Here is a 72089-nt window from a genome sequence, read left to right on the forward strand (position 1 = left end):
AATTGCTTTGAAAAAATATATTAAAGATAATGATTTTCCAGATAGGTTCAGGAATATGGATTTTTTTTTCCTAATATGATATGTAAACATTCTGAACCTGGATTTTATATGTGTTTTTTAAAAATATATATTTTATTGATTTTTACATAGAGGAAAGCAGATGGATAATTAGAAACATCGATCAGCAGCCTCCTGCACATTCCCCACTGGGGATGTGCCTGCAACCAAGGTACATGCCCTTGTTCAGAATTGAACCTGGGACCCTTTAATTCACTGAGCAAAACTAGTTCCGGACAGATTTCATGGTTGTTTTTTTTTTTTTTTTTTTTTTTTTGTGAGCTCAATCTTATTAACTTTGCTTTCACACTTCCCATACAGTAACACATAGTTTGCCAGAAAATTCTATTATTAATGATATCCAATTTTCAACCCCGAGTACAATAGAAACAATAACAAACCCCCCAGGTTGGATAATAAACATTCTCTCTTCCATTCAGAATATACCACTGTAATAAAACATTGATAATGTTTGATCACTTAGTTGAATAATATCATTTTCTAAAAGTTGTACTTCTCCTACCACAGATTTAGATTCTGCCTTGTTTCGCCTCAAACCAGTTATTAACAATCCATTGTGACTGAGCTGGTAGTATCTTTAGGGACAAATGCTGTCAGTGCCCACCTCATTGTAACACAAATAAAACTGCATGTCATCGCTATGAAAGCTACTCAGAATAATATATTGATAATGGGTGTTTCCCCAACTATTGATAGATTGGGAGCCTGGGGTGTGTCCTGAGGTTGTCACATCCAATTTGTTTTCCCGGGGCTTACATATGGTGAGCATTCAAACATGTTTATGGATTAGAAATAAATAAACATATTTAGAATAGGCTTTGGAGAGCACTTCCTTTACAGATGCTGCTTTGGTCTTTGTTGGCGCCAACAAGTCCTCCAATAGCTCTCTGCTCTGCACATTGCCTTGTGCTCAATCGTCCAGGAAAGGATTGTAACAAGAACAGGAGTCCTGGGTTTGCTTAGTGCCCGAGATTGAAGTGTATGGACCCTCCAGAGAGGGAAGCACACAGAGTGGGAGGAGGCCTTGGTTTCTAGGCAGAGCCTGGTGCTTCCAGATGCTGTTCTCATCTATCTCGGGGCTTCCTTGTTGCATCTGTCAAATATGGGTATATATTGTGGGCGAGTGAATAGGGTTAAAAGGCCAGTACTTCTCAACTGTCCACATGCACACAGATCTGCTGACCATCTTGATAAAATGCAGATTGTGATTTGGTAGGTCTGGGGCAGGGGGGTCTGAGATGCTCTGCCCCTGGCTGGTTCTCAGATGATGGCCTGCACTGCTGATCCATGGACCACGCACTGAACAGAGAGGCAGGGACCTGCTTAGCTCATCTCTGCGTGTCTCACCCTGTGAAGAGAGTAGACCAGGTCCTCAGTAACTGTCTGCTGGGGGAAAAACAAAGTCCCACATTTCATACCCACGCTGTACAGCTTTCAACTCAGAACCAGGCCCTTAGAGGATAAAAGAAGGATTTTGAATTCCAAACACTTTGCCTTTAATATAAAAATCTTGGGGGACTGAGGGCACAGAGCATTTACCATGAGCCACAGAGTTGGGTGGCTGGTTTCCAGCTTGTAAGAAAACACATCCAGCAGCAGGAAAGGCAGAGGAGAGATAATGAGCGGTGAGGTCCTAATGGGTGCCTATCAAGGGATCCCTGGGATTGGGCCCCCGAGGGAGTCCCAGAGCAGAGAGGACAAGTGCTCTGTCTCTCAGGATTTAGTACAGCGAGAGTGGAAGACCCACGCAAGAGCAGACCCTGAGGAGCGATCAGTACCGGTGAGGGCAGCCTCCCACACAGTCCTGAGTCCCCTTAGAGAACTTGAATTGTCAAACTCAAGAGTACCAGAGGTTGGGCTTGTGATCTAAATTGTGTGCTATGTTAGCAAGAAATAAAGTATAGTTATTTTGAATTTGAGGCAAATCAGTAAATGTTAAACTTGCTCCAGATGTCTGATATTAGGCTCTCTTCCCCCCCCCCCCCCCCCCGCCCCTAAAGTAAAGAGGCAAACAGGGATAAAGTGAGCAGAGAGTCATGAAAAATGTCAGGCAATAGTTGTGTGAACACAGTAGCAACTTCCCGGTGCTTGTGCCTGGCTGATTGAATGAACTGGATTAACTTGATTAAGAACCTAAGCTCTTAGCCTAACCAGTGGTCACGGACAACTGAGGGGTGGGGATATGTGTGGGGAGGAGTTTGGGATGGGGATGGGGGGATGAGGATAAATATGTGATACCATAATCAATATAGAAATTAATTTTTTTTTTAAAAAAAGAACCTAAGCTCTTGGGAATAGGAAGAAACATTCCCAAGAACTTCAAGAAGTCTTTGGTGACTGGGGCAAAAAGAAACATCTAAATGTTTCACCTGCCCCACACAGGTTGTGATGTGTCTCTCTTAGTGGGGGACAGAACTGACACAAGGTCACCCTCAAGGATGGTGTTTAGACAGATTCTATTTAAGAAAGACAGACACACACACACACACACACCCCAAATAAAACAGGTGAAGACCTATAAGCTGCCTCATAGAAATCCTGTGGAAGGGAGAGTACAGAGTGCTTTTGTTTACTGGCTTCTTCCTTACTACCAACCGCTTGAAAACCACATACCACAGTTAGAATCCATCTGCAAAGTGATCCCTCCCACCCAACCCTCAGTAGGATCCCATGTTCCATCGTCCTCTGTCCCAAGAGAGGAATGGGGAGTCTGCGAACCCAGTTCAAGCCGCTGGACTCTCACAGGCTTGAGTCCAGTTGCAACATCTGGTGGCTTGGGAGGAGCATTGGCCTGAAGCTTGGAAAACAGTTATGACATCTCTGTCCTCACGAGAGGTGGCCTCCTACCACAGCTTCCTCTTGGAGCTCCTGCACCACCCAAGCTGACAACTGTGAAAGTGGGTGGGATCATGAATCAAGCCATGGCAGTACCCCGGGGCCCTGGGCCTTCAAACAGAGTGGACTAAGAAGTCAGTGGCCTGGAAGATCACAGGCCCATTATGGTGCTAATATTTTGTCTTTTTTTGTTTTCCCCCCCCCCTCATTTCCTTAAGCTTTGATCTAAGGTTTGTCTGATGACTCTGGAGCTCCATGCTTGTACTTGCCCTGGGTCCCAAACACAGCTGATTAGAGTTCAGATTATAGGCCTTACTTCAGACCTGGTGATTAATGTTCAGAGGTGGGGCCTGAAAAACTCCTTCCTTCCTTCCTTCCTTCCTTCCTTCCTTCCTTCCTTCCTTCCTTCCTTCCTTCCTTCCTTCCTTCCTTTCTTTTTTCCCTCCCTCTCTCCCTCCCTCCTTTCTTCTTCCTCTCTTTCTTCCCTTGTTTCTTTTCTATGTTTCCCCCTTTCTCCATCTTTCTTCCTTCAAAACATAAGCTTCTCAGGTGTTTTCTATTCTACTTGTGAAAACTGGGTAGCGGTGGTGTTTGCTAACTCTCTCCGTGGTGTCTGCTGTGCTCCTCTGGTTGTGCCCTGACTCTGGTGTCATGAGCAAGCTTTGATATCTTGCCCAGGCAATTTTTGCTACTACCTCTTTCCCAGGTTTTTGCCTCTGCTATTTCTGTCTCAGCCAAGGCCTTACAACAGTACCCAAATATAGGGAGAAGGACTGAAGACCACACTCTGGAGAAAGCCTAGACTGGAATCATGGCGTCTGTCATATCAAAGGATGGTGAGGAGGAGAATAAGTGATTATTGTTTCAGAAGAGAGACCATTTAGGGAGGAAGGTAAGCATCTCCACCAATACCCACAGACACGTCCAAGAGAATGTGTAGCATATGAGGAAGGGCAACGTATCGCAGTGCCACTGGGTGGTGGGAGAAGCAGCCAGGTAACAGGGAAAAGGAAAGTGTGAGCAAGCCCCATTTAAAGGAAGGGAAGCTGCCTCCCAGGAAGGCCACTATAGGCAGGTACCTCCACTTTCTAAGTTTCAGTGTCCTTGTCTGTAAAATGAAGATAAGAATAGTTATAAACTTGAACCATTTGTCTCCATAGTAGCTAAATGTACAAAACAGAGCTTGGCACAAAGTAAAAACTTAAAAACTATTCCCCCACCCCCCCCAATCTCTTGTTCCTCCTCTTCCTCCCCCATGCCCCCCCCCCCCCCCCCCCCGCCTGTCTGCTTCTTCCTCTTTTTCTCCTACTTTCAAATCTTGTTACTGACTCCGGACTTTGCACATAAAGGTTGTATTGTTGTTGTTGTTGTTGTTGTTGTTGTTATTATTATTATTATTATAGCTTTCCCCTTGGGTTGAAATCTCTACTAGGAGGTCTTTTTTGGGAAAAGCATATTGCCTTACCAAGTAGAAGTTATTATTATTTATAATTAAAGAGAGGAAGGTTAAAAAGAACACCAATTTGCTTTTCACATTTTTATTTTTATTGATTTTTAAGAGTGAGAAAGAGGTGGGGGGGGGGGCACATGGATATGTGCCCTGACTGGGAATTGAATCGAACTGGCAATCTTTGGGTGTACCGGTTGCCACTCAACCCTCTGAGCCACACTGGCCAGGAAACACCAATTTGCTCTTGATGGTCTTCTTTGATTGGTAGCTGAGAATTGGTTGGGGGTGGAGAGGTAAGGTCGCTAGGTGGAGTAAGTTATTTTCCTAAGTTGGCGTTAGTGTTACTGGAAGCCCCTCAGATAGAACTGGTGGCTTCTTCTTCTCTTCCACCCACATCAGTGAGTCTATAGATTTGTTAACTTTACTGGCTCTATTTCTAAAGCTTAATAACAGACACCCTCTCTTTAAAACATGGTGTTCCATGTAAGGGTGGCAACTGCCACCACTGAAAAAGTCTTGACGTCACTCACTTTTTCTGGGACCCTGTTTGGTTCCCAGGGCATCTGAGTTCTTAATGCACCTTTAAACCTCAGCTCATTGCTTATTGCTTCCAGATACGGAGGCCATCCTGCCTTTATTGGAAGTGCTGCGTTGCCCCACTCAATTGTAAACAGCGGTAAAGGAGTGCGATATTGGTGGCCTATTGTTCTAGCTGGGCAGACCCTGGAAGACATTTGTAACATGTTTTTTAAGTTTTAGATTTTAAAGCGAATATTTACAGGGTCAGCTGTTTAATGTTTTTTTTCCCCCCCTCACTAATTAGACTAATCCCTTGCAGTTCGCCTCTCCTTTGTGTTTTATGTTTATTGTGACCCATATAATACATAAAAATACATAAAGTCTTTACTATAGTAAAAAAAATGTAATAAGTAATTAAATAACTTCATTATTGAGTTCTTCTGGGCCAGGGTCATTTTAGCCACATCTTCTTCCTCCCGTCCCTTCTCCCTTTTGTTGTGAGGGCTCCCAGGACTGTGCCTTCAGGGGGGACCCACAATTCATAAGCCTTTGTTCCCAGCGGGCCCTCTGCTCTCCTGGCCCACCTCCCTGAGTGATGTATTGGAACAACCAGTGGGTCCCAGGGTTTTATCCTCCCATCCCCTCAGGGGCCTTGTGGTCTCTGCTGAGTCTCAGGCTTTGGATTTGCAGAGGTCTCAGCTGGGGAACACTGGGTGGCCTGGTCCGCCTTCTTTGCTTTGAGTGCGATAGAGCCGTGAGCGAAGAGCGTTTCTGGAGGAGAGGAAACACTGCCCACCAGCTGGGCCCCTGAGTGAAGTTTCACCCTGGGTCACAGGATTCCTGGAAAGATGATGTCCAGAACCAGTGCCATGCTCTTTGTAGGACTAACTAGGTACGGATGTGTCACCCACATCTGGTTTTCCCTGGAGATGTTTACATGCAACTACTCTATGAAATCAGTCCGCCATGCGAACTCATCTTACTGAGCAATGTGTGCAGATGATTTAACTTAATGACTTGGTTGAATTGAATGGCTTCCAGTAGCATAGTAATGTGTTTTGAGAAGTTTTGAAAAAAGAGAGGGGGGAAAAGCTGGTTTCCCATCTCCTTCAAATAATTTTCCATTCCTCAGGGGAAGAAAGGAAAGTCTGAGAATCCAGCAGAATGAATGCAGGCTACCCATGACTTCATTTTATAATGTTTGGCAAGGAACACAGGTAAGTCCGTTCAGTCTGCTTACTTGGCTCTTCCAGGCACCCCGTGTGCACTGCAGGGACAGTGAAACGGACTTCAGCTGGAATGCCTTCCTGGAGAAGAGTAGGTCTGCGCTGTATAAGAGAGCTGGCAACACCTGGATTCTCAGGGGTTGATCAGGGACCCGGAGGTTTACACTTGCGCACTTGTACGCAGTCACCCCTCCGCAAGAGAAGCAACCGAGAAGCCCATCCCTGACCCCTCAGGCTGTCATGGAGAAGCTTTGTATGGGGACACCTGGGGTCAATTCCTTCCTGCTGTTTTCACGGTGGTGTTGGGCAGCAGATCATGGCATCTCTGCACATCCTAAGAAGAACACCCTACTTGGGAGAATTGTTGGAACAAGCACATAACACAGCAGATCTGAAAGGGCCGTGTCATCTGAACCAATAGCACAATGCATTCGAAGAAGTCATTTTGAAGAAAGCATACTTTCAGCTAGAACATGATAGAAAGAGGGTAGAGGATATGTAGAATGAAAATATTGACTTCCCAAACCTGTTTCCAAAGTGTGTGACTGATGCGTGTGAAAAGGTGGCCTTCCTGGAAGGCGTTGGATGCAGCGGTGTGAAGGGCTTCAGGCTGTGTTTGTATCCCATAGTGGAACTAGCAGGTGAGAGAGTGGAGACTGCATTGGGCAGATGAGGACAGCAAAGCCAATGACCTTGCTTAGGCTGAATAGACTCTGGTCTCCTGTTAGATGCTTACCTCTATCACCTCAATTCTTGTTCACAACCATTGCCTCTACTCCAAGTCTTATCCACCTTTTCAGAGAAGAATTCTTGGAGAAGAAAAATGTCCAAATTGACACAGCTAGAAAGTAGCAAAACCAGATTCAAACTCAGGTCTGATTCACTTTTGAACCCACACCCGTAAAAAGAAACAAATACAGCAAGGTTTTTGTTTATTTCCCTCATCCTCCGCCCTTGCTTCTTCCTAAAGGTCCCAGAATAGAAATTTTCTTTTCCTCTATAAACTGTATCATGATTATTCCCATGATTTCTTAGGAACACCTAGAAAAATCAAAATAGAAAGGGAAGAGGAGATTTTACCATGTGGCTACAATTAGTTGCTATGATCAGCTAGATGCAGGGGCCCCTCTGAGAATTGTTAATCCTCAAGAGGACCTCTAGACTCTCCTTTAAAATTATATATATATCAATAATTGATTTTTTTTTGCAGAGAGGAAGGGAGAGAGATAGAGAGTTAGAAACATCAATGGGAGAGAAAAATCAATCAGCTGCCTCCTGCACACTCCCTACCAGGAATGTGCCAGCAACCAAGGTACATGCCCTGGACCAGAATCAAACTTGGGAGCCTCCAGTTCACAGGCCAATGCTCTATCCACCAAGCCAAACCAGTTAGGACTAGACTCTCCTTCTTGAGATCTCAAGACAGATGTTCAAGTGCAAGATTCGGCTCTCCATGGGGACAAAACCCTATGTTTTTGGTTTCTCAGGATTCCCTTCAGTGCCTCATATATCATTAAAAAGAAATACTTGGTGATGAGTAGAATCAGTAGAAATGAAAACAAAACTCAAACTGCTCCCTGTAGAGATTGTCTTCTTATCACTTCTTAAAAAAAACAAAACCCAATCATTTCTGAAGTTTGTGGCTCCAAGAATTTCTATAGCTAAGCTCTGAAAACAACACTTGCATTGGTTCTGCTGAACAGGTGAGGCCTCACCTGGCTCCCGATTCTGTTTGTGCTGAAGTTTGAATTCATTGCATATCTGGAGGAGGAGCAGATGTGACCCGATGGGAACTGTTGTCTATTGGCTTGTCATTCAAACTTTTGGTCCTCTGTGATTTTGTCTTGTGCTTCTCCAGTTGTGTTTGCATATAAACTAAACAAACATGAAAGCCTCCACAAAGCAGAGAGAATGCTTATCGAACAGGGTAGTGCATACCTACTGGTTTCATTCTATTAAGACTCTCTCTTTATTTTTTTTATTCTTAGATCTTAGATTTGCATCATTGAAAAAGTATTCCCAAGAAGATTTACTGGAAAGAAAAGTGATGCCAGGAGGTCATGGGCTATTTTATTGGGTCGGCAGCTAAGTAATTGCGGGTTTCACACATATATGGCTTCAGTTGAATTTTTAGGTTTGCAGACGTAGTACAAATGTAAAACACATTTTGTTATTTGATAGTTGGCTATTCAGCTGTTAATCAGTAAAAAAAGTTTTTTGATCTGTTTTGTTGTTTTCGTTTGGCGTTCGTTGAAAAATGGAAAATCAAAAGGAACATTTTCGTCATATTTTGCTTTTTTATTTCCTCAAAGGGAAAAACGCATCGCAAGCTCATAAAAAGTTATGTGCTGTTTATGGTGACGAAGCCTTAAAAGAACGGCAGTGTCAAAATTGGTTTGTCAAATTTCGTTCTGGTGATTTTTCATTCAAAGATGAAAAACGCTCTGGTCGTCCAGTTGAAGTTGATGACGCCCTAATCAAAGCAATAATCAATTCGGACTGTCACAGTACAACACGTGAGATTGCAGAGAAGCTTCATGTATCACATACATGCATTGAAAATCACTTAAAACAACTTGGCTATGTTCAAAAACTCGATACATGGGTTCCTCACGAACTGAAAGAATCACAGTTAACGCAACGCATTAGCAGCTGCGATTTGCTAAAGAAACAATGAAAATGATCCATTTTTAAAACGACTGATAACTGGCGATGAAAAATGGGTTGTTTACAACAATATCAAGTGGAAAAGATCGTGCAGCAGGCCAGGTGAACCAACTCAAACAACATCAAAAGCTGATATTCATCAAAAGAAGGTTTTGTTATCAGTTTGGTGGGATTACAAAGGAATTGTCTACTTTGAACTCTTACCACCCAACCGAACAATCAATTCTGATGCCTACATTGAACAACTAACGAAATTAAACAATGCAGTTGAAGAAAAGCGGCCCGAATTGACAAATCGAAAAGGTGTTGTATTCCATCATGACAATGCAAGGCCACACACATCTTTGGTCACTCGGCAAAAATTAATGGAGCTTGGTTGGGATGTTTTGCCACATCCACCATATAGTCCTGACCTTGCACCATCTGATTACTTTTTGTTTCGATCTTTACAAAACTCCTTGAATGGTAAAAATTTCAATAATGATGATGATGTCAAATTGTACCTGATTCAGTTTTTTGCTAATAAAAACCAGAAGTTTTTTGAACGTGGGATTATGATGCTGTCTGAAAGATGGCAAAAGGTCATTGATCAAAATGGGCAATACATTACAGAATAAAGTTATTTAGTTCCATGATAAAATTGTCTTTGATTTTCTTTAAAAAATCCGCAATTACGTAGTTGCCGACCTAATATTTAGTGTAGAGGTAAAAATCATTCATTATCATTGGGAAGATAGGCATGGGGTTGTATGATTGGTGCTTGCTCACTAGTGTGTAAGAAAGATTGGGGTGAGCCATTGGTGAACTCCTGGGGACAAAGAGATGATGCAAAACCACTTCAGAAGCCACATAACCTGGAAAGGATTCTTATTAAGTACATTGTTCTAGTCCTTGGTGTAGCCTGCATTTAGCAGAGACTGCCTCGCTTCCATCTCTTCCTCCTGTCACTGGGGAGGAGGATTATATAATAAATACTTTCTTGTATATAACAGTCTTTCCAGGTGTTTTGTTGGAAATTTGGAGTGGTGCAGTAGAAGAATCCCAGAGATCAGGCAGCCTCATCCTTCTTGGCTTCTCTTCTTACCAGCTAACAACCTTGCCACTTAACCTTTCTGCACCTCAGTTTTCTGCTTTGCCCACTTCACAGAATGGCTGTAAGCATAAACTCAGGGATGTTTGTGAAAAGACTCCAAAAATTATACAGCACTATTCCAATTTAAGGCATTCATCTTTTAAAAATTAATTTTAGAAAGAGCAGGTCACTATAAGTGAAAGATGAAACAGAGAAAATTTCTTTTTCAATTGTGTTTAAATGATGTTATGTTAAAATCATATAAGTTGGAGCTCCTTCATGTTGGATGAACCATGGGATTCATTAGTGTGACAAAATAGAAATACATTGAACTGACATATAAGTTAGCAATTTAAAGAATCAGACACTGATTTATTTTGTAACTATGTTATAGCATGTTTTATCAGCCCACTTTCTAGTCCCAGGTCAAGGTGATTGAAGAGCTGAATTGTGGTGGCTTAATAGTGATTAGGTTACATTATACAACTATTTCACATATTTAGAATAACCAAAGCATAATGATTAAATTGCTATAATTAATTATAGTTAATTAGACTTATGTAACTTATTTTACTTATTCAGATTACTTTGTCATTAGGATAGTGAACAGCTATTTATTTACTTATTTAAAAACAAAATGCCTTATATTTACACTACAGGCCTGGTGCATGAAATTTGTGCACGGAGATGTATGTCCCTCAACCCACCTTGCACCCTCTCAAATCTGGGACTGCTAAAGGGATGTCCGACTGCCCATTTAGGCCTGATCCAGTTAAATGAGCAGTCGGACATCCCTCTCACAATCCAGGACTGCTGGCTCTCAACTGCTTGCCTGCCTGCCTTCCTGATTACCCCTAACCACTTCTGCCTGCCAGGCTGATCACCACCTAATCACTCCCCTGGCAGCCTGATTGATGCCTAACTGCTCCCCTGCCAGCCTGTTTGCCCCTAACTGCCCTCCCCTGCAGGCCTGGTCCCCCCAACTGCTCTCCCCTGCAGGCCTTGGTCCCCCCCAACTCCCTTCCCTGCAGGCCCGATTGCCTCCAACTTCCCTCTGCCATCCTGGTCAACCCTAACTGTCCTCCCCTGCAGGCTTGATCACCCCAACTGCCCTCCCTTGCAGACCTGGTCCCTCCCAATTGCTCTTCCCTGCTGGCCATCTTGTGGCAGCCATCTTGTGTCCACATGAGGGCAGCCATCTTTGACCACATGGGGGCAGCCATCTTCTGTGTTGGAGTGATGGTCAATTTGCATATTACTCTTTTTCTAGATAGGATAGAGGCCTAGTACAGAGGTGGGGCCCAGTTGATTTGTCCTGAAGGGTGTCCTGGATCATGGAGCAGCCTGGAGAAGGGGCCTGTGGTGGTTTGCAGGCCAGCCACAACCCCCCAGTGATCCAAGTAGAGGCCCTGGGATCTGGGATTTATATTCTTTAGTTGAAACTTTGTGACCTTGAGTGGAGGCTAAGGCAAGCCAGGGCTATGAAAGCTTGACTTCCTCCATCGCCAGGGGCAACTCAAGCCTCCTGCTCTCTCCAGCTCTATGGCTGTCGCTATTTTTGTTGGGATTTTATTTATCTTCTATAATTAAAACTTTGTAGCCTTGAGTGGAGGCCTGGGCTGGCCAGGGTGTGCAGAAAGCTTCCTCCATTGCTGGAAAAACCCAAGCCTCCTCTTCTCTCTGTGGCTACAGCTATCTTGGTTGGGTTAATTTGCCTTCTCACTCCTGATTGGCTGGTGGATGTGGTTTTGGTTATAGCAGAGTGATGGTTAATTTTCATGTTACTCTTTTATTAGATAGGATAGTGCTTTGCAATTTTTCAAAGCCTTTCATAGACACTCCTTTTGGTGTTTTTCTCTGCAAGTATCACGGGAGGTGAAGCAGACACTGGGGATCCAAACAATCCCAGTATTAGTGGCAAGATGAAGAGACCTCAGTTTTTGTCTTAAAGGAAAGGTTTCAATCAAGAGACAACATGTAGCAAGAATTTATTGACCTCATCAAGAATATACTTAGGACAATGAGGCAAGAAGGGCAAAGAAGAAGTATCAGGAGAGACAAGGCTGGGCTGCATTGACTCACAAAGAAGTCAGAGAAAAGGGGGCCTTGGAGACAGGTTCATGGACAAGCTGCCACTGCGCACTGCTCCCTTGGTTGCAAGTCCTGTGAAGTCTCTTAGATGGAAAAAGGTAATGGTATGGGCATGCTCCCCTGAGGGAGAGATTTTTCTGGGTCCTTCATCCTGAGCCTGGGCCAGGGTCTTTAGTCAATGCAGCTGGTGCTGAGGCAGCCACAGCATCACTTACCTGATCTTGCTGCTTTTCTGAGTCTGAAGCTGAGATACAACTGAGGTCTAGATGTTATGTTTGGGAAGGAAAAGGTCAGGGTGGGGGGCTCTAAACCACATGACTAGTAATATGAAAAGTCAGGGATCCAAACTGCCTGAGCATCAATATGCTAGGGGAGGAAAGGTTACCCTGCGGGTGAGGTTCTCGATTTCCCAGTTTTTCCCTTTGCTAGGCATCCTGGGATTTCTGCCCTGATGAGATTATATACCTGGCCCATCATCCTTGCTCTGCTCATGTCTGTCCAATTGCCTATAACACCAGGAAAACCAATGCTAATTTACTTCTAAGGATGTTGTGAAGTTAGATTCTCCTTGTTAGTTGTCCTCCTAGCACTGTGGCCCTTGCCATAGTTGTATTTGTAGGTCAATTTAAAAAATAAATAAATATATTTTTATTGATTACAGAGTGGAAGGGAGAGGAAGATAGAAATATCAATGATGAGAGAGAATCATTGATTGGCTGCCTCCTGCACGCCTCCTACTGGGGATTGAAACCACAACCCAGGCATGTGCCCTTGACCGGAATCCAGCCTAGGACCCTTCAGTCAACAGGCTGACACTGTCCACGGACCCAAACTGGCCAAGGTTATACGTCAATTGATGTGATGACTTGGTGTCTTTCTCTGCCAGGAGATGTTCAGCTCCATGAGGGCAGGACCAGTCTGCTTGCTCATCGCTGGTCCCCACCTCCTCACACAGTGCTGGCTCTTCATAGGGGCTCAATAAAGAATTGATGAATGAATGAATGAGTCTAGGGCAGTGCTTGTTACATGACACAGGGTCTCCTTTTTTGAGGCTCCCAGGAGAATTTTCTTACTGCTACAAAGAACATTGCTTCTCCAAAACAGTTGGTTTGTTCTTAGCTCATGGGTACTATCAGCTGTGTACCTGTTCATATTCTCCTGTTTCTGTTTGCAGTTAGAAAGCTTTGAAATAAATTGTGGTTAACCCTTGGCAGGTATATAGAACTTCACAGTATATACTCTATATACTGGCCACCTTCCTGCTTACAGTTTATGCCCCCGTTCCTTAGTTTCCCTCCTCCTTACTTTTCTTTTTTTATTTTATTTTTAAAAAAATATATTTTATTGATTTTTTTTACAGAGAGGAGGAGAGAGGGATAGAGAGCTAGAAATGTCGATGAGAGAGAAACTTCGACCAGCTGCCTCTTGCACACCCCCTACAGGAGATGTGCCCGCAACCAATGTACATGCCCTTGACTGGATCAAACCTGGGACCTTTCAGTCTGCAGACCGATGCTCTACCACTGAGTCAAACTGGTTTCGGCACCTTACTTTTCTTTACCATTCTTTTTTTTTTTTTTTAATTATATTGCATATTTTATGTGACCTATACTATTATCTTAAATATACTTGACAGCAAGTCAGGTTATACAATAAAGTTTTCATATGAATGACCCTTAATATACTGGTGGCAATAAATAAAAAGTTAGAATTGCAAGAACAGGACATTTTCATATGACAATAATTTATTTCAACTTTTGTTTGCTTTTCTATTTCATGGTGAAGTAATGATAAAAATCAATGTTCACGCTGAGATTCTTTGGTTCTAGCAATGTTAAGATCCTATAACCGCACAGAAATGTAGACCATGCTGTCTACTTAATGGTTAGAGGCTATGTAAGAAATTAAGTTATCTGAATAGTGCTTGGCCAGAAGACTGCTTGGTTTCTCTCTTGTTTTGCTTTCTCATACCTTTAGTTTTGGAGACATGGCTAAGGCAGGTTCTTCGGTGGCTCACCACACTCAGTTTTGCTTTGTCCCCTCCCACCCCACCCCCCATCCCCATCCCTCCCACTCTCGGCTTCAATGACTGGAGACCTTATTTCCCACACCTAAAGCATGGTCCAGCCTAAAGCTCCTTGGGCACTCTTTTTGCTTGAGAAATGTTATCTGACCCATACCGTCCCTGAATTAAACTTTAAAAACAGTTCCAGCTATAACTTTCATAGCACTCAAGCCACCACATTTGTAGCACCAGCCTTCTCTCTGTGCTTTCATTACCTCCACTGTGGGGGGCAGGGAGCCTTTGTTTACACGCGAAGCACTACTTTCAGTTACATGTGATTATGTGACTTTCGGTATTTGTTATGTCCTCACTCTTGGCCAACACAAATATGTTATCACATTCGACCTTCCTTCGCATAAGAATGACTTTGGAAGGCCACAAGATTTTCTAATAAACAAATAATGAAGGAAATGAGAGCACCTGCAAAAGGAAGGAAAACCTCCAACTGCAGATTAAGAGATAAGACATAACAAAGCCATCCACGTTCCTGTTAAATGATGGTCCCTTCCAAGAATGCAGAGTGCTGTGGCCACTTGTGTGGAATGCCTGCCTTTGGAACACTTGTTCCAACACAGGCAAGCCAGGCCAAGCCAGACAGGGAGTATCATCTGATTCATTTTCCCTGAATGAATCCCCACCCATTCAACCCAGGGCCTTCCCTGACCCCCACTCAGGAGGCCAAGGAGGAGAAGGCTCCTGGCTCTGTGACACTCGAAATGAACTCTATGAGGGCAGCAACTATAATATTCATTCCCATTCCTCTCTTTTCCCTGTAACCCATTCCCCTTCCCTCTTTCCCTTCCCATTGCCCCCAACCCATTCCAACTATTTAGAGTCTGTTTATGAAGACATTTCTTTGAGTTGGGAGGAAAGAGTTTCCCCTCTTATTCTGACTCAGGAGATATTTTTTAGTCTCTATTAGTCTGTTTCATCCTCTGAAAAGAATCCAGTTACATTAGAAAAGTCTCCAGAATCTTTGTACCTTCAATTTCTCAGTTTTTAAATAGCATTACCTCTGCTTTTCTACTCCCAATGATGCTCAAACTTCTCTAGAATGCTTATTTAACCTTCTTCAGACTGTTTTGCTTCTTTTACTCCTAGTAGGAACAACAGATTCTGGATTCAGACAACTGGGTTCATTTCAAATCCTTGCTCCATGACTTGCTAGCTATGAGATGTTAAGGAAATTGCCTAAGCTTTCTAAGCCTCAGTTTCCCACTGGGGGGAAAGGATTAAATTAGAAAATCCATGTAGAGCACCTCATATTCTTTCCTAACCCCTCTTTTTCTCTCCTTGCCTCCCTCCTCCACTTTGCTAGTCTTCTCTCCCACTCTAACAACCCCTTCCCACCCCCAACTTCCCTCACTCCTTCCTCTTCTTTGATACTCCATTATACAGCTTGGGTAAATCAGAATCTAAAAGGAAGCAGCAATCAGATATTATGTAGGAATTTTTGAGTCCCTTCTCCCACTGTTAATTTTTCTACCTCCCATTTTGACCCTGGAGGCAAGCCCGGAGACCCTGTGTCTATGGCACCAGCAAGCACCAGGAGAGGATCCCAAGGGCACGGAGCCCTCTGCAATAGGGGAGATGTGCTTTGTTTGTATTTCCTTTTAAAATGGATACAAGCACATTAATGTCTCTTCAAAAGTAAATTCTTAGTTCAGGAAGTTTCTTACAATATCAACGGTCTTATTGATCCGTTAGGCTCTTAGAATGGTCATCCTTTTGAAACAATGACCAGTATCATGACTGAAGGAGGGATAGGGACAACAAATAGAATAGAAGAAAGGAGTAAAATAAAAGCTTGTAGAGGTAGATATCTGGCATATTTTGGAATTGGTTTGATAAGGAGTTTGTAGTTGAGCTTAAGGAAAGTTGTGTGTGTGTCTTTAAAAATCTAATATATCATGAACCTCTACTGCTTACAAAGCTGCAAAGGTAGAACTACAGATTTAGACAAGACAGGGAGCCCATGACTAGGATCCCACGTACAATGATGGTAATTAGGTTTTACCTCACATGCCTGTTCCCAGCAATTTGTAATGTCTGCCTTGAATGTATTGAAAAAAACTTCGAAGGCAGAACTACACGTTTTTTTGTGTTTTTTTTTTTTTTTTTAAACCAATGCCTGCTGTGGCCAAGGTGAGAGTGATGGGTATATGGACTATGCATTTGCCAGTTTTAGATTAGAGCATACAGTGATGACATCATCTCAAGCAGGAAGCAAAATAAACTAAGACTGTTCCAGTGTTTTAGTGTGGCACGCTGAAAGAGAAAGACATGAGTATTCTTTTCTTGGAATGGTGGATGAAACGGGGAGAGAGAGTGGAGAAGACAGGGCTGCTGAAATGAATAGGGGAGGGGGGAAATCGTTCCACAGTAGGGGGATATAAAAGATACACGAACCTTAACTCTGTGAGATGAAGTCATATGAAACAGTCTTTTAACAAAAGCCTCTCCTTACACCTGGTAATGTTTAACCTCTGCTGAGGTGGAGCCAGTAATTCAGCTGGACATATCTGTTGAGTGTAAATGGTTTTCTAGGTTTCCCATGTGCTGTTTCTGTCTTAAGTTATTGATACTCTGCAAAGCAAAGGGGAAAGCGTTTAATTCAAGTGTATGGAAGAAGCCTTGCTTGACTTCAATTCCCTTGATGAAAAGGTCTCCCTTTTAGATAACTTTGACTATTACAAAGGCTTTAAACGGGCTCTCTTACGTGAAGATTGTTATTATTGGAGATGAGCATTTAAATGTAAGTAATGAAGTGAAATCTGGTCATAGCTACTCAATACAAAATCAAATTGGAATTGTCTATGTCCTCACGTATTAGGCTCCTCAGGTGTATAAATTAGGTTGTGTTCTGAAAGGTTTTCAATTTAAAAAAAAGTTGTTTTGACTGTCACTATGTTTATATTGGGAGCATATTTGATACAGATATGATGATTTTTTCCTAGTTGTCACAATTTTGCAGTTGTAAACTTATAGCTTTCTGAAGTAGCCCAGTGAGGCCATGTGCAAGGAATTATGTACTAACAAGGATTGTTCTCTTCTTTCTGTAATGACTCCTCCTACTTCCTACATCAAACTGAACTCATTCCTGTTGATTTCACCTAATAGCCTTTTGTGCTTAGTTCATCTCCCTCCCCTGTTCTTATTCAAACCATCCTTGCTTCTTTAGTTTACTTGCCAAACTCCTGCCATAATAATCTTGTTACCCCTTTACTTAAAGCCATGCAGCAGTTTTCCAGAGCCTGGGGGATAAAGCCCATTCGAGGAGTTCGAACTTTGCATCCCCGGGCCTATCTTTGCCTCTCCATATCCTACAATCCATGCCCCCGCCACATCAGATTTCTTATGGCTCTCTCCGAATCCCCTGGTGATTCTCACCTCCACGTTTCTTCATGTATGTTCTGTATCTTTCTTCCCTTCGTCTTTTAGTCCACCAGGTAAACGCAACTTTTGAGACCTAGCTCAAGCATTGCCTCTAGTCTCCAAGCCATTCTTTCCCGCTTTTCTTTGTTTTCGCCTCTGCCCTAGCCTGGGCAGGATCTCCAGGCTTTGTGCCCTATGCAACCAGACAGGATGCTTAATCATTAACCTGTTAACCGGGGAATTCCCTTTTTAATTACGCAACATATAACAGGCGCATACTCTTTCACTAGGATGTGTCAGTACGTCACACCCGGAGTATGTAATTTCATATTACTATTTTTTTTATGCAGAAAGGAAAATACAAAATTACAAACAAATAGAAAAGAATAGCAACAAAAAAATGGAAACATCAAATTAAAAAATTATAAATTTTACAAACAATTATAAAGACTACAAAAAATATATATTTTTTATTTTGATACACAATAAAAAATATAAAAAAACTTAACAATTACAGAACAATAAACAAAAGCACACAAATAAAATAGAAATATTGAGTTTAAAAAATTGAAATATAGATGTAAAAATTCAAAACTCAACTTCCGTGTGATATATTTTAAAACAATTGTTGGTACATATTGCTTGCTACCTTACAATCCGGACACCAGTATGTAGATTCTTTCCTAACACCTTTTTTGTAGCAAACTCGGCATTTCCTGGATTTAGTTTTTCCTATATCCCTTTTCATTTGTTCTGGAAAATGCCTTTCAACTAAGTGTGATGGTTTAGATGTAGAGCTACTTGTTGATGTCTTTGGGTGGGTTTTCACTATGTTGTTATCTACCAATTTCTCTACACCCTCTATCAAAAAGTGTAATCGATCCAAATGACCTTTATCTTTTTTGTATATAATATATGCATTGAAGCAGCATATATCAATTAATCGTAGAAAAAAAATTTACCCTATTATGGGCAGCCGTGTAGGCCACCATAACTCCATCTCCCAAATCTACGCCGTACATATTCTTGTTATAATCCAGGACAATATTCGGTTTTTCTTGCCTTCTTCCTCTCTTTTCAATCATTGTCTTTTTGTCATTATGAATAGAACTGAGCATCAATATGTCTTTTTTATTCTTCCATTTTAAAATCATAAGTTTGTCTTTGAATCTTACTGTATGTTCATTTTTCTGTAATATTTTTGTTTTTATTTCACTGGGGATTCTGACTCTGTTTATCCTCATTGTTCCAACAATGTCTGTATTGTTTTGACACAAGAGTTCAGCCAAATGAATTGACGTATAGAAATTATCTAAGTAAATCCTATACCCTTTATTCAGTAAGTCATGTGTTAACTCCAAAACAATTCTTGTTGAACACATCCACCACTCTCACTAGCGAAATTATACTGATTCCCCCTGTGTCTTAAATTCATGTCGAGACATGTATGGATGATTAATACCTTTGTTGTTAGGAAATCTAAATTCCGCCCGTTTCAGGGCACAACATATATTTCAAGGATGTATTCATATGTCCTACCTGTACCCGATATTGTTTATGTTTGATGTATTTATACGTCCTGCTCGGTTAATAGGTTAAATAATTCCATGGGACACAGGGGCCCCAGGACCTCCTAGAGATTCAGCAATTGAAGGGTTACTTCTTTCACCAGCAGGGGGTCTCCTGGACCCTGTTCCAGTGCCCTGGCACTAGCCATCTGGGTTCATCAGTTAATACTTTCAATTTGTCCCTTGATCACATCATTTCCCACCCTTGAATGTATTGTCTGTTGCATTTACTACCTCTTCTCTCTTTCTAAATTGTCATTTTCTGAAGGCAAGGATACAGCCTTCCCCAATCCTCAGCATCCAGGGCAGAAACTGAAACAAAGTAGGTGCCTAATAGATTCGAATGAGACTGTCTCCTGAGATTGGGCCCCAGGGATTATAGACACTGATTTCTGAATGCCTCTGAACCTGCCCACACGGGTTTCTCGGACTTGGCCCCTCAGGGGACACTTGACAAGGTCTAGAGACCCTTGTAGTTGTCAAGATCGTGGGATGGATGGGTGCTGGGGTCCGGGTGCTAATGACACCTAGTGGGAAGAGCCAAGGCATGCTGCTAAACATGCTACAGGGTAATGCCCACAGAACGATCTAGTTTCAAATGTCAAACAGTGCTGAGGTGGGGGCCTGCCTTACCACCCTGGCCGACATTCCCCTTCCTCTGTTCTTGTCCTCTCCTTGGCCTTTTCCCGACCAGTTTTCCTTATTCTCTGGTTCGAGCGAGTCAGTACCCAGGGACTGATGAAGGGAATTGATTTCCTTTGTCTCTCTCCCTTCCCATCCCTTTGCTGCCTGAGGAGGCCCCTACCCACCTTATCTCCGCCAGTGTCCCTCCAAGGTTGAGGTCCTTCCCTTATTCACAGGCCTAGGCGTGAAGGTTTTGAACAGCGTGTGAGATCTGAAGCTCACATGCACAGCCTGCCCTGCCCAAGCCTGTGGGGGGGGCTGTGAGAGAACTGGTGAAGGACGGGGAGACGGAGTCTGGGTGTTTGACTGAGTCTAAAGGACATCAAAACAGCCCGTGGAACAGGGGAAGACGGGGCTGCCAGGCCGCTCTGTTTGTGTGGAACAGGCGGATGGTTTCCTCCCATGTGAGTGGCCAGGTTTGTTTTCTCTGTATGCAGCCTCTATCCTCCTTTTCCCCCACAGACCAACTACAATTCACTCTTTTTGTGATCTTTGTTTTGACTTTTTTTCTTTTTTTTCTTTTCGGTTTCTTCCATTCAACTCTTATTGTGCTGCATAATATCAAAATATTTTCTTCAAAGACAATTTCCTTTAAAAATAAACTGTTATCAGGATAGAGGCTATGTTCACAGCTGGTAAAGGCATGATTAAATAATCACTGTATGGGGAATTGCAAAGCAATTTCATAATATAGCCTTAGAATCCAAAGAGAAAATGGAAGGAAACATTCCATTCAGTTAAGAAAACTCTTAATCAAATGAAGCCTTTGAACTCTAGTTGGTTTTTGTACTTTTTTTTTTTTTTTTTGGTGGTGGTGGGGGGAACTTTCTGTGTGTGCATGTTTTACTTGGTGAGACTTTGTAAGAGGTTATCTTAATACAGTTATGGGTTTCCTGTGAGTTTGGTTAACCTTCTAATTACATATAAAATCGCCCTGCAGATAGTTACACTAAATGTTTTGGACATAAATTTGACTCAGGTCCTTATCTTTACTGCCAGTCTCTGCCATAGCTTTGTTTTTATTTTTTATCCTAGTTTAAAAATTACCACCGATCTAAGAGGAATCAAGTATATTTGAAGAGAAGCGCCTACATTCTTCATGATCATAGAGTGACATGGTCTCTTACCCATGAGTAGTGAAGTTATGGAGAAAGACAACTTACTTTTGAATCGAAAAGGCTTGGGCTCTACCAATGATTAGCATGTAACTCTCAGAAATCCCCTCACCTCTCTGAGACTCAGTTTACCTCATCTGTAGACTGGGCACAAGGTTACAGTGTTCAAGTTTGTGCTAATGACTATAGTTTACCAGCGCAAAGTCCTCATCACAGTGCGTGCCGGGTCCCGGATGCTCAGGAAGCAATAGCTATCATCATTACCACGACGATGCTGGCAATTTGGTTGACACCAGATTTTACATAAAAGGTTTCACTTTGAAACTGATCAATGTCACAGCTACCGAAGAGGAGTTTTAAAAATGATCATCAGAACTTCGAAGGCCACAAATGTACATATTCTAAACTGAAATAGAATTTTATGCCTTTGTTTGTGGGGCCAGTATATATTAATTTCAGATAAGAATCATTTTATTTTTTTAACATCATTAGGTATGGATATCCTGTACTAATACCAAAAATTAAAACAATTTATATAATTTACTTTTGTAATTTATGCAATGAACTTATTATTTATTTCATAAATAATATTTATTATTCATTACATAAACACTTATTATTTATTGCTTACATTTAACCAAATTTGTGTAATTTAATTGTAATTGTGAGTGTCAATTCCATTGGAAAATTATATTTGAATGATTATAAATGTGATTCTATTAGCCCCAAATTTTTAAATAATAAATTTAGTTATGAAACATTATTTAAATACTTAAATGTATCTTTGAACTTTGCACATTGATTTACTTGTATAAAATGACATAGCTGAGGACGTCTGTTTTATAACGCTATATTCAATCTTCAAAAAAATGAATAGCAAAAGATCTTTTCAAGTTTTGTGAAATGACATTATTTTTATTGTTTACATGTAGCTCAGACTATTTTAATGCTTGTGTATATGCTAAAATCAAAATTACATATTCTGAAAACATATCTAGCTTCTATAACAGACTTGGCAAATGTTTTGAAAGTAGCGCATTCAGCAAATGATTTAATTAATTTATATAATACAATATTCAAAATGCCTTTCCAAAGCACATTTACCTATATTTTATCCCCAAGGAAATTTGAATTTTATTTAAGTATGTATATGTCATTTTTGTATTTATCTTGAAAAGTCATATTTAGCATTCTATTAAGACTTCCAGTATTATTAATCCAACAGATTAATTTCAGAGAATGGTATTTTAATTAAACTCTTGTGTGTTTTTTTTATTTTACCTTTTATAGAAATGCTATATCATACCTGTTAATAAGGTTTATCTTCAATGAAAAGATAATCTTGCCAATCTCCACATAACCTCCTATGCTCATAGGATTTTTAAAGATGAGAAGAGTTCAGTTATTCAGTGAAGGACATTCTCTGATTCTACAAACGAGAAAGAAAACTGGTGACATGCAGATAAAGAGAATCAACCTAGTTTTAAAGCTTATTGCTTTGTATTTTTGTCTTATGAACTTTGAATTGAACTTCTGCACAAGGTCTGATCTGGATGAAATGTCATATCTGAGACTAATCCTTATCTCCTAAACGTTTCCTTTGTTTCTTGGATTCTTTTAGGCTTTACCCTCTTATTTTATTGTGAGTGGCCCAGAGCTTTGATCTTGCAATAAGCTCTGGCTTGCAACACAAACCTTTGCTTTGGTATGACACACAGAGGGACATGGGTATACTCAGAAAATCTAAATAGACAAGAGGTTACTTCTTCTGTGGTTAGGGCTGAAGGCAAATGGAGTAACTTCAGAATTTATTGTCTCCCATTACATTATGGGAAACTAAAAATTCACACGGGTATTTTAACTTTAAGAAAGCACACCTGTGAGAACAAGTTTTGATGTACAGTATATATCTGTTTCTCATTTCATTTGCAATCGTTTCTTGAGTTTTAAGAACGAAAGTTTTGCCCTTTGTATTGCTGCAGACAGAAACATGCCGAGCCATCTTTCAAATTCCAAATTCCCTTCTGGTTAAAAAATTACATTAAGGTAGTTTTGAAATGGTACAATAAGTCTAAACATCATGAATATACTAAACACAGACTGTATCATTCATAAGTTTTCTTTAGCCTCAATAATAATTAGAAATGCCAAGTGCATGCTAAAAATAGAAGTTGTAAGTATTTTGTTTGCAAATACTATTTCCTAATTCCTATTTAAAATTGTTCTTACTTTAAAGGAAAAAAAGCTTCATAAAAATTTCTGAACCATATAATTCATTATATCCTCAGTTTCAGAGAATATACTCAATAATCCTATATTGAAGGCATGTTTTCAGACTAAGAGATATTTACATATGTTAGATGTATATGTGCAATGCACCTTTAAAACTGGGGGTATCATAAATAGAATGTTCCAACACTCAGATTACCCTAAAGATGCTTGAGGAGAACTTCAAAGGGTTTCCTCCTTCAAGGAGATCTACTAATAAGTTAACTATAAACATATAAGTAGTGGTTTTGTAAGGCAGTTTTTTTGCGGGGAGGAGGAAGGGTTTTGTTCAAGCAAAAACTGTTACATACCATGCCGGATCTAGCCATATGACTCTATCGGTGGCAAGTTTATCATTTTGAGATGGAGCCGGACACTTTTATATCCCTCAAAATAAAAACAACTAAGACATTGATTTTACATGCTTAGTAAATGAGTAATTAGGATGGAAACATTTTATTTGCCAACATCAGACATTTCCCTAACAGACATTTCTACTAACATTTTCATGACATTTTAGCCGGAAGGACCAGGTCAGAAATATACCGATAGGCAGCTCCAAATCGCAGGTTATGCTGAGGAGTCAGTCCTGTTACCATGACTCCCATGTCAGTCGTTTACTCCCAGGCATCAGAGATGTTCGGTATGGTGCTCTTTCTTTATGTATTTACATACACACTGATATTTTTTTAAACTGGGACTCACCCGCTCGTTCCCAAACAAGCACTGAACTTTGTGAGTTCATAACCTGAATCCAAGCTGTAGGTAATGTTTGTAATTCTAAAAATGCCGACATTTGTCATTGTGAATTATGTTTCCTTTAGGAAATTCCTTTACTAAAGAGAGGCAGTCATTTTTGACACTAATCAGATGCCTCGGTGCTGACCCTCTTGCTGAATGAGGCCAGGCTTTCTAGGTTATTAGTATTTAAAAAGAAATAACCATCGAGTGTAGCGTTTCAGTAAAGAATGACCTACAAGACTTATTAGGCATATTCCACAAGTTTTCCCACCCACGGCAATGATTAACTTAGAAAACATTACAGGGCTTTGCTGGTGTCAGCTGAGCGGGGTTTGTAAGTTCCTCATTCACATTTTTTCACTTAATCCGATGGCTTTGAATTCCTTTGCCTTGCAAGTTCCTATATATAAAGATTAGAAACTGCTTTTGGCTATGCGGAATTACATGCTTTTAGATGAAATTCAATCCATTGTAAAAGGTTTTGTTCAGAGCTACACTATTTATTCCTTGTTGAATTTGGATGACAGAGAGAAGAACATTAGTTAACTGGGAACAGAAATCGTGTTACCCAATTTAAAAAAGCTGTAGCAATAATTTTGGGAAAGACTAGAAAAATTAAACACGGGTGAGTTTATTTAAGCCTTTTAAGGAAAAGAGGAAATACCGGAAGATAATTAAAAGTGCAGGGCCAACTCTCTGACTCTGGAATGTCTTTGACTTGCCTGCCTTTTATATAGGTTATGTCATAATGAAGGCTGGAATTGAAAACAAGTTTTTTTCTATTTAAGGAAGTGATGGGTTTTTCTGATTTTTAGTAGTCATCTTTGAGTAAAACGGATTTTAAAAAAAATCTTTAGGAGTGAAAAGGAAAAATATTTGGATCTCATGAACTACTGGAAATTGTGTGTGTGTGTGTGTGTGTGTGTGTGTGTTTCAACTACGTATAATAGGTTACAAACTTGGAGAAGTTCTGAAAAGTGACCACTGTGTCCTAAATAATTTATCTCACCACTTATAGAGCAGAGTGGAGGCTCCTTTCTGAGATGCTTGATATTTGGCTGCAGAATTCCAAAGAAATAAAAGCAAGGAGGGTGGGTGTTGGGGTGGGGAGTGGAAGTAAGAAAGGTGTTCAGATATTATTTACAGAGGAAAACGCTGAACAAATATTTCATTTGTTCATACAGCAGGATTAAAATGCTTGTTCCCTGTGGAGCCCAGGCATAAATCCTTAACCGGCAAAGTGTGTCGAAGGATCACCTGAACGTAACGGTAACACATTCTTGGGGCTTTTGAGGGACACGTTTTTACATCCTTACACCCTTTTCAACTAACAGGAAGGCAAAGCACCCAAAGGACCTCCTTTATTGTTCTCAGTGTCCTTCTCTGCCGTTCACATCTTATTTTCTCCCCAGATGCATTTAGCAGGTTTTTGTTTTGGTTCGAGTAAATGAGTTTCATCTCAGAGTAGCCACAGTCCCTCCCACTTCTGAACCCACTTTTAATGGATAACCCTTACTTCCTTGTTTTCCAGTCTTCCCCCAAACACATTTGTTTAACATTAGCATTGAATGGCTCTCAGGATTCATTCGAAGATGGTAAATGAGGGGTTTTCCCCCCATTTAATTTACTTGGATGGAAGTTGCTCATATAAAAAAGATGCTGGGAAAAGAAAACGAGCAGACATTCTAGGGTAGTGAGGTAACTATTGAGCAGAGGGCAGTACCAGAAGATTCCACTGAGAGTGGGCTTCGGTGCTAAGGAGCACGAATCTCCCAGATTCTTGGCTCAGTGTCCTCAGATAGAAAGGGTGACATAAATATTTAACCCCTCTCCAGTGGACTCCTCTCATCATCAATAAGTATTATTGGCTAGTTGACTATTTGCTCCGGGAAGATATTTTGTTAAGAAAAAAGTTTTTTAAAGACCAAAACCAAAACCAAATTAAACCTAAACATTCCTTGATTGAGCTGAGAGACCCAGACTTCTCTGACTGACCTGTTGAAGAGGAAACCGGAAATGTTCAACTAAAGCCTGCAGATGGCTATCTCATGTGTGCCCAACTCATACTCTTTGGCTGGGGAAGTTAACATCCCCAGAAAGAACACAACTTAGAAGCTCTGAGGGGGCCAGTCCACCACCTCCCCAGGGTGCTGGGTGCTTGGGGAAAGCTGGCTGCCTGGATGAATGAGCTATCCTGCAAGCTGTGGCTGCCAAGTCTTTGGCTGGTTCCTTTTTGATGTCATTTGTATTAGGCCTGAGATTTGCTTTGAAATCACAGGAAGAAAGACTCTACATAAACTAAATGGCCATTGTTTTGGCTAATATTATTATGTCACACCCAACCCCCATTCCCTCCCAGACAACAATTGAACCAAAGCAATGTTTGTCACATGACGCCCCAGGTCAAGTGAGTTCACCTCCCTGCCTCTAGCCGGGCATTATGTAAACCACTGAAATAAAGGCAGCTGTTTCTTTGGAGGTACACACTATCCACAAATTGAGATGAGAAGGCAGAAGAGGAACAATGTTCTATTTCCTCCAAAAGAGGAACCAAGTCTCCTGCAAATTCCATTTTTCCCTTGGCTGAAGTTAACAGCAAAAGGATTGTGGACGTCCAGGTTGTTGTTGAAGGAAGGGCCTGCACCAGGTGATTTCTGTTTGTCTCATGCAAGAGGCTAAAGCTTCGTCAACAGCTGATTCTGGGTGAATTTAGATCAACTTTTTGGTAATGGTAGGGGCAAAAGGAGGCCAAAGATTTTGAGCCTCATGAGACTATCAGCAGATGGGTGAAGTCTCCATGTGCTTGTATTGAATAATTTACAGTGAAAAAAAGGATATGCTCTCACACATCCCTAAATATTGATGAGAAGTGTACCCTTCACATGCTACTAGGTCTTCCTGTTTACCATATATCTATACAGCAGATATTTATTTAGCATCTTTTTTGGATCAGGCTGGTGTCAGACAGACATGATTCTACCTTCCTGAAGTTCTTATGGTTAGTATTGAAACAGTTATCAATAAATTCTCACTCTCTAAAATACTATAGTCAGAAGTTGACGACTGCTTTGTAATAATAATGAAGAGGAGGCAGAGGAGAGAAAAAGGGAGAGAAGGAAAAACAAAAGAGAAGAAAATGAAAGAAAGTAATACATAAGGTATCAGCCAAGAATGGACCAAAAAGAAAACCTAGGGACTGTGTTAATCAGTAGCAGAAAGGTCAGCCCTGATCCTCAAGTCCGCTGGGCCACCCTGTGACACCCTCTCACATAGTATTTGTTTAATGGACGCTCTAGGGTGGGAAGCAGTAGGAGAGCCAAGGCTTGGGTCAGGCTGCAGATGTTTGCTATTCTCTGGAGAGTTCCTTTCCCCAATAAACACCTGCTGAGGTAACAGGGAATTGTGGCAGCCACAGAGGAAGCATAGAAGGGGCCTCCCATTCATCTTGCCAGGGCAGGTTTGGGCCACAAGTTCAATATACCCTTTTGCTTAATAAGAACCCTTGCCTGATGACGCTGAACCTCTTTACCTTAGTCATCCACTGGCAGTGGTGAGGGACCCTTCTTAGAAGGGAGGGAAGAGGCCACACCCAATAAAAGAATATCCTTTCCTGCCAGGGGTCCTATTCTTCCAGATGAATCTGCAAGCAGTGCTTGGGCCTAGCAAGCCATGAAAAAAAAAAAAAAAAGTATGCTGCCAAAACCGGTTTGGCTCAGTGGATAGAGAATTGGCCTGCAGACTGAAAAGTCCCAGGTTCGAGTCCGGTCAAGGGCATGTACATTGGTTGCGGGCACCTCCCCAGGAGGGGGTGTGCAAGAGGCAGCTGATCGATGATTCTCTTTCATCAATGTTTCTGACTCTCAGTCCCTCTCTCTTCCTCTCTGTGAAAAATCAATAAAAATTATATATATTTTTTATGTGCAAAGTAATTTTTATTTTTTTTATTTTTTTTGAATTTTTACATCTATATTTTAATTTTTTAAACTCAATATTTCTTTTCTTTTTTTAAATTAAATTATTATTTGTGTACATATTTTAACATTGCCCCTTCCCTCCCATACAATAATATATATATTTTTTAAAAAAGTATGCTGCATAAATTAATAAAAATATTGCCCGAGGAGTCAGCCCATGCCTTCCAGGGCAGGTGGGAAACACAGTGGAGCAGAGTGACCAGTGTCATGGGAGGTGTTCAAACCTGGCCCAGTGGATGGGGCGGGCCCCATTTCACAGGAAGCTGCAGTTTAGCATCGCCACATGGGAAGCACAGGGCCAGCATTGCTCAATCTTCTGAGATTTTCAAGAGGAGCCAGAGATCTAGACTTCTGTGTGAAATAGCATTTTCTTTAAAAAAAAAAATATATCATTTTAGCAATGCTGCTATCACTATTTTTTTTTTTTTTTTAAACACTGTAAGGAGGACCAAACAGACATATATGTGGGCCGGATGCAGCCCAAATCTGCTACTTTATAGCTCTAGCTGAGATGAAAACAAAGGGGGCTGTATTGGGAAAAACAACTCAAAGAACATCATTTTGGAAAAGGTTTTTTTCTGCCCATATTCATGAACTCTTCTGGCTTATGTCACTTAGAGAATATGCTAGGCTGGGGCAGTCTGGGCACCTCGTGAGGAGCTCTTGTTAGGGCTTTTCTTTGGCTTTCTGCTGTCTTCTCAGAGCAGGTACCTCCTTCGTTCCAGAATGCCAGAACTCTCCCCAGGGTTACTGCTTGTGCTCACTTCTCCTCAAATACTGGAAGGACGTTAAAATACTTTTGTGTGGTGGGTCATCCCACCTGGTGACCAACAGAGGTACCAACGAGGCCATGCTCTGAGAATGACCACAACAAGCAGCAGTACGGGACTGAAATGTACTTAATTATCAGTTGTGGGGAGGGGTGGAGAACTGAGGCCTGATATCACTCTGGGAATAAGAGAAAAATGACTTTTCACTCCAGTCAGTACAAAGCAAATTTCTAGGGTGTGACCTGCAGAGAACATCTGTGACCTTCTTTATTTCAGAAGTTCCAGGAGGAGGCTATGGCTCTGGCTGCCACCACCGGTGGAGCTGGTCAGCAGGAAGCTTGGTCTGCCAGAAAAACAAGGAAGGGAACAAGAAAGGCTTTTTTCCAATTTATCCAGATGCCTCAGAGCCCAGAGCCTATGGGCCAAGGAGACTGATTTTAATGAGCTTATCGTTACCAAGTCTGTATTAGATATGGTAGGCTACCTGATGCTATAACAAATAAACCCCAAACCTCCGTGGCTCAACACAGTAAAAGTTCATATTTTTTATGTAGGCAAAATCTCCTGGGTATTCAGAGGGTGGCTTCTGTGGGGCCTTCCCCCAAGAATTCCCGGATTCAGCTCCTCCCATTTAGGGCCTCTGCTGGGATAAGCAAAGAGAGAGAATTAACCAGCCTGGCTTAGAGCCAGGCCTATGAGTGGAAGTTTTTGCTTCTGTCACACTTTGCTGTCCAGAACTTAGTCACCTGGGCAGAAGCTGTTTTTCCTGCTATTGTCTGTGGAGGAGGGAGCCGTGGATGAACATACTGATTAAGTCATCCTGACACACTGCCTGTTGACCATCTGAGCAGAGGAGGGAGAGCTGTACCAACATGTACCTTTCCCTCTCTATTCCTCCCTCGCTCTTCTCTCCTTTTCTCCCTCCCCCCTTATCTTTTTTCTCTCTCATGATGATTATGACTGGATAACTACAAGAACAGTGAAACCCAACTGCTAGGCTTTCTATGAGGTTGAACTTGAAAAATCAAGGAAGAAGCATAGTGGTTTCATTCGAATGGGATTGTAAAAGCTAATTTGTCTGTAGCCTATTACTTAATTTCTTACTTAATAGAGTTGTTTTTAAAGAACCCTTATTCCTTCTCCTTCTTAGTAAGTTTAAACTTATATGAACACAAAGACCGATAAAAGATGTATGTAGTCAATTCCAATTAAACATGCACCTAGGTTTTTCTGACCAAGACAAATTATTCAGTTCATTCATTGCACTTTCAAAGTGGCTTTCATCAGAGGACATAATGGTACTTCACAAATAATTAAGTCATTAATATTTATTGCCATGAGTTTTTTTTCGGTAGCTGAGCCAAATGTCAAACTTCCTTAGTTTATAGGGGAGAAACTGAGTCACAGAATTAAGAGATTTGTCCATGGTCACTTTCACAAGTAATCACTGTTAGAAGCTCCTAAGACTCTTAATAATTTAATTCCTCGAAGCAGACCAGAACTTACACCCCTTATATTACCCCCTACAAAAACTAAACTGTATTTATGTGTTAGGTATTTTTAAATATGCACTTTTGAATCATTGCCACTAAAATTACAGGCCCTTTTTCTGAATTCAGAAATGGTTGGAATATATATTTAAATAGTTTGCTCAATCAAAGTCAAGATCTTGAAAGCCACAAAGTCATGTTAGCTGTCCAAGCAAGTGAGTCCTCTTGGTTTATGAATCTGGCTTCATGGTGAACCTGTGTTTCTATAAAGCCTGGCCTCTGAATGCAATTTCTATAGTATCAGTAAGAAGTGGTGTTCTTACTGATGTGCAAACAGTGTATGTGGGGAGACAATTATCTTCTAAACAAATTAGGTGGAAAATGTTTATTTAATGCACTGTATATGGAATTGTCAAATTAGAAAGATTTTTGAGTGGGCTTAAAGTGACATTTTTTGGGGGAGGGTTTATTGACCAGATGCAGTGAATCTGAGATCAATTAATTTTGCTTTGAAGTTTGTTCTTGATCCAGATCTTCAATAAGAAGGTAGTTTCCAAATCACTGGTCTGTGAACACTGCTTGTGATTAATTACCCTTTTATAATCTTAGGAATTCTGTTCTTTGCTATATTTTGAATAGCTCAGACTCCATGGGGAGTTGTATTTTGGCTGGTATTTTTGGAACGGCTAATAAACACCTACTTCCTGTTTTTCTTACTACTGTGTATAACAAAATTGTAAAATTACTTGTATTGCCATCTCTGTTTCTTGTGTTTAACCAGCCCTGATTTATGTTGTAGACTAATCTGCATTAAAGAGTTTTTGCCAACACATTTCTCATAGTTTCAAAATGTAAGATACTGTGTCTGACTATTGCAATACAAACTTGGAAGATGATAGGAGAAAGTATTTCATTTCATCAGCACAGAAAGATTAGACTTTTAGTATCTTGGGCCCCAAATAATTCTTGGAAAGAAGCTAAGTGTATTTTTATTTTGTTTCTTACATATTTTCTGAGCTCAGTAGTTTTATTCTTTTTGGAAAATGTGATGGGATAGAAAATACTTCTCTGTTTTCCTTTAGCAGTTTTTCTTGCTAAAGTCTAAGCAGCATATTTAACCAATGGTAAATACTATTATTTTTATTACTAATCTCAGGTTTTTATTTTTTATTTTTAATATTTTATTTTTAACCTTTTAAATAATTTTTTACTTTTTAATTACAGTTGACATATAATATTATATTCATTTTAGGTGTACAACATAGTGATTAGACATTTAAATAATGTGTGAAGTTACTAACAATAAGTTTAGTACCCTTCTGATACCACACATAGTTATTATATTATTGATTTTCATAATATTATTTCTCTTGTATTCCCTATGCTGTAACTTTACATTCCTGTGACTATTTTTATAACTGACAATTCGCACAATTCCTTTTCTTTTTTCACCCATCTTACCAACCCCTTTCTCATCTGGCAACCATCAATATGTTCTCTGTATCTATGAGTATGTTTCTGTTGTGTTAGTTTATTTATTTTTTTATATTTCACATATAAGTGAAGTCATATGGTATTTGTCTTGCTCTGTCTGACTTATTTCCCTTAGCACAATACCCTCTAAGTCCATCCATGTTGTTGCAGATGGCAATATTTCATTTTTTATGGCTGAATAATATTCCTTTGTATAGCCGAAACCGGTTTGGCTCAGTGGATGGAGCGTCGGCCTGTGGACAGAAAGGTCCCAGGTTTTATTTTGGTCAAAGGCATGTACCTTGGTTGCGGGCACATCCCCATTGTGAGGTGTGCAGGAGGCAGCTGGTCGATGATTCTCTCTCATCGATGTTTCAACTAAGTAATTGCGTATTTTTTAAAGAAAATCAAAGACAATTTTTTCATGGAACTAAATAACTTTATTCTGTAATGTATTGCCCATTTTGATCAATGACCTTTTGCCATCTTTCAGGCAGCATCATAATCCCACGTTCAAAAAACTTCTGGTTTTTATTAGCAAAAAACTGAATCAGGTACGATTTGACATCATCATCATTATTGAAATTTTTACCATTCAAGGAGTTTTGTAAAGATTGAAACAAAAAGTAATCAGATGGTGCAAGGTCAGGACTATATGGTGGATGTGGCAAAACATCCCAACCAAGCTCCATTAATTTTTGCCGAGTGACCAAAGATGTGTGTGGCCTTGCATTGTCATGATGGAATACAACACCTTTTCGATTTGTCAATTCGGGCCGCTTTTCTTCAACTGCATTGTTTAATTTCGTTAGTTGTTCAATGTAGACATCAGAATTGATCGTTCGGTTGGGTGGTAAGAGTTCAAAGTAGACAATTCCTTTGTAATCCCACCAAACTGATAACAAAACCTTCTTTTGATGAATATCAGCTTTTGATGTTGTTTGAGTTGGTTCACCTGGCCTGCTCCACGATCTTTTCCGCTTGATATTGTTGTAAACAACCCATTTTTCATCGCCAGTTATCAGTCGTTTTAAAAATGGATCATTTTCATTATGTTTCTTTAGCAAATCGCAGCTGCTAATGCGTTGCGTTAACTGTGATTCTTTCAGTTCGTGAGGAACCCATGTATCGAGTTTTTGAACATAGCCAAGTTGTTTTAAGTGATTTTCAATGCATGTATGTGATACATGAAGCTTCTCTGCAATCTCACGTGTTGTACTGTGACAGTCCGAATTGATTATTGCTTTGATTAGGGCGTCATCAACTTCAACTGGACGACCAGAGCGTTTTTCATCTTTGAGTGAAAAATCACCAGAACGAAATTTGGCAAACCCATTTTGACACTGCCGTTCTTTTAAGGCTTCGTCACCATAAACAGCACATAACTTTTTATGAGCTTGCGATGCGTTTTTCCCTTTGAGGAAATAAAAAAGCAAAATATGACGAAAATGTTCCTTTTGATTTTCCATTTTTCAACGAACGCCAAACGAAAACTACAAAACAGATCAAAAAACTTTTTTTACTGATTAACAGCTGAATAGCCAACTATCAAATAACAAAATGTGTTTTACATTTGTACTACGTCTGCAAACCTAAAAATTCAACTGAAGCCATATATGTGTGAAACCCGCAAGTACGTAGTTGCCGACCCAATATCTCTCTCTCTTCCTCTCTGTAAAAAATCAATAAAATATATATTTAAAAAATATTCCTTTGTATATATGTACCACCTTTTTATACATTCATCTGCTGACGGGCACTTAGGTTGCTTCCATATCTTCACTATTGTAAATTATGTTGCAATGAGCATAGGTATGTACATGTCTTTTTGAACTAGCATTCTGAGTTTCTTCAGATAAGTACCCAGGAGTGGAATTTCTAGGTTCTTCCTTGTATCTTGCTATATATAGCCTTTGTTTTCAAGCCTATTTTGTCTGCTATAAGTATTTCTACATTAGCTTTTTATTTTGTTTTGTTTCCATTTGGATGAAATATCTTTTTTCACCCCTTTACCTTCAGTCTGTGTGGGTCTCTTGCTCTCTTATCCATTTAGATGCCCTATATCTTTTGATTGGAGCATTTACTCCATTTACACTTAAAGTACTTATTGCCATTTTATTATTAATATTTTTTATTTATTTTTTCTTCTTAAACAAATTTCATCAGCATTCCTTATAATATTGGTTTGGTAGTGATGAACTCTTTTAGCTTTTTCTTGTCTGGAATACTCATCTCAGGTTTTTAATTTACAAAATACTCTTGTTGCATTTGTTGCACCCATTAGCCTGGCCAGCCCTGAAACCTCCAGCTGGTGTGTCACCTGTATGCTCATGTCAAAGTTCAGGAAGTTGCTGACTTAAGATAGGTTGGGGCCTTCCACAGGAGCCCGGGAGAACTGGCCTGTGTCTAGCACTAGCTCTTAGAGGAGGTGGCTCTCTTTGCCTTGCAATTCTGGTTATTGAGTGAATGATCAACAGATATTCATTCTCCTTTGCTGAAAGAAAAGTATAGAGAGTTAATGAGTTATTGGTGTCTTGGAATCTCAGCCCCTTTTCTGCTTTCCCACAGACCTCTCCCACATGCTCCTGGTGACTGAAGTTGGAATGGAAAGGTTGAAAATGACATGTGATGTTACTCAGGAACAGTCTATGAATTAGGCACTGCACTGTGATGGAGAAGTTCTGCCCTTAGACTTGGGTAATTTGGCCCCTCTGAGACTCCTTTTTGGAAGATGCTGCTTAGACCCTTCCCTGCTTTGATTCTTACCAATGGGATAAGACCAGGGAGGTGGGGGTGGGGTTAATGAGCATGCACCCAGAGCTCATGCCCAATCCCTCTATAATCTGGTTACTAAGACTAGATAACTCTCGTCCATATGACTCTAATACTTTTTCCAGAGCCTGTGAAGGCCTCATTCCTCATCTGTCCTCTTGAGAGTGGTGTGTGTGTGTGTGTGTGTGTGTGTGTGCATGTGTGTGTGTTTGTGTGTGTGTTGGGAGAATGGAGTTTGGACATGAGGAATAGGGTATTCACACATGTACCCTAGACCCTCACAATGTAAAATGGGAACAAAGGCAAGAAGCCAATACCAGAGACCTTCACATATTTTCTTGCCTTGGTCAGAAGACATTAGGGGCAGTTCCACTGTGCGGGACCCTCCACTGTATCTCCAAGTTTCTATTCTTCTCTCTTCCAGTTTCTTTGCTCTCTTAACACCATTTTTATATCTTTACCTCTCACCTCTCTGCAGTTGACTGCCCAAATCACCCTTCTAATCTCTCTAATCCCCACTGCCACTTCCAATGGCCATCTTGTTTTTTCTCGTGAAGTTTCTATCAGCACCTCAAAGGCAACATTGGAAACCCGAATGAAAATGAGAATCTCCTACAACCATCTCTTATTTTTGAGATCTCTTCTTTGGCGAATCACACCAGCTTCTGTAATTATCCAGCCAGCTGTATTCAGAACCAGGTTTGATTTTTTGCCCTCCCCTCTGCCTTCATTTACTTTATTAAAAATTAATAAGTGAATTCTGAATGTGAGGCAGACTATCACTGTACAAAACCTCTCATTTGCTGCTGTCTCCTGCTAACTAACAGGACCTTTCCAACTCACCACCTCCTTTTGTTCCAACCAGCTTCCTCCAGGTGGCCTGACTCAACTTCCCAGAGGACAGGGGCCCTCATACCACTCCCCTGTTCAAGAGCCTTAAAGAAGTCTCATTTGCTTAGCAAATTTAGCAAAAACTCCTTAGCCAGTTCTTTAATTTTTTAATGTTTCTTTAGTCTTCTGTCTCTGCTATCAAACCATTGTGTTCTCTCAAGATCTATTTAAAATATTACAAAGAAGCTTATCTCGAGTTATCAACTGTGGTATTTTTTTCTTCATTTAATGCCTTTTTTATTGTATAATATTTCAAATAGGCAAGATTTGAGAATAAATGATGAACAGAAAATCACTGGGATAGATTGGCAGAGGGGACTGTCCAAGGAGACACTCAGCTGTGAGCCATCAGTAGCCTACGCTCCTGGCAGCTGGAGGTACAAAGCGGGACCTGGGTGGTTATAACACAGTATCCACTCCATGCATTATTAAGATCCAGTCAATTAATCGAAGTATTCTGATTAAAATTACTGCCACTGGGGTGAGAGAGCCCCAGGAATGAATCCAGATCAACAACTCATCCTGCTAGGTAACCTTGAACAAGTTAACTGTACTTAGTCTTAGTCATGATATCTTTCAACAGATATTCATTGAGTACTTGAGAATACCTTCCTGAGACTATGAGGGTTAAGTGAATGAATACTCATAACTACTTTAACCCAGTTTCTGGTACATATTTAATGCTCAATAAACAGTGACTATTATTTATTATGATTAATAATACTGTGGATAAAAGCCGGTGTTACATTGGCTCTGTCAGTGTAGTACAGCAAGAAACTTTCTTGGAATGTGATTCTGTGGCTTTCTTAGATCAATGCAGTGCTCTGAGGTCAGTGGGATTTAGAGCGGGCTCATTCTCTAGTCTATGCCGGCAAATACCTTAGCTGTTTAATAAAACATTTCCTGGGTTTATATTTAAAACTCAACTGATTTCCCATTTCTCAAGACCAGTTGTTATTTTTCTCTTCCTATTTTCATATGACTTAATCCCTATAACAAACGGGTAATCTCAGACAAGAGAAACAATTCAAATACCCCATTTCTATCAGATGACTGTGGTACCTAACTTTAGGAGAAAATTCTTTTTTTGTTATTGTTGTTGTAAGGGATTGGCAGAATCAGATAAACTTTAGAGCCAAAGGGGTTCACAGACCTTAAAGATGATCCAGGGGTAATGGTTTTCATTTTTGTAAGTAGTAGGAATCACCACCTCTTACCCCCGACACTTTTTAAATAAATGAGATATCATGCAACAGCATATTATTTGGAGCAAAAAAACACAGGCCAGCTCTGGTTGAAGTTGGGATGAGAAGACTAAAAATCACCCTCTATATTTACTCTTTCCAGTCTACATTTTAATATAGCCATCCTTGATATATCTCTTTGTCATAGTTAAAAAAAATCACTGGTGTAGAGTAACAAATTCATTGTAAAGATGAAAAATTGCCTGGTTTTCTTCCTGCCTCCCGGGCCACTTCTTCTGAATCTCTTTTGCTGGGTCATTCTTCTACCACTGGGGCTCCTCACACTCTGTTCTTGAACCTCTCTTCTTTATACAGTCACATCTCTGATGATTCTTTACAATGTTATGGCTTTCAGTTCCATTTATATCCTATTGATTCCCAAATTTATATATCCAGCCCAGACCTCTGTTCTGAACCCCAAGCATACTTCCCACTGCCTAATTGAAAGCTTGGGTATCTAACAGATAGCTCAAAATGAACATGGCCCAAATAAGATGCCTGCAAAGCTGCTCTATTTTATTTAATGGTAAATATGTCCTTCCAGTTGTTTGATCCTCAGAGTCGCCATATCCACTCTCTCTCTGACGATCCACATCCAAGCCACCCAGAAATCTTGTGGACTCCACCTTAAACATACTTTAAATCAGATAATTTCTCCTTCATTTCTGTTAGCCTGTCTGGTAGCATCTTCATCGCTCAGCTGCATGATTGCAATAGTATGGTCTCTTTAGTTAGGGTGATAACATAACTTATCTATGAACTGGGACACTTTGAAGACTTCAAGGAGAGGGGCATTCATAAGTGTATTAAGACACATTGCCCAGGACTGTTCTTGGCAAACAGGGGTATAGTCAAACCTACCCATTACTCATCTTCCTATCTCTACTCTTGCTACCTTGAAGTTTAATCCTGATACTATCAGCCAGAGTGCCCCATTCAACTGTGGCTTTAGATCATATCACACTGTCCTAACCACTTCAATGGACTCCATTTCACTCAGAGTAAAGCTAAAGTCCTTACAAAGTTCTGTACCATCTGCTCCCTTTTGCCTCCAAACACATTTCCTGTAACCCTTCTTCTCCCCCTCTCTCCAGCAGCTTTTCTGCTGTTTTTTAACCATGCCAGATAGGCTTCCATCTCAGGATATTAATATTTGCCATTTCTCTGTCTAAATGCCCTTACCCTGGATGTTTGCATGGTTGTATCTCTCAACCCCTTTAAATGTCAGTCATTGAGGCTGGCTCTTATCATGTTATTTTCAATTATAACCACCCTCTTCCACTCCATTTCCCTTTCTTTGCTTTAACTTTTTGCATAGTACTCTTCTAATATTTTATAAGCTTTACTTTTTAAATATTTACTTTCTGTCTCTGACCAATGGATTATAAGCTCCATGTAGATGAGAAATTTTTTACTTGGTTTCTGCTGTATCTCTTGAGCCTATAGCAGAGCCTGGCATATAGTTGGAGCTCAAAAGATATTTACTGGTAACTGAGCAAGGAAGCCAAAAGACTCCAAAGGTTAAAGGGCTTCATTCAGACACTAAATGAGCTTGTGGAAAGTCTGAATCTGGAGCCAGAGTCTCTGACTTTCCATCTTAAGGGTTTTGGTTTGGATTATAGACCACAACATGCAATGAGATAACAGCCCACAACATGCAATGAGATAACAGACCAAACTACTGGTTGTTCAGCTGAGCTCTATTGAAACTGGGCACTTTATCTTGTTCAGATCTGCATGTCATTTCTGAAATTCCTTTCCAAAAGCTAGGTCTAAATATGTCATTGGAAACATATCAAAAAACTAATGAGGAACTAATTCTTAGAAGTCATTCTTTGTTTTAAGAGAAGCGATGTGAAAACAAATGCAATCCTATTCAGAGGATGATCTGAGGATTTCTGCTCAATCCTATTGAACTAGAGATTAAAATAGCACTTTTTGTGGTGACTGCCTCAGAAAACAGATTCTAAGAAATTGGCTATGTTTGAGGGAGAGAATGAGAGGCTAGACATGGGACTCTAAAAATGCTTGGAAATATGAACTCTGGGGCTCTCTGTTATTCCATTTTTATGCTCCTCTATTTCTTTGAAAATATAAATCTTGCCTTCCTGCAAATATGAAGTGATGAGTGAGTCAAATTAATGTGGGAATTACTGCTAGTAATGTGTGACTTTTTTCCATTTCTTATGTCTGAAATGCCTTCCCCACATTCATTCCCAAGCTTCTTCCAAATAAAAATCCAAAGTTGAATTGTTTTCAATAGCTTGAAATATTTACTTCAATATTTGATTCATCTGCTATATTTTGATTTCAAAATGTTATCAAATTACTTTCATTAGAATCTGCCTTGAATCTCCAGTTAAATTTATAATCATCTGAAGGTATAGGATAAGCAACTGTGTACCTTTTTTTCTTAAGTTTATCTTAAAGTTGTCTATTTATCTCACAGGGGTCAATGAAGGGAATGAAAAGAGCTTGATTCCACTTTCAGTTTTCTATTTACTATCTATATAATTTCTCTGAAGTTCAATTTGCTCATCAGTGAAATGATAATAATCCTATAAATAAAAGGCTAATATGCAAATTTCCCCCTTGACCAAGAGTTCCTCTAGGAGTTCAACCAGGGGGTAGATTCAGCTGGCCAACTGCCTGAGGCCCTTCCCCAAGGCTGGCCTGATTAGTCCCGATTGGAGCAGGCTGTCCAGACCCCACCCATGCATGAATTCGTGCACTGGGCCACTAGTAATAATAATAATAATAGTAGTAAATAAAACTTCAGTGGGCAGGGCAGAACATCAAGTAAATAATATATGTATTAGTAGCCATTGAATTATTGGCTACTTTTGGAATAACTTCCTCCCCTCTGATGTCCCATCCACTCCCATCTGCACAGTTTGCAATGGCTCAGCTCCTGCCAGACATATTTGAGCCATATGACCCAGCTTCCCTAGCCAGATGATTGACAAATGATGCCTGACCAAGAATACCCTTTAAACCCTTGAAATTAACACCAAAAAAATCAGTTTCATTTGACCATCCTTTTAAGTTGAGAAGAGACAAACTCAAAATGTTTGGTTAGAGACATATTTTCTGTCATGCAGCTGAATCAGAGAGAAAGCTGCTCTACAGTTGAAGAGAATAAAGACAAAAGGAAGAAGGATTTTTTTGGGTTTCCTGGACCAGAGTATTCTAATTCCTCATTCCTGAGGCCCAGATGAAATTTTGCCCTGGTACCTAACTGATAATCAGTTATCTGATAATCAGTTATTATCATTATTATTTGCTTTATTTAGCTTGAGTTGGTTTCTGTTACAACCGAAAGCATGCTGGTTAATACACTGTATAAGCAATGATTGGTAAATCAGATATAAAGAATGATTACTGAGTAGCTGCTTTCTCACTGTTCCATATTGCCTTTTTATGCTTGAGTCCTGGATGGCAGTGAGGATTTTGAATCGAATCAACATCTGAGCCCTCCACTTCCATCCCAAGCTCATACTGAGGCATTCTTTGTCACCACCAGTCACCAAATATCACTTCCTTTGCACTATATCAAGCTGATACAGCTGTTCCGTGGGCAAGAGAGGAATTGGGATTTATGTGGTAGTGAGCTAAGACTGAGTCAGGAAAGTAAGAATGCACAGCCCTTGGGAATGACTATTTCGTCCAAAAGGCTCTTGGAGCAACAATTACTGTCGGGGGTGCTGGTACTGGTAGGCTCGAGGCCAGTGAAGCTGGGTGAGACTACTTCACAGCATGCTCTCAGGATCACTCCAGGACAGGCCTTGCAGGGATTCAGGCTGTGCCTCACAGTTAACACTCACATGTGGTCCGTTTTGGATTCACTCACGCCACATCATGACATAACCTCTAAGAGCCAAGGTAAAATGAGACAGATGTACTGCTTGTTGGATGCAAAGTTCTGTAAGTTGAACTCTTTTCCTTTAATTTCATATTGAACTTTTAAAAGGGATTCTAACACAAAGGACCCATTCCAGTTTTCTACTGTTGCGAAGAAGTTGAAAACACACACATGCAAGCACCTGGGCTATTGGCTAGTTGCGGAGGATGCAGTTAAGAGCACATCCCAGCTTTCCTCCACACCTCCCGTGATTAAAGTCCATTCGGTTCATGAGGTTAACAGCAGGCACCCACATCGGAAATAATTTTTGAGTCAGAACAATGGGGAGCAACCTTGCCCTCCAAGAGGAATGTGCGGTCTGCACGGCAAATGTCAGAGATGGCATGACACCCTGAGGAAAACCACATTTTTTCTGTCATCTGCTCTTTTATGTGGAAATTCAAGGGCCTGCCTATAACGGGAGTGGGTCTGTCTCCCATCACTGGAGAAATGTGAGGAGGGTCTTGAACACCAGCACGGTGGTTGTTTTTAGGTTGTGGCAGAAGTGGATCTGATGGGAAAATGGGTGGCCGAGTAACATGACTTAAGCCATCTCTTGCTGAGAGGTGGCCAGTTAGCTGAAGACCAGGAGGTCAAGCAGGATCCTGGTCAGAGTTCATTTGAATGACCTCGATGAGGCTCATCAGGGTTCTCTGAGCTGCAGTTTTACCGCTGAGAGTTCTGCCACCAACAATTGGGTTGCAGAGGAAACGTGCCTTCCCCCAAATTTACTTTCACCTCTCCTCTCACTGATTGATTTTAATAGTTTTAAAACATCCTGAAAGATATATGACCAAATGAATTTTCTCTCTCCAAGGTTCTCGTTTATGGCATGTTCTCTAAAATGTTTGACCATTAATTATCATGCCATAGCAGTTTGATAACTTGCCAATTTGGAAACACCCAACAAAGAGATTTATGGCATTGCAAATTATACACAATTATATTTCAATTTGATGACTTAGGATTGTTCTAAAACTAGAAAAAGTAATTATGTTCTTTGGTTGATCTCTATATAAGATATAGAACATCAGCGCATCAGCCATCCACATACAGGATCAAATCCCAAGATAAGAGCCAATGCTCTTGTATTGATTTCTCTGCAGGGAAGGAACTACACAGTTCAAGAAGCTTACACTTTGCACTTGGAATTGGTGTGGGTTCTGGCTCTACCACAGCACAGTGGAAAACAACTCCTTAGGAATAAATTGATTAATTAATACTGATTATTCCCAATGTTGAGTGCAGTACCTGGCATTTGGTAGGTAATTCAAGGTTTTTGACTAATTGATTAATGGTTTGCCAAGTGCTTTAATAGAAAATTTCAATTTTACTTTGAAAGGAACAGCTACATTTGCCATGCAAGTAATTAAAGCTTCTTAGAAAAATATCTCCATGTATTAATGTTACCATGATTTGTTCCAGGGAATAGAATTAAGAACAGAAGTTGAAAATCAGAAGGAAAGTAATTTCAGCTCAATTTTAAGAACTATCTGACAATTAGGGTTACCCATTTATACAGAGGGTATTCCTGTGAGGTATTCTAGAAGATGAAATGATCTTAAGAACACTCACTTTCCCTGAAATACCTTCCTCCTTCTATTGTATCCTGCACTGATGTTATTTATTTTTTAAGAATATAATAATTTATATTTATTAATAATAGCTGTTTATATACACACTGTTAAAAAGAACATAACTCAGAAAAAAATTAATCAGAGAATTTCTTCTTATAGTAACTAATGCCCTAATATCTCAATCTTATTTACTTGAGAAAGGGGAGAGAGAGAGAGAGAGAGAGAGAGAGAGAGAGAGAGAGAGAGAGAGAGAGAGAAACATTGATTTACTGTTCCACTTATTTATGCATTCATTGGTTGACTCTTGCATGTCCCCAGCCCATGCCTATCTCAAAATTATTTACAAAAAAGATAGCTTAATAATTTCTAGTTCAGGGCTGTTGTTTTTCATGCATATTATATTTCCCCCTTTTCTTTTTATCTGATTCATTTTATGCTAAACTTCTTCAGCTGTAAGAGCTCCCAGTTGTTTATGCATTGCTTGCTTCATCTTTTCCTTGATGGCAGCCACATCAATTTTAGTTTTAGTAGAAGCTCTCTCAGGTTTTTCAGCTGGCTTTTCTGTAGGTGGAATAACACTTTGTTTTTCTCCTCTTTTCTGTTACTGAGAGTATCCAATTTTATAACCTTTATTGCTTTCATTGTCTGTCATTTTTTTTTTTACTTGCCTTTAGAAAGTATTCACCACTAGGCACTTCTTTATCAATCTGATGTACTGTTGTGATGGTGGGCATGGTGTATACTCTTTCCTAACAGATTTTTTTCTTTGGATCCTTGTATTTATTCACATTTTTGTGTGTGACCTGTGGCAAAAAAAAATGTTCCCAACTTTGTGGTTACAATTCAGAATCTTTTTGCCAACTCTTGTTTAATCATTAAGGTATCTTTTAAGCTGCTCAAAGGTCAAATGGCTGAAACTGTGTTTCCCCGAACCATAATGCAACGGTTTATTAAAGTTTCCAATGTCCAAATGAAACACTTCTTGCTAATGGTGTTATCAGGTCTCTGGCCCTAATGATGATAACTGGCTCAAAATCTTCTTTGTTTTCCAAACAGTTATGCTGCCTTCCATCAGGTCCAGGGGTGTGTTCATGTGATGTTTATTCAAGGCTTGCTGTACCAGTGGCCAGCAATCTTTCAAGTAAGCCTCTCTATAATTTGGGAACGAAGTTGCAAAATTGCCCTCTTTTAAGAGTCCTCTGGGATTGTCCTCTTTGGAAATAGCTGGTTCCTGCCAATCATCAGGAACAGTGAGGAGTTCTGTTCATCTCGGTTCTCCTCCGGCTTTGGCTTCTGGTTACAAAATTCACTTTTCTCAGTCCATTCAGTTGGGAGGACACCATCTTTAAATTGCCTGATGTTCTTTTTTATTACTTGATATTATAAGAAGTTCGTATTTATATATGAACCAGATAATGTTAGTGAACTTTAACCAACCACTACACACTAACCTCTTGGAATGTCAGAGTAATGTCCCATCTGGACAAGCACTGTGAAGGTCCGCCCCATCTTGAGTGAATGGAAGGGGTGGGGATGTGGTTACAAGTGAAGTGAATAGGGGATGTGGTTCTAAGATAAGTTCTCAAATAAGTGAATGTCTCTGCGTGTGACTCAATCTTGGAAGTGTTCAGATGTAAGCATTCAAAATTGAACTGCAAGCTAAATCAGATACTAAAATCCGGGCAAAAGATTTAAAAAAAAATTGTTCTGGGCTTTCCTGTTGTGTGTTCTTCACTCCCTCCTACTAACAATTTACTCAGGGCTCTGCTGGGTGGCCAACTGGGCCATCCTAGAGATGTCCCTGTCTCCAGGACTGAGGGGTAGAATGTAGGGAGTGATAAGAAAAAGTTATACTGAATTAGCTTTTCTATTTATTTTAAAATTTCCATCTGTTTAAAAAGACTAGCTATTAACAGAAATGAATGTAATTAGTCTATTTCAGATTGGGAAGAAAATTTGAAGTCCAAGTGAATTCTGAGAATGTCTATTAACATGGATCTACCTAGAACCATCCAGAGAAGTATTTCTACCCTTTAATGGTGGACTGATGCAGTAGCTGTGATGGTCAATTCCACGTTCTTTTACAATTTTGGGGATCTATGGGACTTTTAAGATAAGGTGGAATGAATTCTGGTTTTGGAGGTGAGAAAGTTCTGGACCAAAAGATTTACCACATGATTCTGCTTGTAGAGCTTCTGCTTGCTGTGGCTGCTAGGTAGAATCTGTGCATTTTTCTCTAGTGCAGCTTTTATAAAGGAGTTGACCAGAACTCTTACCTCTTGGCCTAATTTTTTGCTGCTCAGAAGGAAGCTGTGGAAATGCCTTGGATTTAATTATGGCAAATGATGTGTTTACCTCAGGACATTTTAAGTTAATGAAAAACCTGGAAAATATCAATTTGGTCATAATGCAGAGCCCAGAAAGCAGTAAATAATTCTAGCACCTTTCTGTGTCCAGGAAACACAAAACTAGCTTTGTTTTATTCTTTTTTTTTCTATTTTAAATCTATATTCTGTTTTAAATCTCTGTGGGATACATTTTCAGCTTTGAAAGGTTCATTAAATCACAGATCCTTAAATTAGGTTCTTTTCAATGGATTTGGAAAACACAAGCACCCATAAGTTCTACTAATTTATACTGTCTTGAATTGTCTGGGTAGACACACTCACATTCAGAGAGAGAAACTTGGCCAATCTACTGAATCACTACATGGCAAAAACATTTTAGTTTATCAATGTATACTTGAAGAAATTTATCCATATCTACATTGGTCTCTCTTTTTAAAAATATTTTTAATTGATTTCAGAGAGGAAGGAAGAAAAAAGAGAGAGAGAGAGAGAGAGAGAGAGAGAGAGAGAGAGAGAGAGAGAGAGAGAGAGAGAAATATCAATGATGAGAGAGAATCATTGATTGGCTGCCTCCTGTATATCCCCCACTGGGGATTGAGCCTGCTACCTGGGCATGTGTCCTGACCAGGAATTGAACTATGACCTTCTGGTTCATAGGTTGATGCTCAATCACTGAGCCATGCTGGTTGGGCTACATTGGTCTCTTAAAACATATTTGTTTCATAGTCTTCACATTATGATTGGCAGATGAAACACTTCATTTACATGCTTTGAAAGACCTATAAAGAACAATTCATGCTGCTTAGGGGACAGGTTTGGGTAGAAGAAAGAGGGTTTAGGGAACAGCATGGTGCAAGTGTTGATTCCTGAGGTTAGGCATTGCAGTGAGTGTACAGAGAGTGCACATGTTGATCCAACCAAACTTACTGAGGACCTGCCAGGTGCCAGGTCCTGTGTTGGACACTATGAATTCCAACATCTATTTCACGGGCTTAACGACTTTGCTCATTGCTTACAATTGTTAGGGATCACTTATAAGAGCTGTGTGCAGGGAAGTATGAAGTCAAGTCATGGTACTGATTGGATTGGGACTGATGCCAGCACAACCCCAGGGGGGGATAGCTTAATTCCCTCTTAATTGTGGGTTCCGAGGGATCAGATTCCCAGGAGGCTATATAGACTTCTGGTCAGGAAGCCAATGGCAAGTCCTTAGATTGGAGGCCAGTTGAAGAGCAGCTTTTTATGTGTTATATCATAAATGCCTTAGCAGAAATTTGGTTCAAGCCAGTGAAATATAAATAGTGAGTAAATTTGATGTGACTAAGAAAATAAAAACCATTTTTTTATCCCAAAAATATATTTACTGATTCAAAAATAGCTAGCATTATTGAGTTCTTACTATGTACCAGGAGCTGTACTATGTACCAGGTATAAATATTTTCATTCGATTTTCAACGACAAACTATGAGCTGCACACTTTTTTATCTTAGTTTTGCTGTTAGAGAATGGGACTCAGAGAGGCTAACTAAGTTGTTCTACACCACGTGGCTCTTGAATGGGAAGGAAAGCAGTGGACTTGACTCCTGATCTCTGACTTCAAAGCTCATGCTCTCCACTGGCCACTATTGCTTTAGCTCCTAGTGTTGGAGGAGGATTGGGAAAATCCCAAACCCACTACCCCTTCTATCTTCTCCAGACCGTTAATGGCCCTGTTGTTTTCCCAAACTTGAACCCTCAGAGTCACCTGGCCCTTTTTTCTTCCTTTCTTTCTCTTTCTTCTCACCCATCAGTCTTTAAGTCCTGATGATTTTAAACTCTAGTATTTCTTAAATCTGCCTGTATTCATTTTTTTTTTTTTTACCATGACAATTGCGGTAATTTCCTAGCCAACATCTCTCTCTCTCTCACTTCCAATTCAGTGTTTACAATGCTATCAACAACATGGAATGACAAAGATGTTCACGCCACATCACTAAAACCCCTTCAGGGAAGTTCAGACCCATCATGCCCTGGAGCCTCCTCCCACTCCTTTCTCTCACTCTGTACTCAAGGGACCTTGAGCTGGTTGCAGTTAGCTGACTGTGCCGTTGCTTCCCTGCCTCTGTTTATTCTTTCTCTAAACCAGAATGACCTTCTCATGGGTTTCTGCCCAGTAAACTGGCTCTAATGTCTCTTCTAAGAAGCCTTCCCCCAGACGGGGATAGGTTCCTTGCCTCCGGCTGCACCTCACCCGTGTCTCTGTGATAACAGTTAGTACTTCGAGCTGCAATTTGATACATGCCTATTTCTCTCCCTCCATGGTGAAAGGCAGAGAAATATCACCTGTCAGGTAGACACAGGGTTCTACCTGAGGGTTCTTAAGAGGAGCTGTCCACACCAAAAGGAGCACCAATAACAGGCATCTTGTAGTACCTCAAACCCCACCACGAGTCCTGCTCAGGGTCAATAAAAGAGAAGCTTTCCACGCAGGTATCCATGGCACCTGCACATCTATTGTTCTGGTATGATCAGCTCATATGCCAAATGTCATCCCTGCCAGCATGCCCCCTTGTATTTATCATCTGAAATACACTCATTCAGGCTTTGGACTCACCTCGTCAGTATGTTGTTCTCTAAGTTTGCAGCAGGGCAAGTCTTACCAGACCTGGTGTTCATCTGCTTGCCCCGTCCCTGAATAATATGCCTTTCTCTCTATTTCCTTGCACTTCAGTTACTTATGTATTTAGGTGTGTGTGTGTGTGTGTGTGTGTGTGTGTGTGTGTGTGTGTGTTTATTGGAAATATGTCATTCATATGTCTTCTTTTATTTTTTACTGAATTTATTGGGGTGACATTGGTTAATAAAGTTATATAGGATTCAAGGATATAATTCTATAATATATTCATAGTTTTTCTTTGGGGCAATTTGTGATATGGGGCTCCTGCTGCTATAAAAGTGATGTATCCCCCTTTTTTGGAGCCCAGTTTTTCTTTGAGTTGTTACCTGAGCCATTGCCTTCACTCAGGATGGCAAATCCAGGCATGTGCACAGCCTCGGAACAACTCCCTGCTGCCCACGCAAGACAGCACAGAAAGATTATAGCGGTCTTATCCTGGAGCCTGACAATTCAGTTAGCTACTACCAATCATTTGGAGTTGACACCTGAGAGAAAAATCAAATTAACATTGTGTTTTTATGCTGGCTGGACAGTCTGTACACTCTTAGAGAAAATGGAACTGCCTTTCCCCAGGGATCACATCATGACCTTTATCCATTTCTGTCTTGCTCCCATGAAGCTATTAGGTCTTTGTGGATGAAAATGTAAGAATCTGCAAAAATCTTCCTGGGTACAATGTTAAAGCACAAGAAACTCATATTTGTTTGCAGTTACCAGGAACAGGGGCTGCTGTCATCTGGTCATGAGTAAAGTACCTCCCAAAACAGTCAATGCACTGTAAGCTCAGATAAATCTAATAAATCATGTGTATCATGTGAGAAACAGAAAAAGTAATTGAAAGGCCATATAAGTAAGAGAATTATAGTTTCTTAAAAGTGAAGGAAGAAAGGTGATCACAGATGTGAATGTTCTAAGTCAGATAGCTAAATATTATACTTTTATTTCATTTAATTTTTTGCCTCAAAATAATTTCAAATGGCAAGAAAACCCATATGTATATTCTTTGAGGTGGGATTCCAAGTATTCAGCCAATTGAAGATAAAATGGAGCTTTAAAATAAAGCATATTAGAGACCTACCGAAAGAAGATGAAGCAATACTGAGTTGTACAAAAGAGCCAGAAGTCAGAGAGTCTGGAGTTTGTTTGGTGTCACTGCCTGTTGCCAGCTGTGTGACACTGGGCAGATTGCTTAATGTCTCTGAGCCTCACTCTCTGCAGGTGTAAAACTGCAGATAGTTACAATACCCCAAACCTGGCATATAATCAACACTCAGTCAATGGACATCCCATGGGTCAAGTGGATGTATAACAAATGAAAACAGGTTATTTAAATTGAAATCAGAAAAAAATTGCCCTTGGTTAAGGTAATCTCTTACTTCTCTGATATATTTTTTCACCAAGAGACCATTTAATCAACTTAACAGCACACTCAAACTTGAGGGGAGATGAGCTCTGAGCAAACTGATCGAAGTCTGAGATGACCTTAAAGGCAGTTTTGATTACATTTCCTGCAGCTGGCCTAGCTCTGCCCTGAGGCCACCAATACTTTGCTTGCTCAGTGTCCAGACCAGAAGGGACTGGAGCCCTCCAGAAAAATTACCCCTGTGGAAAAGAATGACATGATGAAGCCAGCTCTTTGCTTGGGGAATCCTCCTTTGGTCATAAGATTCAGCCTGTTAGCAACGGCTCCAGGAGAACTTACCTCATAGGATCTGAACAAAAACATACACAGAGAGAGGACAAGTCAGAAGCGATCATCAACTGGCCCTCAAACCCAAGTAATACCTGTTATGGGCAAACAGAGTTCTGACTTGACAATCCTCACTGCAGCTCGGAGGGAAGTCAGCATTGCTGTTCTTATTTTATAGGCAGAAAACCCAAGGCACCAAGGGATTAAATAATTTGTATTGGAACGAGATTTTACTAACTCCATAGAAAATTGACCTAAAACTGAAACATGGATAAACCACATCCTTTATTTAAACAGTATTTTACAGTCTATGATGAAAGAATACTTAGAGATGGAATTTCCAGATTGGTTGTTCATGAACTCAGAGAAAAATCATGCAACTTTCCATTCATTCAACAAACATTTATTCCATATATACCAAGTGTGAGGCACTGTGATAGGTGCTGGGAACACAAGCTCATATAAAACTATTACCTGCCCTCAGGGAAATCAGAAGGATGCACACATGTAAAGAAATAAAAATTAAATGTGATAGTAACAAAAACCTGTATACATAATGATAGGGGCCCAGAGAGGAGGCAAGTTCTGAAAGATCACTCAGTTTGTTTTGCCCTGGGTAGGCTTGGCAGCAGAAAGAATGCTACTGAATCCTAAAAGAGTTGCAACACTTGCCAAGCTTAAAACCCACAAATAGGCGAACATCACGTGTGCCTAAGAGCTAGAAGTCATGACTGCATGTGCACAGAGAATGTCATTTTTTTATGTTTAGTATCTGAATTGACATTGTAATTATTTTCCAAATTCTGAAAAATTAGTAGGCAGTGTAGTCTCCTAAATTTGACTTTTAAATAATAATTCCTTGCTAATTGCTATCTTGCCAAAGTAGAGACTTACCATGGGGAGGACCAGAAATCAACCCAGACCTTAGGCTGTTGGAAGGAGGGTGGAGTTCCAGGCCCTGACAAAATTAAACACAGCTCTCAGCCCACTTACACATTCTCTTCTTGAAACATTCCGTTGCGCTGACTTTGGCAACGCCCCATTTTCCTGGTTTCCTTCTAACTTACCGGCACTCCTTTACAGCCTTTGCTGACTCATCACCCTCTATCTCTAATGAAGGGTTTTTTCAGGCCCCTCTTGCTTTCTCCATAGGTAATCACACAGTCTGCCATACCTTCTACGTAAATCTCAATCACTTTCACCTTCTTCCAATTGAGATCTTTTCTCTACCATCCAGACATGTATGTCCACATTTAAACTTGATCTGTCACCTGAGTGACTCTGACAAAACCTCATGAAATTTCCCCTCAAACTCTCTCCCTGTCAGCTGTTTTCTCCCTTGGGAACTCTTGTTCACCTAATTCAGGGATTCTCTAACCTGACTTCACATTTGAAACCCCTGAGAGGCATTGAAAACATACATGTGCCTGGGCCCCCTGCTTACTCAGTTAAATCAGAATCGTGGAGATAAGGGTTTTCAGGAGAGTTTAATGGAGCAGCCAGATTAAGAATCACCAAGCTAGTGGCTCAGGTTGGAAATCTATGAGCTATCATTATCCTTTCGTAGTCAGCCACCTGCTGATAAAGCTCTTGACTTCATTGTTTTTCATCATCAAAGTCACCACCCGAAACCAAGACATCATCATCTCTTGCATGAAATAACTTCTAACTATCCTCTTTGCTTCTGTTTTTGGTCCCATCCACACCATAATTCACAATGAAGTCAGGGAGATTTTTTAAAACTCTGATCACATCATTCTTACTTACAATTACCCTGACTTTTTTTATTTTTATTTTTTATTTTATTGATTTTTGTACAGAGAGGAAGGGAGAGAGATAGAGTTAGAAACATCGATGAGAGAGAGTCATCGATCAGCTGCCTCTTGCAAACCCCTGACCAAGGTACATGCCGGCAACCAAGGTACATGCCCTTGACCGGAATCGAACCCGGGTCCCTTCAGTCCCCAAGCCGACACTCTATCCATTGAGCCAAACCGGTTTCAGCTACCCTTTTTGTTTGCTCCTGGAACAAGCCCCATATCCTCCTGGCCTACAAAGGTGTGGATATAGGACTATAGCCTCTGTGCTTTGGTCTGATCAGGAAACTTACTCATCTTCACTCTTCTGGTAACATATCTTTCTGATTACTAACACACAGGGTAGGCTTATGATTAGGTGTCCCAGGGATGGGGGTGGGGGTGCACTTCTTCCTTATAATTTTTGAGTCTAGAGTAGAAGTAGCCTTGCCTTGGGTTCATGATGAAAGGGTATGAATTTGGATCTCTTGGCAAACATTTTTCCTCCTCTCCAACTCAGAGAGTCAAATCCAATATTTCTGTAAACAGGGGAAAATCCTCTCTAGGATTAATTAATTGTTGGGTAATATTTTTCTTACTTTCTATCATGAGGGCAATGGCCATGACTGTTTAATTCAATGCAGTATCTTTATTTCCTAGCACATGGAAAGTCACCAATCTTCGATGGATAAATGAATGAATGCCTAGTTTTGGAGACATCTACTGCAATAAAAGTCAGATTAAGGACACATATCAATGGAAGGTTTGTGGATCCATTTTACCAAGTTTCACTGTGCTGACTTGGCAATGAGGCCTTGAGATGAAGGTATGTATGATATGTGAATGCCTAGCTACCCACCTTGGTACAGTCAGGGATTTCTTTAGCTTTCTCTCACCAGGAGATGCTCCTTTGGCATTTTTAGTCTCCTCTTCCTTACTAAGGTAAAATTTATGTTCCAAAAACATCCCAAAATGGGATAGTTACTATGGACTGTTTTATTTTATAATTTGACATTGGAATGGAAGAAGAGAGCATGCTTTTTAAGCTCTTTAAAATGCAGTTCTATTAAAAATAGTTATTGAAATACATCCATAAAATAAACTCTAAGGAATAACAAGGAAGAGTTATAGATATGTATTGTGGTGTTCTACCCAGAAATATTGTACAATATAGAGATAAATTTAATCCTTAAGAGTGTAACCATCTTCTCTCTTTTGCTGGCCATCTTGTGTTGGCCATCTTGTGTCTACATGGGGGAGGCCATCTTTTACCACATGGAAGTGGCCATCTTGTGTGTTGAAGTGATGGTCAATTTGCATATTACCCCTTTAATATATTTCTATAATAAAGAGCCAAGTATAACAACCAATCATGACCAAAGGCTGACCATCTGAAGTCAGGGTGGCAACCCAGCACTGACTACTGTAGCTGCAGGTCCCGTGACCCAGCAGTGACTGCTGAGGGGCTTTGAATCAGGCCTAGAAAGAGACCTGAAGAGAGAAGCAGGGGCTGATCTGCAGCATCTACTTACCTCTCCCTTTCCCTCTGAGCCTGGCCAACAGCCCTGCTTTCATTTCTCTTCAAGCCTCCACTGGGGCTGCTGGTTAGCCCTGCCTTTTTGATCAGGCCCTGTTGATAGGCCCAGAGATGCTGACTGGCATAGAAACTGGCCAATCAGAACCAAATCTGGGTCAGCTGTGAGGAGGCAGTGGCTGCCTAGGAGACAGAGCTTTTGATGTTGACTGGCATAGAAATTGACCAATCAAAACCAAATCTGGGTCAACTGTGAGGAGCCAATAGCTGCCTAGGAGGTGGAGCTTTTGACACTGACTGGCATAGAAACTGACCAATTAGAACCAAATTGGCCATCAGAGGAGGGCAGTTGGGGGAGAGATCAGGCCAGCAAGAGAGGGCAGTTAGGGGTGATAAAGCAGGCAGAGGTAGTTAGGGGTGATTAAGCAGGCAGGCAGGTGAGTGGTTAGGAGCCATCAATCCCAGACTGCTAGAGGAATGTCTGACTGCCAGTTTAGGCCCAATCGGGGACATCTCCCAAGGGGTCCCCTATTAGAGAGGTTGTAAACTGGGCTGAGGAATCCACCCCTTCCATGTACAAATTTCGTGCACCAAGCCACTAGCAGGATAATAAAAATAATATTAAACTATTACTAATCTCATCTTTTTAAAAAGCATATATAAAATTAAATAAAACACATATGCATTATTTTTAAATGATACAATATAAGTACTTAACAAATCCATAAATAAAACTCTTTTCTGTTTTTATCAAACCCCGCTTTTATTCAATTTTGAAGAGAATCCTCCTCTTTATTCTGGATTTTAAATACAGTTCATAGGTGGTGTCCTGATGTTAATGTACAAAAAAAAATCATGACAGTCTCATTTTAAAATTCTTGTTTTAACTCATTGGCAAAAATATCAAACTTATTAGGAATTCAGAGAGACATTTATTGCTCTTACCAAGGTTCCTTCTGGTACTAGAGCAGCATGAATGTCAATGAGCAAGAGGTGGTTCTAGTTCTGGAAGGGTTTACAGTACATGAAAGCATGTGCCAGGTAAACACCTGACCAGCACACAATAGGTACAGGGCTGGAAGGGGCACAGATGAAGTCCACTGGAATCCAGGACCAGAGAAGGAAAATACATGTGGTCTATCCCTCCATTGGCCATTGGGAAACCCAATGCTGATGCTCCTTTCTTAATTTGCATAAAATAATACTGTAGCAGTTAATACAGCCACTTAGACTGATTACACATTAACTTCTGCTGTGTCTTAGAGTGACTCCTAAGTTTACAAAGCAAATATCCCTGAAATTTAAAAAGTTGAAAGAAATTTAATGAAATTTTACCACTGTGCCAATGTGTTATTTCATTTTTATCCTAGTTATCTGACTTCTTTTTTTTTTTATATTGTCTCTTTAATTGCAACATTTTTTTCTTTGTATTTTCTTTTGTAGCTAAGTCCTTGTCCTTTAGATCTCAGTAAAGCATTTCATGTCATCCAGCTACAGATAGGCCCAGAATCAGACTCCTGGTTGCAGAGTATTAATCAAATAAATGGCTTTCTCCTCTCACTCCTCCCATATTTAATTTATTTATTTTTTGATTGTGTGGTACCTGCATTAGAAACATGGAATTATATCATCTATTAATTGCTGCTCATGAAGAAAATTAAAAGCAGTATCACTGAGTCAGATAGAATTATAAAATCCACTTAGGGGAACAGAGATTATTTCTTTGCTAAGGGTTATATAGAGGTTCATTATTTTGTATTAAAATGGAATTACAAACTTAACTTGTTTTCACTTTTATCTGTCAGCATGGAGTTTTGATTAAAAATGCATTAAAGCATTATGAATTTTGTGCTGGCTATTTCTACAATATATGTTGAAAATGGGATGTTTGCTGGTAAAAATAATTTCCGATCGATTTTTCTGTTTTGGCCCACTGAACAACAGACTGAATGAAATGCTTGACTTACATTTTGAAACAAAATCCTAGATTTTAATGCCTCTTATTACTGAAAATTATCCCGAATGTGTCCTATAATAAAAGACTTATAGACAGTAAATGGTGGTTATCCCTGGAAACATGTCCTCAGGGGACAAGCTCTCTGCTTGTTCCTCTGGCTCCACCCTTCTAGAATTTTCTTCCATCCAATTTCCTCATTGTGTCTCCTTCAACTATTTGCATTTGGTGAAGTGTTTTCTTTTCTTGTGGAGAGAACATGAGATTGACCCTCTTAATAAAAATTTTAAGTGTAATGTATTACTATTGGCCATAATTGTGAATTATTCAGGGGTTTTATCATTTCTATTGCATTTATGGAGCACCCATTCCATGCATAAGGATTTTAGATTGTTAATCATCTGATCCTCAAAACGCTACAGGTAGATTGTATGTATTGTTTCTATTTGATAGATAGGAAACTGGGTCTTTGATTCAGGTCAGAATCAATCTGACACCCTTGTTCTCATTCAGTGTCTGTTTCAAAAACCTCTGGCCAAAACCAGTTTGGCTCAGTGGATAGACTGTCGGTCTGCAGACTGAAAGGTTCCAGGTTTGATCCTGGTCAAGGGCATGTACATTGGATGCAGGCACATCCTTGGTGGGGGCTGTGCAGGAGGCAGTTGGTCAATTTTTTCTCTCTCATCGATGTTTCTAGCTCTCTATCTCTCTCCCTTCTTCTCTGTAAAAAGTCAATAAAATAAAATAAAATAAAATAAAATAAAATAAAATAAAATCTTAATATTTCAAAAAAACGCCACACAACCCCCCCCCCAACAAACAAATAAACAAACAAAAAAAACCCACAAAAAACAGAACAAACTTCTGTGTTCAGAAAAGCACCTGCAATGTATTCAAAGATGGGAGGGCTTTGGTGTGGGTTTCTCCACAGGCAACTCACAAACCATATGTCTGCAGGAGGACTTCAGATGACTGTACCCTCTGCCTGTGCTGGGAGGAGAGAACTGCTCAGCTATCTGAAGGTTATCATAGCTGCTCTGAGCTCTCCTCTCCTGGCATTGTGTGTGTGTGTGTGTGTGTGTGTGTGTGTGTGTTAAATATAATTCCTGAACCCTTTGAACACCCAAGCTAAGCTGATTCCCCCTTGAGCCATTAGCACTTGAACATATTACATGTGCACTGTGTATATAACAGGGGCTCAACAGATATTTATTAATTAAGTTTGTATTGTCCTCTGCAGTTCATATGCTCAGTTTCCCTCAGCTGAGTAGTAAGATGCTTAAGAAAAGGGAATGACGGGTCCTCCATTGTCCATTATCTGAAATTTCTCCATATTTTGCAGATGTTCCAAAAGACTGCTGACTCACTCACTTATAGTAGATGTTTAAAACATGTTGGATGAATTAATTAACCATTCTAAGGTGTTAGTGACCACTATTCTTTCATAAATGATGAGATTTTCACGACTAGAAATCTTTTGAACATTTACACTTCGTTTTCCACCTTAAACATTCAGAGGGGAGGGAAAAAATAACCCAATTTTAGCCTCAGAGGTAAAATATTTAACTACTCAACATTCTTTGTTTTTGCATAAAGAAATGTTTAACCAAGATTCCTCAGGTTACAGTCAGATGGCCAAACTTTTAAAAACAAATGTGTGGACACAAATATGCAGGCAGGATTTACCTCAAAATGCAACTGCTTGTGGATTATGTCTCTACCTCTGTAACTTTGTAGGATATCAAGTTTTTTTCTGAAACTAGTATTTACCTGAATAAATGGTTTGTTCTTTGGCATAGAAATCCTCAGCAAAGACAATTGCTGAGATTCTTCTTCTTTTTTTTAAAAAAATATTTTTTATTGAGTTTTTACAGATAACTATATTATACATAGTTTTTACAACTATAGTGAGGAAGGGAAAGAGATAGAGAGTTAGAAACATTGAAGAGAGAGAAACATCAATCAGCTGCCTCCTGCACACCCCCTATTGGGGAGGTACCCACAACCAAGGTACCTGCCCTTGACAGGAATTGAACCTGGGACCCTTCAGTGAACCAAACCAGCTAAGGCCAATTGCTGAGATTCTTGAAGTTCAACCAAAGCACAGTGAGTTAGAAATGGAACTATAAGGTAAAGTTCCTAATGTGTAATATTATAGACTGTGTTTGTATAATTAAACTTTTCTAAGAGAATAGAATGTAAATGTCCTCACCAAAAAAAAAAGGAGGGGAAAAAAGGTAAATATGTGAGACGATAGGCATGTTAATTCATTTGATGGGTGGGATTCCTTCCACAATGTGTATGTATATGATATGACCACATTGTACACTCTAAATATCTTACCATTGTATCAGTCAATTAGACCTCAATACAGCTGAAAAAAATAAAAGTAAGATAAAATGTCTGCCTTCAAGGAGTCTACAATCTAATTGGAGTAAATGTGTATACCAGATAACTGAGAGTAAAAGACTGTTGTTTGTGTTAGGGATTTCAAAAATCTTAAAGACTATATAGTTTAAAATTCTCATTTTATGGAACCAGAGATACAGGGATGTGACAAGATCATAGAGAACGTTCAAGACAGAGGCTGAACCAGTGCCCTGATCCCTTTTCTCTTATTTATGGGCTCTTTCCAAACCACAATACAAATCTAAACTTCTAAAAAAAAAAAAAAAAAAAAAAAAAAAGTTTGCATTTCATCAAAGGGAAATATTGCTGGTGCAACATGATGGAGATGGCCAGGACCAAAAGTCTTGTCCAACCTGGAGGGCCACTGGTTACATCAAACGGTGACTATTATGGGACTACAGCCAGGAAGCTAATTAGCATGGGATGGGTACGTGTCTCACATAGTCTCAAGCCGGGAGGCAGAGAACCGGGTTTAGAGTAGTGCTGGCCAGTATAAATATAGTGCAAGCCACAAGTGCAAGCCACATGTATAATTTTAAAATTTCTGGTTGCCACAATAAAAAAAAAAAAGTAAGAAGAAACAGGTGACATTAATTTTAAAGAGTACATTTTTTTTTAGCCCACTCTGTCTAAAATATTATGATTTTAACATGTGATTAATATGAAAAAATAAGGTATTTTACATTTGCCTTTGTGTGTTAAGTCTTTGAAATCCACTGAGTGTTTTATACCGACAGCACATTTCCGAGATTTCATAGCCACAAGTGGCCGGTGGCTTCTGCATTGGACAGTGTAGGGGAGGGTTCTCACTGATGGGAAAGATCAGCTGAGCAATATGATGCCAAGTAGATTATCTTGGTTGGAGAGTGTCTTAGAGAATGCAGGGGTCCTCAAACTTTTTAAAGTGGGGGCCAGATCACGGTCCCTCAGAGAGCTGGAGGGCCGGACTATATGAACTACTAATTCCTACTGTAACACCTCGGCTGCGCTCACTGCCCAAAAACCTGGCGGGCCGGATCAGACTCCTCTGCGGGCCGCATGTGGCCCGCGGGCCTTAGTTTGAAGACCCCTGTTAGAGAATGCTTCTCAACCTTTAACATGTAGAGGACTTGCCCTGGCCTGGGTGGCTCAGTTGGTTGGGCAACCTGCCCCTAAGGGTTGCGGGTTCAATTTCAGGTCAGGGCGCCTGTGTGAGTTTTGGGTTCAATTTCCTGCAGGGGGCATGCAGGAAGCAGCAGACCAATGTTCCCCTCTCACGCTGTTTTAATTTAATTAAATTAATTAATTAATTAATTTTTTAATGTAGAGAACTCACCTGGAGATCTGGAAGAAAAAAAAAATGCTGATTGTGATTTCCTAGGTCTAGATTCTACATTTCTAACAAGCTTTCAGGTGATGCAGATTTGAGAACCACAATTTGGGGAGCCAGGTAACTTTAAGAGATCAACTATAGTGAGGAGAAAAAACAAATAAGGCTGTTCTAAGTGGACCAACCAGAATCTGAACAATGAGTTTCTTGGCTCATGAAATAGGAACGTCTACCAACAGTTCTGTTCTCTCAGAAAAGCAGAGGATGCTTCTTCCATTCTGTTGATGGCTCCTCCTTAGGCTGTGACTGAGGTGTGCTTGCATAGGGGAAGAGAGTATTGGTAAAACTTACTATTTCACAGCATGAATGTGATATTTCTTTTAATTTCTATAGGTCCATTTAATGTGTTTCAAAACCTTTTATGATTTGCTCCTTGAATAAGGTCTTGAATATATTTTGATAGATTTATTCCTAGGCATTTTTTCCTTAGGCAAAATTTGTCATTTTTGTTGCTGTAGTGAACAACATTTTAGAAAACTATATATATTTTTCCCCCTCAGCTTGTTACTGGTTTCTAGAATTCCAATTGATTTTCATTTTATATCTAGAAAATCTTCTAAACTTTCTTATTGATTCTAATAATTTACATAAAATGTTTTTATCTTCCAAGAAGACAATCATATGTATAATAACTACCCATCTTTTTTCCTTTCTGATTCTATTCTTTTATATTTTTATTGTTATTTTGCACTGTCTAAGTTTTTCAGTGCATTGAGGAATTGATGAGGCTAGAGTGGGATATTTGTTTTGGTTTTGAAGCTTTTAATGATTACCATTAAATATGTCATTTGTTGTATACATATTTTTTGTAGATGTACTTTATCAGTTTTTAAAAATATATATTTTATTGATTTTTTACAGAGAGGAAGGGAGAGAGATAGAAAGCTTGAAACGTCGATGAGACAGAAACATCGACCAGCTGCCTCTTGCACATCCCTGCCCGCAACCAAGGTACATGCCCTTGACCAAAATCGAACCCAGGACCTTTCAGTCCGCAGACCGACGCTCTACCACTGAGTCAAACCGGTTTCGGCTACTTTATCAGTTTAAAAGTATTTTATTGTTTTCTGCCCAAACCGGTTTGGCTCAGTGGATAGAGCGTCAATCTGCGGACTGAAAGGTTCCAGGTTCTATTCCGGTCAAGGGCATGTACCTTGGTTGCAGGCACATCTCTGGTGGGGAGTGTGTAGGAGGCAGCTGGTCCATGTATCTCTCTCATCGATGTTTCTAGCTTTCTATCCCTCTTCCTTCCTCTCTGTGAAAAATCAATAAAATATATATATTTTTAAAAAAGTATTTTATTGTTTTCTGCTTTTTGAATCATAAAAAAAATCTATCCTAATTTTATTAAATAAAATTTTGCATCTATTGAACTGATCATGTTTTTCCATCTTGTACGCTTTTAAATTTTTTCTTAAATTTTATTTTTCAATTACAACTTATGTTTAATATTATTCTGCACTATTTTTTAGGCATACAGCATAGCCATTAGATAATCATAGAATTTACAAATTGGTACCTCTGATATTTCCAATACCCATCTGGCACCTTACACAGTTCCTCTTCTAAGCTATTAAAGTGGTTAAGTTATATTATTAAATTTACCACTTTAATAGTTTAAATTTACCACTTTTCATGTCTGGAATAAACTCTAGTTGGCTATGAGATATATTTCTTATACATTGCCACATTTGGATGCTAATCTTTTGCTTAGAATCTTTATATTTTTGTGTATTACTGGAATTAGCTTGTGATATTCTTTTGTTAATGCTTTCCTTATCTATTTTGATGTCACAATCTCATACAATGAGTTCCCACTTTTGCCATTCTTAAAAAAATTTATATATGTATATAATCACCTATTCTTTGGATGTTGGGAGAAGCTTTCCTGTGAAGAAGTTACCTTCATTTGGGGATCTATTATTTTAATTTCTTCAATTTTTATAGTATTATCCTTTTTTAAAATTTCCTCATGAGTTGTTTTTGGTGGTTTGTATTTTAGGAATATATATTTTATCAAAATTTTATATCTTCTTAGCATAATTTTGTTCACTTCTTTTGTTATTATTTGTAGTATTACAATTATGTCTCCATTTTCATTCCTAATATTATTCATTTAGATGTTATTATTTTTTTCTTGATCAATCTTGTAAGAATTGTGTCAGTTTCATGAGGTGTTTTTTTAAAGCAGCAACTTTCAGCTTTGTTAATTTTTTCTGTTATGTGTTTGTTTTGTATTTCATTAACTTATGTTCTTGTCTTTATATTCTTGTCTTTTTTGGATTATATTTTGACTTTTCTAACCTCTTAATTTTTAATCATTTTTCTTTATATATCATTGAAGGCAATACATTTTTCTCTAGATACTGCTCTATCTTTGTCCCATAATTGTTAGCATGTTATCTTCTAATTCCCACTGCTTTTTGTACTTTGATCAATGAATTATTTTAAAGTGTTTTAAAAATTCCAAATATATTAATTTTCATTGTCTATCTTTTTGTAATTGTACCTTATGTTATTTTCATTGTGGGAAGTGATGCCAATCCTTTAATTATTGGTGATGGCTTGCAATAGCATATGGTCATTAAAAAAATATTTTTCAAATGTGCATAAGTATGAATTTTAAAAAATTGGGTGATTTAGTCTATAAAACTTGTTTCAAATCTTTACCGATGTAGCTTCTGCTTTCTGTATCAATTACCGAAAGGGGTGGTACATTAATGACTATGATAGTGATAGATTTGTTAAATTGTCTTGTAGTTTTGCCTATTTTTTAAAAAAATACATTTTAAGGCGGTATTAGCAGGTACAATCAAGTTTCGAATTAACTTCATATTGTGTTGAGCTTTTTATTATTATGCAGTGATCTTTTCTTTTAATCTTGAGTAATGTTTTGTGTTTTTTTTGGTTTTGTTTTTGTTTTTGTTTATTTGTTTTTGTCTAATAGCAGTACAGCTACAGAAACCTTTTATGTGAAGGTAGTGATTTCCTTGTCTATCTTCTTCCATCCTTTAAGCAATTCTGTGTCATAATGCTTGTAAGTATTTCTGGCAAACAGTATTTATCTGGAATTCTTATTTTATCTAGACTGACAAGCTTTTTCTTTGAACTGGAGAGTTTTAGTCTATAGTTATTTTGATTAATAATTCATTTGTATTTATTTCTGCTATATTACATACTCTTTTCTCACATATGTATTTTTTTCTTTCATGTTTCTTCTTTATTGTTTCTCTCTTTATTCTCATTCTAGAGCCTCCTTCTAACAGTTTAGAGGAAATAACTTCTAAAATGTATCCATTTAGTTATCATCTTTAATATTTTAATATGGCCACTCAAAGTTTATAGATAATCAGTATTTTTTCCTCTTTCCAAATTAGACAAAGATCTTAGATTACACTTAAATCACCATTGTCCCTAGTATACTCTATTTTTATAGTATATGTTAGTTCTAGTCCCACAAGACAAATTTTTATTACTGGTGTGCACAGTTATAATTTAGAGTAGGGGTGTCGAACTCAATCAGAGAAGGGGCCAAAATCTAAAATCCAGCCTAAATCGCGGGCCGAATGGTTTACTGAACAGTCATAAACTGTCATTGTGATGGAAACACAGTGGAGTGCAGTGATGACAGCGCGGTGCGGGCCACATTGCAAGGCCTGGCGGGATGGATTTGGCCCCCGGGCCTTGTGTTTGACACATGTGATTTAGAGCATTTCTCCTCAGCATTTCTCAAACTCAGCACTACTAACATGTTGGGTCAAACATGTCTGTTGTGAGGAGCCGTTCTGTATGTTACAGGATGTTTAACAACATGCCTAACCTCTATATACTAGATGCTAATAGCATTACCCTCCCCAAGTTGTCACAGATAAAAGTGTCTTCAAATATAGTCAAATGTCACCTGAGGGGGTGGGGAGTGGGTGGTGCGGGGAAAATTGCTCTAGGTTTAGAACCACTGATTTAGATCTACTCAATTATTTAACCACTAGAGGCCCAGTGCACAAAATTGGTACACTTGGGGGAGGTAGTCCCTCAGCCCCGCCTGTGCCCTCTTGTAGTCTAGGAGCCCTCAGGGCTTCTGGCTGAGCGGCACTCCCCCTGTGGGACTGCATTGACCACCAGGGGCAGCTCCTGCATTGAGCGTCTGCCCCCTGGTGGTCAGTGCATGTCATAGTGCCTGGTCATTCTGCTGTTCGGTCAATTTGCATATTAACTTTTTATGATATAGGACTAGAGGCCTGGTGCAAGAATTTCACGCACTGGGGTGGGGTCCCTCAGCCCACCTGCGCTCTCTCGCAGTCCAGGACTCCTCACTCCTTACTGCCTTCCCATAGAGGAGGCAGGAGAGGCTCCCGCCACCACCACTGTACTCACCAGGCATGAGCCTGGCTTCTGGCTGAGCAGTGCAGCCCCTGTGGGAGCCCACTGACCACTAGGGGGCAGCTCCTGTTGAATGTCTGCCCCCTAGTGGTCAGTGTTTGTCATAACGACCAGTAGTTCCACTGCTTATTCTACCTTTTGGTTGATTTGCATATTAGGGTTTTATTATGTAGGATTGGAACCACATACATTGATAAAATTGGTCCAAACACCCATGTGATGAAGAACTTACAGTTATGAATTTTTATGAGTGGTTTGCCTCTTTCAGCCAGTACCAAGTTTCCTTGTTATTCCTTCTGCTCAGTGGGTTGATTTCTAGAAGGTTATAGTCCTTTCGCAAATCTTAAATAGCCCCCTAGGCTTAACATTCAGGCATTGTCAAGAACTATGAAGAGCCTTATTTAAGCAATCAAATTTCATGAATTCCAGTGCAAGACTTGAGATACCTGAGTCAAACATGAAGGACAGTTTATTTTGACAGCAAGAGTGTCATATTTTACATTAGTTCCCAAGCCTCACTCCCCACAAGGTGACGTAAAAGAGTTTCAGATGACCTCTAGACATTCAGTGGGTTGTATTATTAGACAGAAACTCTGAGCTTAGGGAACCCAAATCTTTCATAATGGCCATTTAAGCATGCCTGCTTTCGCACCAGGGGGAGACAGTATCTATATCTCCCAAGGCTTCTAAGTAAACAAACATTCTGGAAAACACAGTTTAGAATAAAAGGTAGCGAGTGCCTTTTTCAAAAAAAAACATGTAGACACAAGAGAGGTCTTTGCAGAATTATCCCCTCAAAGTTATCAAAATGGAAGGTAAAGTTTCAGTAGATATCCTTAGAATAAAAGTTATTAGTGCTCACTAATGTCGAAGAATTACTATTTCATATTAACCTTTGCAGCTCCTTAATTTTTTAAATAAAAATATTGAGTATATTTTATGGACCATTTTTAAAAACAAAAATATTTCAGAATTCTGGTTTGTGATATTGCTGGAAATTGAAGTTGCAAAGTTAATTTATAGAACTTAAAATAAGCCAACCACTTATCCTAAGCTTGTTTCTTATGTAATTCTTCAGTTGGTCTCCAGTATGTGAATTACAAGCAGTTCCTTTATATTTCCATTTCTACTTTGGTATTGCAAAATACAGTCTCTCATTAAAATGTAGCCTTCCTTTAACCTGCAAAGGAAGATTCTATTCTTGTGTTGCACACAAAAATGGTTTTCCACATAAGCATTTGTAATCTCTTTCTTGATGGCAAAACAGAAGAGAAATGCTATGCAAATCTCAGCTCAAAATGTCATCTCCATAGCTGATGGAGTTCATCTTTAAGAATAAAACTATATTAGATTAGTCTTTTCGTTGAAATGGTTTTCCTCAGTTAAGTGGGCATACATTGGAGTTGTAAATAGGGGTGAAATTGTTTTAACTTCTTTATGTATGTGTCAAACTCTCATGCAGCTTATTTCCCAGGAGCTTTTTGTGGTGTCCATATGTACCTGGCCTATGTGTAGATAGATCTCAGGAAATAGTTAAATAACCAAATTTTAAAATACAGTCTTGTTAAATTTCAGCCCCAGGCATAGTTGGTACTTTGTATTTTGCTGTCTACAATGGGAGTATTTGGTAGTGAGAAACTGAGTAAGTATGATGAGAAGACATTTATATAAGAATAGAAAATCTTTCAGACAGAATTTGCCAGAATTGATTTTCCCTAGCCACGCCCTGAAGGTAGCTCTTGCCACTGCTGTTGAGGTGAAAGGATTTATGAGAAGTCACCACAAGGTACTTACAGGTCGCTTGAGCTTGAGCTGTAATTATGAGTCCAGTTTCCAGATTCCATGCTATTTAATAGTTTTGTGAACCAAGGATAGTCCACATTATAGGTTAAACTCTCAGGCACAGGCAGGAAATGTTTTTATGTCACACCGCTGAAGAATGAAGAGCTGGGTAGAGACCTCAGCTAAGGTTTTCCCAAGTTTCATGCATTCCCATAATATAAACATTTTCAAAATTGTACCTATAAAATCCTCTTTTTCATAGATGTTAATAGGTATTCCTTTAAATAAGGTTCAAATGATTTTTAAAATGCTTATTTAAATAAAATCACAGTATTTTAAAATACATTTTGGATCCTAATCTTTTATGAGTTACATGGTTTAAAAATATCTTTCCACATTCAGGGCCTTGTTTTTATTTTATTTTATTTTATTTTATTTTTCTTTTATTTACCCTTTTACCACATTTTTTCTATTTTTTTTATTTAAGTATTGTTGACATACAATATTATATTAGTTTCAGGTGTACAACATAATTAATTATTTGACATTTATATACTTTATACAGTGATCCCACAATATGTCTAGTCATCATTTGACACCATACATAGTTATTACAACACTAAAGGCCCAGTGAATGAAAATTCATGCACTGGAGGGGGGTCCCTCAGTCCAGCTTGCTCCTTCTCACAGACCAGGAGCCCTCAGGGGCAGGAGGTGACCCGGTGATCAGGGGAAGGTGACGCCCCATTACACCTTTGCTGCTGCCACTGCTGGCAGTGCAAGCCTCTGCCGGCCCTGGTTACCTGAGCCTCAGGTGGCCCTGAGCATCAGGGCAGGTGCCATCCAAGACTTGCCTGTGCCTCAGGCTGGCCCTGGGTGGCTGAGGGGCTGAGGGGACTGGGGACTCCGGAGGAAGGCATGCGGCAAGGCTGGGCTCGCTTGGGAATGTGTCTGGCCTTGCAGTGTGCCTGCCAGCCCAGCAGGACTGAGGGGACTGGGTATTGCCATCTTGTGGCTGTGGGCACTGCCATCTTTGAGGGCAGGACAGTCAATTATCATATTCCCTCCTTATTGGCTGTGGGTACCTCCATCTTTGAGGACAGGGCAGTCAATTAGCATATTCCTCCTTATTGGCTGTAGGTATTGTCATCTTTGCAACAGCATGAGGATCAATTAGCATATTCTATCTTTATTAGATAGGATTATTGCCTGTATTTTCTATGCTTTTCGGTAGCTTTTGATGAATAGAAGTTTTAAACTATAGACTTCCTTAATTTTTTCAACATTTAATCTTCTGAGGTTTGGTTTTAGGGACCTCACCCTACTCCCATATATTCTTTTTATTTATTTATTTATTTATTTATTTATTTATTTATTTTAATATATTTTATTGATTTTTTTTGCCCCCCTCCCTCCCTCCCACACATCCCCTCCCTCCCCAGAGTTTTGTGTCCATTGGTTGTACTTATATGCATGTATAAAAGTCCTTCGGTTAAATAGAATAATAGATATTCTTATCTATTTTCTAAGTTTTGGTTTTTTACATTGAAGTCTATACCTAAAACTGATAATATATCTGGAACTTATTTGGAGATAAAATAATACCTCGAATATTATACCACTTTTAGAAAATATAAAAATCAAAACTATTCATTGTTTAGGAATATGTAGAAATACAATAAATATACTAATAAGTGCATAAAAAAATCTACATTCAGAATGTTGTTACTTCTGAGAGATGGAAGGAATAGGATGAGGGAAACATCCATGGTGCTTGCAATTTTCTTAAGATGCTAAGTGTGTACATGTATTTATTCTATCATTCTTCACATCTTTTTACATCTTAAATTATTTCTAATGTTTTTATAATAACAATATAAGATGTCTTTAGTGTAGTAGTCTTGTTAATTTGGCAATAGACCTTGTCTTTATCCAAAAAAGGGGGAGGGCATTCTATAAATATTTCCCAAATTTAATTGAGCATGGAATCTTCTTTTTCCAGAAACACCTATTGGTACCTTGGGAATTAGTCTGTTTTATGGATCCCAGATTCAGAATATGGGCATTATACTATATTGCTTATAAAGATGAGACCAACCCAAGGTCTAGTCTTTAGTGTGTCATCGAGTTACAAGAAGAGCTTTGAACCCAGCAGGATGTAAAGGGAGGTGTTATGCATGTGGTTTTTACCTTAGCGTCTTTCCTCAAGTCCCTGGATATTCATTCCTATGGCTTCAATTTGTTGTGTGCATCCTCCTCCCACTCCGCCCTAGGGGGGCAGTTGGAATGTTTGAAATAGAGAAATCAATAAAGTAGGCTTTGCACATGGTGAGAAGACAGCCTCCACACGACCTCCTCTTTGCTTCCAAAGTGCAATGCAAACAGCACGCAGCTCAGAGAAGGCCTGTTACAGGACGGGGGCCACCAACGGCATTCACTGCTCAGCAACCAATTGTTTCAGGGACATTTTTATCTCCCTCACGAATGAGCATGTTTATGATGGGTTATCCTTATAAATAACATATCCTTTTATTTTTTTTGAACTTACAAGGAGACTGTGTTTTAATTAGTATTTTTAATATATAAAAATAAGGCTGATTCCTACTTTTTTTTTCTTTTTGCAATAGGAATGCTTTATTTGGCAGACTTGATGTAAAAATGGAAAAGAAAAAAAAAAAAAAAGAAGAATATAAATAAAGCAGCTGATTTGACCTGGCAAGCTTCGATTCCAATTCAGCGTACTTTCCCTATTTATAAAGTGCACTAAAAATGTTGGCCTTTGGAAACTGATATTCCCTGGGTGTGTGAGTGTGGCGAGGCTTTTTTGTTTTGTTTTGTTTTTGTTATTATTGCTCTTTTTTATAAAAAAAAAAAAATGGAGCAAAATCCTAATAGGAAAACTCCAAATAAGAGCGAAGGTAATGTCCGTATGCATACATGAAGGAACGCATTATTTTAAAATTGGCTTTTTAAAGGTTGTGGCCCTGCAGGGTGACTGTGGGCCTTGTGCTGTCCAGTGTATGTGCTACTATGATCTTGCTCGAGGCTCATAAATCTTGCATTATTTGGAGTAAGCGCAGACACTCCAAAATGAATGTAGAGGCAAATGTGAATGTGTTTCTGGGCATGGCTGGGTGGAGGGAATGCTGTGATCATGTCTCAAAAAATTCTAATCATCTGGTCTTATAATGAATGGATTAGTTCCTCCATTCTGCCAATAGCACATGAGCATATGAAAACTTTGAAGTGCGAGAGGCAACGGCAAAGAAAACAATAAACTGTGCATGTGAGACTGGCTTGATGCTCGGTGATTAAGAGATGAGGACCCCGCGGGTCAGCTCCCCATAGGTACAAACAGATGTTTGCACCGTTTCACAGCTGCTAAATATGATATAAATCCAAAGAATTTTTCTTGTTTTTATAAAGGAAAAAAATACCCAGACAGCAAATTTTTGGTCATTCAGATACTCTTACCAAATGACATCTGGTTTCTGTACTGCTTATTTAAGCAATCCTTAAAAAAAATGTTTGCCAAGGGGAGTAACTCTAAACTTTTCAGTCCTTCACCATACATAACAGTACAGTTTAAATTACAGTGTAGCATGCAGAGTTTATTATGAGCAATGCCATTCTTTATTTCTTAACCAGCAAGTTTTGCTTTTAAGAAAATGGGTTGGATATTATGTAATTAGTTAGGGGAAATCTGTGATGAAGTTACATGGAGAATATCTGGGATTCCTCTTCTAATGATGGCAAAGAAAATGAATTAATTGCTTCCATATGTTAAGAACGGTGGCGGGCAAAGTTAAACCCTACAGTTACCTAAAATAAAATGTCAGCAGTACGGCAAGACAGTATTTTGACTTGCGTCAAGGTGAGAGAACATGAAAGGCAGAAAGGAAGCAGTGACAGGTTGAAGGTCAAGAGGGAAATGAATCTTAATGAAAGACCTGCCCAGCTCTTTCAGAGAAGAACCAGACTTTTGCTATCTCTACGTCCATGATGCCTCTGGGTTTACAGGCAGAAATGAGTTTATTATTCTGCTCAACAGCAAATATGTTTATATGGACCGTTCCCCTCAAAGGGTGTCTAGTATAAGGATCGAATCCCCGAGTTTACAGGCTCGCTTTCTGATTTTTTTTTTTTAACCTCAAACCTTTGTGTCTGACATTGATCTATGGGTTTTTTGGAGCATTCATTCAATGAGAGCTCAGCACTGACACAGAAAATGTGATAATTCCATAACAAATTTGGCAATTAGCAGCATTCCTCCTTTTGGGTTTTACATCATTATTTGGCATCACACTGTAATTCCAGTGTGATATTAATAAAGAGTAAACAGTCTGACAGGTCCAGCTCAGTTGGAGAGTCCTCGCCCAAAGATTTGCTAGGTCTGTAGTGCAATGGGAGTAGCCCAGAGTAAGGATAACATACTGCAACGGACCCCTCTTCATCTTTTAAAACTGATATGTTTGGTTTTTGGATTCTAGGCTCTTGCCATCAGGTGACATAGGGTCTACCAGAGGTACAGTTGCAGGACCATACTTTTTTCTATTGTAAAATTTGACTTGACTTCTTAAAATTTGGATAGGAGTTCAGGCTTGGCATATGCGATGATCTTCAGTTTCAGCATCAAGTCTAAGTCACTGCTTCATTTGCTATTTCTTTTTTAGGCTTTGGCAGGAATGTTGCCTTCGTCCAGATTCCATGATGAGGTTTACCCTATCTCTAGCATCCATCATTGCTGTGTTTACTAACTTTGAGAAGCTTCTCCTGTCAAACTTTCTTGTAAATCCCCTCTGTGTCTGAGAGTCCCTGATGGGGGCTCATAAAGAGGTTTCATGGAATCATAGCTGAGGAGTCTCCTACTCAGGTTGATGTTCAACTGTGCACGGCTACCCCCTCCACCCCCAGACCCCCAGTGCCAAGCTCTCTTTATCGCTAACAGCTTCTTATGGATGTCAGTGAGACTATATGTGCACAGGAAATATAACGCTCTTCACTCCCTGAGACTGAGGATATTTAGCTTGTGCAGATCCCTGGACCCTAAAATGGATTTAATCAGCCCAATTCACATCGTAAATATCGTGTTGCAAGGACACACATGTGCTGGAACAGATAGGAGATTTCTTTTTAACTTTTAAATTTGCAAAATCATACCCTGCGGGCCATCAATTTTTCTTGGACACTCCAGGGACTTCATGCCAAGAGGAATTCTTCCTCGCATTGAGTAAGTTCACGGTCTTTATTGAGAAAGGAGCTATTTCCTTTGTTTTCCAAGATATTGTATTTCATCTTCTAGAACCCTATTGGAACCTCTCAGTTGTTCTTTCTGCCCCCATTGTCCCCAAAAGGTTCTGATGAAAGGCCAGATGGTCTTTTGCAATCTCTTCCTTCCCATCTCCCCTTCCCTCCCTCCCTCTCTCCCTCTCTCCCTTCCTTCTGCCCTCCCTCCTTCTCTCCCTCTCTCTCTTCCTTCCATCCTTTCTTCCTTTTTTCCTCTTTCACTCCCATCTTCCAAATAGTTTATTAATATATAGTGATTTCCTACTTAATCTCATCTAAATATTGTATAAGAAAACAACTGAGGCCAGAGTTTTTAAATTAAATTTTTAATTTTGAAATCATTGTGAATTCACCTGCAGTTGTAAGCAACAATACAGAGACTGCTTGTACATTTTGCCCAGTTCCACAATGGAGACATCTTGCAGAACTATAGTACAATATCACAACCAAGGTTTTTATATCAATTCAGTCAACATGCGGAACATTTCCATCACCACAAGAATCCCTCTCTTTGCCATTTTATAGCTATAACCCACTATCTTAGCCATTGGAAACCACTAATTGATGTCTATAATTTGTCCTTTTGAGAATGTTATATAAGTGGAATCATACAATATGTGATTTTGAGGCATTAGCTCTTTTTCACTGAACATAATTCACTGGACATTCATCCAAGTTATTTCATATGTTAATAGTTGGATCCTTTTTACTGCTGAGTAATATTCTATGGTGTGGATGTATCAAAATTTGTCTAACCTTTAATCTGGAAAAGGACATCTGTGTTGTTCCCAGTTTTTGACTATTATGACTAAAGCTGCTATGAACATTTGTGTGTAGATTTGTGTATGAATAAGTCTTCATATCTCTGGGATAAATGCCCAGGAGTAAAATTGCCAAATCATATGATAGTTTAAAGTTTAGGGTTTTTTGTTTGTTTTTTTGGGGGGGGGTGTGTCTCTTTGTGTGTGTGTGTGTGTGTGTGTGTGTGTGTGTGTGTGTTGTTAAAGAAACTGCCAACTGTTGTTTTCCAGAGTGACTATACCAATGTTCAGTCCTGTCAGGAATCACATATAAGTTATCTAGTTTGTCCATATTCGGTGTTGTCGGTATCTCTTATTTCAGCCATTCTGATAAAGGTGTAGTGACATCTCATTGGGGTTTAACTTGCATTTATCTAAGAAATAATGATGTTGAACATCTTTTCATGTGCTTATTTGCCATCTGTATATTATATTCAGTGAAATATCTGATTATGTATTTTGCTCATTTTGAAATAGTTTTTTTTAACTGTTGAGTTTTTAGTGCTTTTTACATTTTCTAGCTACCAACCCTTTGTTGGATATGTGATTTGCAAATATTTCTTCCTAATATGTAGCTTGTCTATTCATTCTCTTAACAGGGTCTCAAGAAGCAGAGAAGAGGTTTTTATTTTTTAGTAAGGTCCATTTTATCTATTTTTTTTTCTTTTCAAGGATCATGTTTTTAGTGTCAAGTATTAGAATTCTTTGTCTAGCCCTAAGTCCTGAAGACTTTTTTCTAAAAGTTTTGAAACCTATAAAATTATAGCATATAAGTGACAGACATAGTGATATGAATATCTTATACATATATCTTACATAATTTATCATTGCAATCTATGGTTGTTGACATTTTACAAGTTTAGATAAAGTGTAAACATTACCTCCCTTTACACTGCTTTACCCTACCCTATTTATAACATAATCGTCTTAAATATTTCCTCTATAAGTTTAGAATCACATCAGCCAGTGTTATATTATAACTTTTGCTTGCATCATCGAAGATAATTTAGAAAACTCAAGAGGAAAGTCAATTATAGTTATCCACATTTTCACTTACTGTATTTACTCTTCCTAATGTTACAGGGTTCCTATTTTTTACCATTTTCTTTCTGTTTAGCAAACTTTCTTCCAGAACTAGTTTAAGTTAGCTGTGCTGGTGACAGATCCTCTTAGTTTTCTTTCATCTGAGAATGTCTCGATTTCTAGCACCATCACGAGTCCTCTTACAAACCTCCAGGGTTTATTAATGGGGTCAAACAACTTCTTATAGTTGAGATTCAAGTCTCAGATGCCCATTTGCTTAGGGCCAGTTAAACTTGTGGTGGGTGAGTAGTCATCTGTGCTGTCCAGGTTATGTAACTAGGGAGACAGGAGACTGGTACAACTTTGCAGTTTTATGAAGCTTCATTCTTTTTTGTGGCTGCTCAAGAATGCATTTTATTTAAATTACTATATACTGAAAATTGTATGTAATTGGAAAGTAGAATCCTGAGCCTCACCATTCCTCATGATTTATTTGAGACTATGCCTTTTCGGATAATTATAGTTGATTGCTAATAAAAGGCCTTCATGAACAATCCTTGATTTTTAAAAAATCAATTTCTTTTAAAACCAGGTGTTTCTCTATAGATATGAAAATATGTATACATATCATGTTGGAAATTGAACTTCTGAATATATGAACTTCAAAATATAGTAGAAAGCCTGGCCAGCATAACTCAGTGGTTGAGCATCGACCCATGAACCAGGAGGTCGCCAGTTCATTTCCAATCAGGGCATATGTCTGGGTTGCGGGATCCATCCCTAATAGGGGGCATGCAGGAGGTGCCCAATCAACAATTCTCTCTCATCACTGATGTTTCTCTCTCTCTCTCTCCCCCGCCCCTCTCTTTCTTCCTATCCCTTCTTCTCTGAAATCAATACAAATATTTTAAAAATAAAATATAATATAAAGATAATTTTAGGAATGTGATCCTAAAGCACATACCTGTTTTTCTCTCATTTTCCAGCATTTTTCCCACTTGTTTGGACAAGTTAATCTTCTCAATACCCCATTTTCTGGTGATTGACTAGTTTCCAAGGCTTCTATTGCTACTGCTGGAATAAGTGATCCCAAATTTACCACACCTGGACCAAATTCTAGACCCAGTGCTGTTCCATTTCATTGATTTTCAACAAAGATTTCTACATATCCTTTAAGGCCCATCTCAAATGCAACCTCTTTTAAAAAATCCTTTTC

At 39.4% G+C, this 72089-nt stretch overlaps 1 pseudogene; it reads right to left on the reverse strand.

Annotated features, from left to right (window-relative positions):
• Window positions 1-42186: 42186 nt before the first annotated feature.
• LOC118709420 lies at window positions 42187-49583 on the reverse strand (annotated as a pseudogene).
• Between the last annotated feature and the right edge of the window lie 22506 nt (window positions 49584-72089).

The sequence above is a fragment of the Pipistrellus kuhlii genome, unplaced genomic scaffold (genome assembly GCF_014108245.1).
Source record: "Pipistrellus kuhlii isolate mPipKuh1 unplaced genomic scaffold, mPipKuh1.p scaffold_m20_p_1, whole genome shotgun sequence".
Classification (NCBI taxonomy): domain Eukaryota; kingdom Metazoa; phylum Chordata; class Mammalia; order Chiroptera; family Vespertilionidae; genus Pipistrellus; species Pipistrellus kuhlii.